Here is a 53,536-nt window from a genome sequence, read left to right on the forward strand (position 1 = left end):
ACAAACAATTTCTAAATGTTCCAGTTTACAAAATAATCTAAACGAGTAAGACAAAATAAAATGAAAACGGTGCCACAATGAACTCTGCTCCTCCCCCAGGATGATGCTTTACAATGTCCATGGGACTGTCCAGTCACTTGTCAGCTAGTGGATTAGTCAAGTATCAAACCTACACTGTGGTGGTCAGCTTGGTTCCTTAAAAAGTTTTTCTTAAAATTAAAATCATAATGAGGTTATCAAAATAACTACCATGAACAAAACAGAGTTTTAGCGTTACAAGGTCACAATTTTGTTTAATAAGCGTAGTCCTGGACAAGGGAGATTTTCATTAAACTTTTTCAGTCCAAGGAGGATTAATTGTAATTCCATTGATTGGTCATATTTTTTCTAATATCATTCAACAGGAATTCTCTATCAAGAATGTAGTGCAATGCATTACGGAAAAGTCTGTAAAGCCCAAGAAATTATAAACTGTAGTGTAAGTAAAACCTATTTGCACTCAATACTGTTATTTTAAATAAAGAACACCTCATGTATTTGATTCAGGTCTGTTGTTATAATATTGTGAAGAAAAAAATAAATATCAATACACAATATAATAAAAACAAATACTAGAATAACAACAATAAAACAATAATAAAATATAGAATAAGAAACAACAGAAAAACATAACTGGTAGTTTCCGTCGTAGATTCTATAGTAGATTCCATGAGGAAGCTATAAAAGCTGCAAGGTGAAACAGTGTGGTTAAGTTTGAGTGCTCAGTCATAGGCACGTGAAAAGAGAAGTGTTTTTAACCTGGATTTAAAAATTGATGTATTTGAGGCACATCTAAGATCCTCTGGTAGTTTATTCCAGTTGTGTACCACATAACTACTAAACGCAGCTTCCCTATGTTTAGTTTGGACCCCGGGCTCTACTAGCTGACCTGAGTTCATGGATACAAGAGCCCTGCCCAGTTTATATTCTAACATATGAGAAATGTATTCGGAGCCTAAACCATTCAGTGATTTATAGACTAAAAGCACCACTTTAAAATCTATTCTGTAATACTATCACTGACTGGAAGCTAGTGTAAAGATTTAAGAACTGGACTGATGTGCTCTGTTCTCTTGGTCCTGGTTAACATTCTAGCAGCAGCATTCTGAATGAGATGAAGCAGTTTTACAGTCTTTTTGGGGAGTCCAGTTAAGAGACCATTACAGTAGTCAACCCTACCAGAGATAAAAACGTGGATGAGCTTCTCTTGGTCTCTTTGGGACACCAAGCCCTCGACTCTGGTTATATTTTTAAGATGACAGAATGCTGTTTTGGTGACCGCTTTGATATGACTGTTGAACGTGAGATCTGTATGTGGTGTTAATCTGTAATCCGCTTTTCTACATGTTAATCTGTTATCTCAAATATTAGGTGTGCAGCATAAGTAACCATGGTGATGTAACCTGGTAACAAGTGAATCACCATCGTGACACTGACAACCCAGGGATCAACCTGAAATTAGTTTGCGAACCCCAAATCCTGCTTCATAGTACAGGCCTTGGGTCCTATTGAACTAAACCAGTGGGGGAAGGGGGGCAAGTCCTGCACGAGCACTGACACCTTAAACAAGTGTTATTCATCAGTGGTCATATCCCCCCAGTTTAGATAGCATGGTTGTAGGGCCGTGGGATGAATCACACTATATTATTTTGAGCATGATCATTTTAGGATACAAATTCAGGATGTCTCAGGTAGTGACTTGGAGGTTATGTATTCTAGTATTCTGTTATGTGAGTACTCTATGAGGAACAGTCAGTTCGGATGATGTTGGAAAGCACTTCCTACATTTACGGTTAATCTCCAGTTTGTAGCCAGTAATGTATCCGCTGATGTATTTTAAGAGAATCAAGATGACTGGAACTCTTCCCGCAGTCAGAACAGGAGTAATGCTTCTCTCCAGTGTGCACATTCAGGTGATTAGTAAGGTCAGATGTTTTAAGGAAACCTTTCCCACAGTCAGAACATGAGTATATAGTGTAACATGTTGAATGCAAATTCAGATTATGTAATGAAACTAGTAAATTCAGATGATGTGATTTAATTTTATTGACCAGTAATTTCAGATATAATAAAACTTTTCCCACAGTCAGAACAGGAGTAAGGCTTCTCTCCTATGTGCATTCTCTGATGAACAGTAAGATGAGATGATCTAATGAAACGCCTCCCAAAGTTAGAACAGGAGTAAGGCTATTCTCGATTATGCATGACCTGGTGAACTTTGAGGCTACCTAATTGAGAAAAACTCTTCCCACAGTCAGAACATGAGAAAGGTTTCACTCCAGTATGTATGCGCTGGTGAACTTTAAGGTTACCTGAATTAGAAAAACTCTTCCCACAATCAGAACATGAGTAAGGTTTCTCTCCAGTGTGTATGCGCTGGTGAATTTTAAGGATACTGAACTCAGAAAAACTTTTCCCACAATCAGAACATGAAAAAAGCTTCTCTCCTGTGTGAACTTTATGATGTTTAGTAAGTAGATGTGATTTAAGAAAACTCTTCCCACAATCCGAACATGAGAAAGGCTTCTCTCCTGTGTGAAATTTCTGATGTTTAGTAAGTTGAGATGATTTAAGGAAACACTTCCCACAATCAGAACATGAGAAAGGCTGCACTTTTATATGTATAAGCTGGTGATATTTAAGGCTACTTAAATGAGAGAAACACTTCCCACAGCTTGAACATGAGAAAGGCTTCACTCCTGTGTGTGTGCGTTGGTGAACTTTAAGGCAAGTTATATAAGAGAATGTCTTCCCACAGTCAGAACAGGAGGAAGGTTTCTCTCCAGTGTGTATGCGCTGGTGAGTTCTAAGGCCACCGAACTGAAAATAACTCTTCCCACAATCAGAACATGAGAAAGGTTTCTCTCTAGGCATGTCACAGTGTCTTTTTAAATGTGATATAGAGAGGAAAGATTTTCCACAATGGGGAGAGTGGTGAGACTTCTTATCTTTGTAGTCATCCTGTTGTTTCTCTCCAGGAAATATTTCACCTTCAGCAATCTCATCTGTGTGATTAATATCAGAAAAGTTAAGTGGAGCAATGATTCACATACTGTATCAATGCAGTTAGCAGATTATATCAATGTTATTTCTTAGAGACTGGAAAAGTGGAAGATGAACAACTGAACACTGTAATAAATAAATATGAATACAGAATGGTGACACATTAAAGGGAAAAACCTGAACAAATGAGTGGAGGAACATAACGAATGCAGATGATTCCATACAAGTGTGCTGAATTCAGTTAAGCATTAACATCATATCATGTGTGGCATAAACAAATTCTGATTTTGGATCAAGATGTTAAGAAACAAAGATCTAAGTGACTTTGGGTTTCTTCCAGGACGACAACTGCAAATTTATATTTACAATTTACGCAACTGGAAACTGTTTTGGAAACAGGGTTATAATTTATATTTGCAATTTACGCAACTGGAAACTGTTTTGGAAACAGGGTTATAATTTATATTTGCATTTTACGCAACGTCCCAACTGTTTTGGAAACAGGGTTATAATTTATATTTGCATTTTACGCAACGTCCCAACTGTTTTGGAAACAGGGTTATAATTTATATTTGCATTTTACGCAACATCCCAACTGTTTTGGAAACAGGGTTATAATTTATATTTGCATTTTACGCAACATCCCAACTGTTTTGGAAACAGGGTTATAATTTATATTTGCATTTTACGCCACGTCCCAACTGTTTTGGAAACAGGGCTATAATTTATTGTGGATTGACGACATAAGGGCAGGACTGTGTGTGAAGTGACAATAAGACATGCCAGTTATTTACAGCTAAAAATGGTACTGTGGTCTGTTTGAAATGCAATTATTTGTTAACAATTAAGTTGTAAAGTCTCTGCAACACAATATTGTTTTAACTGCTTACATTTATTTTCATGAAGAAATATAATTTTAAGAGGGCTGCTATGTTTACTTGTTGAGACTTGTGTGTTTTAATGCATTAGACCTTGTGTGTTTTTAAAACACACTGAGTGTGTTTTAATGCATTAGACCTTGTGTGTTTTTAAAACACACTGAGTGGATTTTAATGCATTAGACCTTGTGACAGACTCATCAAAAAATCTTGTGCGCCGTTTGCCATATGTAGGGCCAGCCTACTACTGCTATCTTAGCCTAGGCTTAGCATGTGCTATTGTATATAGAAAGTGTTTTTAAGTTTTTGTACTTTAAAAACTGCACTGGAATGTTTGTTTGTTTTATTTCTTTTGTATAAATTGCAGCACTAACGGACCAGAATAAATTCCTAGTTTGCTGTGGAACTTACGTGGCAATAAAACTCTCTTGACTCTAATAATACTTTTAAGGAGGGCCAAAGGGGCCAGAATGAAATATATAAATACTTTATAATTTACTTATAAATTAAATATATTAAGCGGCACATTAATAGGAAATCTTTTTATATGCCCCTTTTTAAAATGTCATAATACATGTATTTCCTAATCATTTTATATTTATTATAACATGTATTTTATAAAATCATGGACCTTTTCGTAATATCATGGCGTATTTTGTAATTGAATTGCATATTTCGTAATCGAATGTCATATTTCATAATTGAATGTCATATTTCACGATTTAATGACCTACATTAACATTTAATTACCTATTTTAACTATTTTGCCATATTTCAAAGCACATTTCATGATCACAAGGGATATGTTGGTCAATGCAAGTGGGTGGTCTTGGACCAATAAACCTTGAAACTTAATGTAAAAGATGTGCAGTTATTGGGGTGTCAAAACAACAAAATTCAAACGCGGGAGAAGTTTATACTAAACTCATTAACTGGATTTTCTAAGCCCTTAGGCTTTAAAGCAAATGTTAACTAGTCCCTGTCTAACCAGAACAAGTATAACAAGCGCAATACTCTATTTAGCAAGTAACAACCATGCAAAACCAAAGCTTGTACTATGAAAACACCTCCTTTCTTAGAGGTCATGGCTCAGCCTCATTCCATCTGCCTTAATGTCAGCCCAAAAACAAGCAGACATCCTCATTTCATTTTTGGAATTGGGTCAAAAGAGCCAGGGCATTTCCAAAAACACCTGGGGCTCATTTAGCATTTCCATTGCCAAATATGTACATAATAATAATAATAGTAATTTTTCCAGAAGTCTTCATACAAGCTTGCTATAACTGAGTAAATTGCTATAACTGAGTAAATTGCTATAACTGAGTAAATTGCTATAACTGAGTAGATTGCTATAACTCAGCAGCAAAAGACCACCCACTTGCATTGACTGACATATCCCTTGGGATCATGAAATACGCAATGAAACGCAATGTTGAAATTGGTAATTCCATTTTTAAATGTTGAAATATGTCATTAAATAGAATACGCCATTAAATGCTGAAATACACCAGGAAATTATGAAATTGGTCACAAAAGCCCATGATATTATGAAATACATCTTAAAAAAAAAAAAAGACTGGGAAACAATGTATTATGAAATATCATACCATTATTTTTAAACGGGTCATTATAAAAAATATGTAATAATGTGGCACTTAAAATCATATTTAATTAATAATTTATATTTTTTATTACTTTATTTTGACCCCTTTGGTCCTCCATACACTTTCATGTCCTTTTAGGCAATAAAAAAAAGTTGTTGCAAGTTTTAAGTGTCATTTAAATATGAAATTCGTCATTTGGGAATGGGAGGCATTTTTTGAAATTCTAAAATCGCAATTGATCATAATTGAATGGGAATTCATTTAAATTAAGAATACATTTGAAATCTAATAATGAGGTCCCTAATTATTGCCACCCCTACCATCAAGCCAATCCCCCCCAAAAAATGCTCCAGAAATATTTGGACACTGACACAATTTTCACAATTTTGGCTCTGTACACCACCACAATGGATTTGAAATTAAACAACCGAGACGTGAAATGCACTTTCAGCTTTAATTCAAGGAGTTAAACAAAAATATTGTATGAAACGTTTAGGAATTGCATCCATTTTAATATGCAGTCCCCTTATTTCAGGGGTTCAAATTTAATTGGACAAATTAACAGAATCATGAATAAAATGTTCATTTTTAATTCTTTGTTGAGAATCTGGAATGCATGGACATCACCAAATGTTAGGTTTCCTACTTTGTGATGCTTTGCCAGGCCTTTACTGAAGCTGTCTTCAGTTTTTGTTCATGGGTCTTTCTGCCTTAAGTTTTGTTTTCAGCAACTGAAATGCATGCTCGATCGGGTTGAGATCAGGTGATTGACTGCCATATTATATTATGGAATATTCCACTTCTTTGCCTTAAAAAAACTCCTGGGTTATTTTCGCAGTATGTTTTGGGTCATTGTCCATCTGTAAATTGAAGCGCCGTCCAATCAACTTCGCTGAATTTGGCTGTATCCCTACAGTTACAGAATTCATCCGACTGCTTCTGTCTTCTGTCACATCATCAACAAACACTAGTGACCCAGTGCCATTGAAGCCATGCATGCCCATGCCATCACACTGCCTCCACCGTGTTTTACAGATGATGTATTATGCTTCGCATAATGAGCCATTCCAAGCCTTCTTCATACTTTTTTCTTTCCATCATTCTGGTACAGGTTGATCTTAGTTTTATTGGTCAAAAGAGTGCTGTTACAGAACTGGGCTGGCTTTTTTTTAATGTTTTTTTTCTGGCCTTTAGATTTATGAATGGTTTGCACCTTGTGGTGAACACTATGAATGGTTTGCACCTTGTGGTGAACAATTTGTATCTGCTCTCCTGAAGCCTTCTCTCTATGGTGGACTTGTGGATAATGATATGCTAACCTATTGGAGAGTGTTCTTTACTTAGCTGGATGTAGTGAAGTTTTTTTTTTTTACAAGGACATTTCTAAGTGACCCCAAACTTTTGAACGGTGGTGTACATCAATGAGTTGGAATAGGAAACTCAGTTTCTTAGCTGAAGACCAAGTACTGGTTCCAGGTACAAAGCCTGAGGGGCCAGGAAGGGGGCAGCAGGCCAGGAAAACCCCTGAGCATGATGCCACACAAATCCAGAAAAAATCTGGACAGAGTGAGGATGCTCGGACTGAGAGGGAGGGAGAAGCCAAAGACCCCACCTCCACTTCTACCACAAACACTGAATATACCTAGCCCTCTACGTCTTCCAAAGAAGGCCACACAACCGCCGGGTAGCTGAGATCCAGGGAAATGTGGGGGCTGGGAGGTCATCAGGGAAAGGTGGGGGCAGGGAGGTCGTCAGGGAAAGGTGGGGGCAGGGAGGTCGTCAGGGAAAGGTGGGGGCAGGGAGGTCATCAGGGAAAGGTGGGGGCAGGGAGGTCATCAGGGAAAGGTGGGGGAGGGGAGGTCGTCAGGGAAAGGTGGGGGAGGGGAGGTCTTCAGGGAAAGGTGGGGGAGGAGGTCGTCAGGGAAAGGTGGGGGAGGAGGTCGTCAGGGAAAGGTGGGGGAGGAGGTCGTCAGGGAAAGGTGGGGGGAGGAGGTCGTCAGGGAAAGGTGGGGGAGGAGGTCTTCAGGGAAAGGTGGGGGAGGAGGTCGTCAGGGAAAGGTGGGGGAGGAGGTCTTCAGGGAAAGGTGGGGGAGGAGGTCGTCAGGGAAAGGTGGGGGAGGAGGTCGTCAGGGAAAGGTGGGGGAGGAGGTCGTCAGAGCGAGAAAGAAGGGAAAGAGGTTTTCTTTTTTGTTTATGTTTCTCAATTCAATGCAGTTTGCGGAAGTATGAACTTTTCACACATTCTATTTGAATTCAGCAACAAAAACACTGAAGCATACTGAGGCCTTAAGGATGGGTCGGGTAAATATTGTGTTGCTGGATGCAGCACACAGTGCCCACTCAAAATTCATTTCTTTGCATTTGCAGAATTTTTGACCCTTGAACATTTTATGGAAAAATAATTTTATAAATATTTCTCCTGTGACTTTAATTTGTTCACGGATAAAAAAAAGTATAATACAATTTCTAACCCACTTGATAAAAACAGTTCTTACCTTGACTAATTAAATCACCAATAAACTTCTCTTCCTTTTCATCTTTAATAATATTCAGTCCCAGTACTTGACTGCAGTCTTCCTGCTTTACTGATGTCATCTCTGAATCCACCAATGAACACTGAGCTCCACTGTAACAACCAGAATCCAGAGACTCTTGTTTGATCTCAGTGTGGAAGGAGAGCAGCAGGCTGGGTTTGTCCTCCCTCTGCCAAAATAAAGACCAAGTTAGACCCATACATGATTAATGAACATGTTGGATGAGGATAAAATATACAATGGAGGGAAAAAAGCAATCATATATTCATTATGTCGTGGAAAGTACCACAATGATGAAGAAAGGTCTGAATACTCAAACTAAACAATAGACCTGGGTCACAAAACGTGTACTTTATAAGTGTATAGTGCGAAGACTTTTCCCTTCAATATCGTTTATTCGGCAAGCGACAACCATTTATCCTTACCATTTAAATTGCCTTATTGCTAACTGAGCGACTGGCTGGCAGTATTCAAATACCAACAAACGTTACAGCTTTGTTTTATGATATATATCTATATGTATGATATATATGTATCTATTCGTGGGCATTTTGTGATAACGGTATACTGACTTGCATATCATGAAGAACACTGAATAATGTTTTTATTTTGATGAACATTAAGGATCAGTGTATTTAAACGTTCAAACTACAGTGTATTTATATGGAACTGAAAAACACAGAAAAATATAGTTGTTTAATCACTTACCATTTCACCGACTTTGACTTCTGTTTGCATTTCACGAAATGAAACTTTAACCGAACTTTAACAACAACGTGCTCGAGCACAATTAATTCTGCTTCGTCGTCTTCTTCTGTGGATTTTGTATTCCGTTTAGCAACTAACTTTTAACATGCATTACTGCCACGAACTGGCCAGGAGTGTGGACCAGACATAAGGAGCGTCTAAAATCACCCAATTATTCTTCATAAAGACTGAAGTAAAATGTGTGAAACTTATTTATCTCTTCCCAATCTGATGCTTTCCTAGCGTAGATATAAAGCATCCCATGCCGCACACCGGGATGATTGTGTAGCCCTCGCGCAGGTATACAATTCTGTTCTTTAAAAAATACAGAATAATCCATCTTGTTGGAGGACGATGAAACAGGAACAGACATTGAAGTTGTGTTCCTTGTTGAAATAATGGTTAAATAATAAAAAGTTGATAAGCAACACTAGTCTTCATACCCTGCGATGTGAACGTTTTAACATCAGTGATGTGTAGATGTATTGATTGTATAAGTTAGTGAATTGTTATAAGCTGTTGTAACCAATGAAACAAAATATTAAATGTTTGTAATATGAGCTGAAACTGAAGGAGCAAGTAGGAGAATAGGAAACCCTGTTCAAGCGGTTGCCGGCGAGAGAAAGATTTAGTATGTCTGTTTTGTGAGAAACAGGTCACAGGTCAGAGACACACACACATAGTCAGACAGACAAGACAGAAACCAGAAGGGGGGCAAGGGGATACTTGCAGTTTTCCTATAAGGAATAAAACTGGGATTGGGCCAATGGCACACACTTTGTAAGTTAACGACTCTATCTTTTGGGCGTAGTAGAAGTATAAAATGATCTGTTGAATGTTGATCCTTAGACATTGTGCGGCGACACGTGTCTCCAGAAGCTTCTGTAATAAATGGACATATGATACGGTAATTGACCTGACCCCTGGTGTTTTATTCTCCTTTCCAACAAACCAACTCGGGGAAGTGTTAGACTTCAACAGATGTTAAGAACAAAACATTTCTAAACCGCTCTTCATGTTCCTAAACAAACCAGAAAAGGAACCAGGCAAGCCTAGTCCAGCCGACCCGCAATTAGTAATGATTAAAGTTGTTGCCCTCACTGGATCAAACCAGGGTCTCCCACACGAGAGTTATGCCACGAAGTTAAACGCTAGCTTGGTGTCGGTATAGCGTCTCGATATTAGATCATTCTGTCACGCATTCATATCACGTTAAGTTTGAATATTTCGCTAGACACACTAAGCACTGTGTTAAACTGACTAACGTTTCTTATTAAGTTTACCTTCACCACAAATAGCATGAGCTGTAGGGCTTTTGCCACTGGCCGTTTTACCATCTTATTAGCCAGTAATAGACTTATGTCTACTAACTTACTTATTGGAATAGTCTAATGGTATGGGGGTGCATTGGTGCACATGGCATGGGTGACTTGCTTTGTATCTGTCAAAGCACCATTAATGCTGAACAACATATACAGGTTTTGGAGCAACATATGCTGCCATCCAGATCCACATCTTTTTCAGGGAAGGCCTTGCTTATTTCAGCATGAAAATGCCAAACCACATTCTGCATGTATTACAACAGCATGGCTCCATAGTAAGAGTCTACATGCTAAACTGGCCTAGCAGATTGAGGACAAACCCAGCCTGCTGCTCTCCTTCCACACAGAACCCAAACAAGAGTCACTGGATTCTGATTGTGACAGTGGAGCTCAGTGTTCATTGGTGGATTCAGAGATGACATCAGTAAAGCAGGAAGACTGCAGTCAAGTACTGGGACTGAATATTATTAAAGATGAAAAGGAAGAGAAGTTTATTGGTGATTTAATTAGTCAAGGTAAGAACTGGTTTTATCAAATGGGTTAGAAATTGTATTATTATTTTTTTTATCTGTGAACAAATTAAAGTCACAGGACTTTTAATGGACAAATTCTGCTTTTCTTTCAAAAACAAGGACATTTCCTGTGACCCCAAACTTTTGAACGATAGTGTACACTAGTTCAGGTGTTCTCCACTGGCGTGGGTCTTTGAGATGCACTAGTTCAGGTGTTGAACTCGCCATGAGGATTGTGATTTTACTGTCCTTGCAAAAGTCTGACAACTTTCCAATGTGTGCAATTATTCTTTGGCACAATTGATAATACCAGAGTGTAAAATTGAAATAGAATGTTTGGTTAAGTATCCATTCTCATGACAGTCCTTCGTGAATCAATCTCTTGCAATTGGCCCTTCGCAAAATCCCTCCCCCAATCGAAAGGGCAATTCCCAGTGGTGCTTCAACACAAGAACAGTTGTCCCAGTCATGAGCCATCCGTTCACAGCTCCTTGAAAGGGAAGATTTAGGATGTTATAAGACAAACCCTTAAAAGGATTATTGATATTAGTGAGATCTGTAAAATATCTGTCTCAGGGATATTCCTTCACTCCACCAAACATTTTGCAGTAAGTTTCAGCATTGTTTATACAAGTTATACTTATTTTTGTTTATATTTTCATAGTTTTTTTATTCCAAAAGGTCATTTTCAGAAATGTACCTGTTCTATCATTGATCACCTGTTCTATCATTGAACATGTTTTATAAAATGTTCAATGATAGACATGTTATAAAACAATCAAGACATGAGACAAACAATAACACTGAATAACAAATACCAACCACAAAGAATTTCACTTTCAGAGAAAAACCTCTGCAGACAGATTTTATTATTTTAGGTGTAATAAAGCAAATAATATTAAGAAACTACTTCCTTTTGGACCTTTTCATGTCACAGGACTTATAATGACATTAATACTCTATGTTCTTATACCTTTACTTCATAAACAGTGTCTTCAGAAAATATCCAGACCCCTTCCATTTTGAATGCACATACATTTACACAGGCTAAATGTATAAATTATTTAAAAAAACATTGCCATCAACGTGCATACAATACCCCTTGATGACAAAGTGAAACAAACATTTCATCAAATATATCGTAGCAGAAATGGTGTAGTAGCGCAGCTTTCTCAAAAAATTCAATCACAGTTGTCTATGTGAAGCAATAAGACTGACGTGAATAAAACATCTACAAGGTTCTTCATTTGACTGTTTACTTGAAAATAAAGACAATACAAACAAATTGTTGTCATATGGTCAAAAACTGTTGCGCCTCTTTCCTACTAAATTGTAATTAATAGTTGTAAACCTTTGCATTTTCATTATTTATTAGTATTATATGTTATTGCAAACAGTATGCTAGAAAAGTGCATACATGTTGAATACATGTTTTGTGCATGAATTCTAGGTGTAATTACTCTTGCTATTTGTTTATTGTAGTTTCCCCAGCAACAGCTTTTTATTAATATAATGTAACACCCAGTGGTCACATGGACAACTCTCTTCAGATGCACCTTTGAAATACTTGAACCCCACCCTGCACCTCCTGGGCCATCTGCTGACACCTCCTCTACCTCAACAAAGCCCAGTGATGCAGCATTAAACACTCTTGTCCCCTCTATCCCAACACAGCCCAGTGATACAGCATCAAGTGTTCCTGTCCCCTCTACCTCAACACAACCCAGTGATGTAGCATCAAACACTCCTGTCCCCTCTACCTCAACACAGCCCAGTGATGCAGCATCAAACACTCCTGTCCCCTTTACCTCAACAAAACTTAGTGATGTAGCATCAAACACTCCTGTCCCCTCTACCTCAACACAGCCCAGTGATACAGCATCAAGTGTTCCTGTCCCCTCTACCTCAACACAACCCAGTGATGCAGCATTAAACACTCTTGTCCCCTTTACCTCAACAAAGCCTAGTGATGTAGCATCAAACACTCCTGTCCCCTCTACCTCAACACAGCCCAGTGATGCAGCATCAAACACTCCTGTCCCCTTTACCTCAACAAAGCCTAGTGATGTAGCATCAAACACTCCTGTCCCCTCTACCTCAACACAGCCCAGTGATCCTCCTGTCCCCTCTGCCTCAACACAGCCCAGTGATCCTCCTGTCCCCTCTGCCTTAACACAGCCCAGTGATGCAGCCTCAAACACTCTTGTCCCCTCTATCCCAACACAGCCCAATGATACAGCATCCAGTGTTCCAGTCCCCTCTACCTCAACATAGCCCAGTGATGCAGCATCAATCACTCCTGTCCCGTCTACCTCAGCACAGCCCAGTGATGTAGCATCAAACACTCCCGTCCCCTCTCCATCAACACAGCCCAGTGACACTCCTGTCCCCTCTACCTCAACACAGCCCAGTGATACTTCTATCCCCTCTACCTCAGCACAGCCCAGAGATGCTCCTGTCCCCTCTACCTCAGCACAGCCCAGAGATAATCCTGTGCCCTCTACCTCAGCACAGCCCAGTGATACAACGTCAGGCATCTAAAAAAAGGTTGCACCAATACACCTGACTGACTGGCCATTTGTTTTATCTGATGAGGTAAGAACAGAATTTGTTCTCAGAGGACCATATAAAATAAAAGGCTTCAGGTTTCAGGCTGTAGAACAATGCTAGATTAGGCATATTGCACTGAGGTTTCTATAATATAGTTTGTTTTTGTGCAATACTCTTATTTAAAATGTATTTTATGTCACACGTTTGCTGCATGAAAGGCACGGTGAGTAAGGCTGTAGGACAATGCTTCATTATGCATCTTGGACTAAGGTTTCTGTAATACCGTTTTTCAGTACAATACTCTTATGTATACTGTAGTTATAATTTGTTTCATATCACTTGTTTCTTTAATACTGTTTTAATTGGGTATTTTCTGTTTCTAAAATAAAGAAAATCACAAAGGCATAAAGCTTTGCAGTTTCTGTGTGAGTGTATGAACACAATGATCAGTGATGGAATTGGCTGCGATGCAAGGGGATACCCGCTAAATTCACTTTGAATTCACTAGCTAGCAACAATCAGAATTCACGGGAATTCATCACAATGGTTCGACAACGTGAGGTTCCCAGTGGTGGTGATAAAATTAAATCCAGCTCAAGGATCCCTTTTCACAGACTTCCGTTCCCCGACCCCGAAAGGATGAGACTCTGGCTCATCGTCCTGCAGATTGATGGAAACACTCCTGTCGATCAACTTCACTTGGTTGACCACCGTGTTCGAGGGTCGCTACAAGCTTCAGTAGCTACAAGCTTCAGTAGCTACAAGCTTCAGTAGCTACATTTTATTTTAAGCCTAAAATAAAACTTTTTACGGTTACATTGTGCCTATTTCTGGTGGAGTTTCTAAGTATGCATCCGTGCATGCTTTTTGGGGTAATATATACCACAACCCCTTGCACAGTAAAAGAGGAAAGGTTTCCAAGATTCTCTTGTCTTTTCACTTGATAAAAAAGTCAGTTATAGTCACCTATATTGGTAGTAATTGTATCAATGTTATTCATGAATGAAAGAAATAGGAACTTTGTTGTGCCATGAAATGAATTAGCTTTGGCAGTGTAATGTTCATCATTCAACATTCTGTCCTCAAAGTTGATGTGTTAGAAGCAGGAAAAATGGGCAAGCAAAAGGATCTGAGCGACTTTGACAAGGGCCAAATTGTGATGGCTAGATGACTGGGTCAGAGCATCTCCAAAACTGCTGTCCTTGTGGGGTGTTTCTGGTCTGCAGTGGTCAGTACCTATCAAAAGTGGTCCAAGGAAAAGCAGTGACCAGATTACAGGGTCATGGGCGGCCAAGGCTCATTGATGCATGTGGGGAGTGAAGGCCGGCCTGTGTGTTCTGATCCAACAGATGAGCTACTGTTGCCCAAATGGCTGAAAAAGTTAATGCTGGTACTGATAGAAAGGTGTCAGAACCCTCAGTGCATCGCAGTTTGTTGCGTATGGGGCTGTGTAGCCGAAGACCAGTCAGGGTGCCCATGCTGACCCCTGTCCACTGTCCACAAAGTGCCTACAATGGGCATGTGAGCATCAGAACTTGACCACGGAGCAACGGAAGAAGGTGGCCTGATGAATAACGTTTTCTTTTAAATCACTTACCAAGAGAACACATGGCACCAGGATGCACCTTGGGAAGAAGACAGGATGGTTCAGGAATGGTTTGAGTAACACAACAAGTTCAAGGTGTTGACTTGGCCTCCAAATTCCCCAGATTTGAATCCAATTGAGAATCTGTGGGATGTGCTGGACAAACAAGTCCAATCAATGGAGGCCCCACCTCGCAATTTACAGGACTTAAAGGATCTGCTGCTAACGTCTTGGTGCCAGATACCACAGCACACCATTAGAGGTCTAGTGGAGTCCATTCCTCGACGGGTCAGGGCTGTTTTGGCGGCAAAAGGGGGACCTACAAGATACTAGGCAGGTGGTCATAATGTTATGGCTGATTGGTGTATTTTGGTTTTGACAAAAACAATCAAATATTTTGAGAATGCATAAATCTTCCATGGTCACCTATATGGTGAATTCTTCATTGGTTATTTAACCAGCAAACATAATGTTGGAAAAGAGTCTTATTTTGCTACTTTAATATATTACTCTTTCATTTGCCTCGTTTGCACATCTGATTTTCCTTACGACTAACCGCCACAATCTTGTGTGGTACGTCTCCAACATGCCGCTGTAAATTCAAATGGAAATGATTATCCAAACTAAGATTAGTCCATCTAGCATTTTATTCTCTCTCTCATAAAGGCAACGGAGTCACCTCCCCGTATTGTTAGTTTATTATCTAAATCCTGTCAAATTAATTGGATTTGTCACAGATGGACTCCAATCAAGTCCTAGAGATATCTCAAGATCACAGGAAGTGAGATGCATCGAAGCACAATTGTGATCGTCATGGAAAACAGTCTGAATACTTGCATACATTAAATAGTTCAGTTTAACATATTTAATAAATTGCCACACATTTCTTAAAACATATTTTCATTATTGGGTGTAGTGTGTAGATTGATGTAAAAGAGAAAAATGGAATCAAGTATTACTTCAGCCTGTTACACAAGAAGAAACTTTGAAGAAAGTGGTGTCTGAATACTTCCCAAAGCCACTGAATATCCTCAATATCTTTAGTGGAACCAGAGTGAGAACAGAATTAAGGCTTCTCGACATTGTGCATTCTCTGATGACCAGTAAGACCAGCTGATGTAGAAAAACACTTCCCACAGTCAGAACAGGAGTAAGGTTTCTCTCCAGTATGTATGCGCTGGTGAATTTTGAGTTGACTTAATTGAGAGAAACACGTACCACACTCGGAACAGGTGTAAGGCTTCTCACCTGTGTGCACTCTCCGATGGCTAGTAAGGTGACTTGATGTAATGAAACTCTTTCCACAGTTAGAGCAGGAGTAAGGCTTCTCACCTGTGTGCACTCTCTGATGGCTAGTAAGGTGACTTGATGTAATGAAACACTTCCCACAGTCAGAACAGGAGTAAGGCTTCTCACCTGTGTGCACTCTCTGATGAACTGTAAGTTCAGTTGATGTAATGAAACACTTCCCACAATCCGGACAGATGTAAGGTTTCTCTCCAGTATGTATCCGCTGGTGAATTCTGAAGGAACCAAGTTTAGAGAAATTCTTCCCACATTCAGAACAGAAGTATGGCTTCTCACCTGTGTGCACCCTCTGATGAATAGTTAGATCAGCTGATGTAATAAAACGTTTTCCACAGACAGAACAGGGGTAAGGTTTCTCCCCAGTATGTATAAGCTGGTGACGTTTGAGGTTACAGAAGTGAGAGAAACTCTTTCCACAGTCAGAACAAGAGTAAGGCTTTACTCCTGTGTGCACTCTCTGATGACTAGTAAGACCAGCTGATGAAATGAAACTCTTCCCACAGTCAGAACAGCAGTGCTTCTCTCTAGTATGTATGTTAATGTGTCTTTTAAACTTCGAAAAAGATAAGAATGTTTTTTCACAATGGGGGCAGTGGTGAGACTCATCTTTAAATTCTTCCTGTTGTTCCTCTCCAAATGAAGATGTATCCACTTCAGGAACCTCATCTGTGTGATTAATATCAACATCTGTGTGATTAATATATCATGATGAGAATGTGAAAAACCCTGTTGAAATCCTGGGATGAATTGTCTATAAAAAGCTATAAACTGACTTAATTCACCGCAAAACTCTATGGAAGTGATGGAGGCATGTGATCATTTTTTCTTTGTAATTGTAAAATAAACATCCCACCAAATGTGCAGTTAATTTAATATGATACTTAATATGAAAACCTTTTCATTATTCCATCCATGACATCCATAGATTATTTTACTTACAGTGGCCGAAGTCAGTGGAATTTTTTACTGGCTTCTTTTAAAGCTTTTCTCAGGGATAGGTAACCGTAAATATTAGGGTAAAAACTTTGTGTTCTGTAACTGCTAAATTTGTAAAACAATATGAAAAATACAGATATTGGTAAAACAGGTAAATATGCTGTAGCGTATTGAGATCAGAATTTAACTGCTGACCATTTTCCTCCCAATTACGGTCTTTGATGTGTTTAGTTCATACCGTTATTAATGAAGTCCCCCATTTTCTTCTCTTCCTCTTCACATTTAATATTATTCAGTCCCAGTGTTTGACTGCAGTCTTCCTGCTTCACTGATGTCATCTCTGAATCCACCAATGAACACTGAGCTTTACTGTCATAATCAGAATCCAATGACTCTTGTTTGGGTTCAGTGTGGAAGGAGAGCAGCAGGCTGGGTTTGTCCTCCATCTGCTAAAATAAAGACCAAACCAGACCTATTCATGACAGATGTTTGATGGGATAAAATACAAACAATGAAGTCCATCATAATGTTAAGATCATGGGTTTGGTGTCCACCAAACTCATGCTGATCATCTTATTAACTGAAAGGAGCTGGAAGCGTACAAAACGCAGTTAAAAGTATTTCATTCTCAGACGCCTAGTTAAATAAACTTACGGTTTAATATCTTTCACGGAAAAATATTAAGCTTTTCCTGGATTGCAAAAACGAGTTTAATGAAAATCCACATTGTCCGGGACTAGACTTAATCTTAATAAACTTAATTAAGTCTACGAAATTGAAATTATCTTTGTAACTAGTGATGACCATTCGAGGCTTCATTACCGTTCTTCTTGCAGCAGGATATTATGCTAGCAGTGCTAACTCAGATTTCATTTTTCAAAAGAAAAGCTATCATTGAAATATATAGGTAATATAGTTAATCTAGTCGGTACATTTTATGTTTAATGTCCGTTCCAATTGTATTCTTGTCTGTTCTTTTTCACAGACTAGATTGTTAACTATATTGCCTTATACATTTCAATGATGGCTTTTATTGTGATAAAGAAAATCTGAGTGCTGCCAGCATAATATCCTGTTGCTAAAATAATGCTAATGAAGACTCGAATGGCCATCACTAATTGTAACGTTCGAGATTTGTTTCATGTTCTGGTTTTGTTTCTGGTAGTTTTTTGGTTCCTAAAATTAAGGATCGTTTAATCAATCAAACCGCAGAGTATTTCTATAGCTCTGAACAACAATACAATTAGGAATACTTTCATGTAATCTCTCACCATGTCAACAACTTTACCGTCTTTCACGAAATATTCTTGATGTCTTAGAAAACACAAAAACAAGGCGGCCCAAAAAGATGGATTCTCTCCTTCTTCTGTTTGTTGACAGTTGGCACCATCTTCAAAGGTGCAATATCGCCACCTATTGAGCGTCCTCAGTCTTTCGGCAGCTGTGCCCAACAATACAGGTGCTGGTCATAAAATTAGAATATCATAAAAAGTTGATTTATTACAGTAATTCCATTCAAATGTGAAACTTTTATAATGTATAAATTCATTCCACACGGACTGATATATTTCAAGTGTTTATTTCTTTTAATTTTGATGATTATAACTGGCAACTAATGAAAACCCCTAATTCAGTATCTCACAAAATTTGAATATTGTGAAAGGGTTCAATATTGAAGACATCTGGTGCAACACTCTAATCAGCTAATTAACCCAAAACACCTGCAAAGGCCTTTAAATGGTCTCTCAGTCTAGTTCTGTAGGCAACACAATCATGGGGAAGACTGCTTACTTGACAGCTGTCCAAAAGACGACCATTAACACCTTGCACAAGGAGGGCAAGACACAAAAGGTCATAGCTAAAGAGGCTGGCTGTTCACAGAGCTCTGTTTCCAAGCACATTAATAGAGAGGCAAAGGGAAGGAAAAGATGTGGTAGGAAAAAGTGTACAAGCAATAGGGATAACCGCACCCTGGAGAGGATTGTGAAACCAAACCCATTCAAAAATGTGGGCGAGATTCACAATCTCAGTGCTTCAAGAACCACCACGCACAGACGTATGCAATACATGGGTTTCAGCTGTCGCATTCCTTGTGTCAAGCCACTCCTGAAGAAGACACAGCGACGCAGCATTGCTGCAGTAATTCAGGCTAAAAGAGCCCCAACTAAGTATTGAGTGCTGTACATGCTCATACATTTCATGTTCATACTTTTCAGTTGACCATCATTTCTAAAAATATTTTTTTTGTATTGGTCTTAAGTAATATTGACATTTTCGGAGATACTGAATTTTGGATTTTCATTAGTTTTCAGTTATAATCATCAAAATTAAAAGATATAAACATTTGAAATATATCAGTCTGTGTGGAATGAATGAATATAATATACAAGTTTCACTTTTTGAATGGAATTACTGAATTACCGGTTTTCTTATAAACAGCCACACGTGTAATATATCGCGAGGCTAAAGAGTGGTTAACAGCTGCGCGAGGGCGGTCTACACAAACCATCCCAGTGTGTTGCATGGGATGTTTTTGGCCGTAGGAGAGAGACGGATTGGGAAGCTTGATCCCGGAGAGGACGACAGTTTAACCTTTTATTTCAGTGCCAATGCGATGAGAAGAAAACGGAGGGATTTATATTGGATTTAAGGAATAGTGTTGTTGAAATTAAGCAAGATATTGAGTTAATCATCAGGGTATCTAGTATGTATGGTAATTAGTAATACACACTACACCCATTCGTTATTATGTATTAAGCTTCATTAGGGAGACAAAAATAATGGGGAGATTTAGACGTTCCTTGTGTCTGGTCCACACTCCTGGCCAGTTGGTGGCAGTAATGCACATTAAAGGTTGGTCCATAGAAGAATGAAGCCAAATCCATCTTGTTGGTGTTGGTGAAAGTACGTTATTTGTAGCTGTCAACTACCAAGTAACGTGAAAACGCGCATCCTTCTGAGGGTTTTCAAGACATTTACTGAAATTTGAACATTCGCATTCGAGCAGTTGCTGACATGGTAAGTGATTAAATAACAGTATTCTTCTGTGTCTTTATTTACTTATAGATAAATCATCTGTAGTGTAAACGTGAAAATGGCAAAAGTAAAAAAAAAAAAAATTGGCAAAAGTAAAAAAAAAAAAATTCTCCTAATACCTGGCAACATGGAGGCTCTGGCATTTAAATACTCCAGTTTCAAATGGAAAACCAAAAAGGGCAGTATAAATGACAAGGAAAATTGGTTGTTGCTTGCAAAAAGAAACTTACTACACCCTTACAAAGTGAACCTTCTGTGACCCAGGTCTGTTGTTATGAACTTGTGATTGTGTTGTTTTTTCTTCAATCGTGTATTTTATCATTACCAAACGTTCATCAGTCTTGTATGGGTCTGATTTGGTCTTTATTTTATCAGATGGAGGACAAACCCTGTCTTCTGCTCTCTTTCCACACTGAGATCAAACAAGAGTCACTGGATTCTGGTTGTGACAGTGGAGCTCAGTGTTCATTGGTGGATTCAGAGATGAAGCAGGAATACTGCAGTGAAACACTGGGACGGAATTATAATCAATGTGAAGTGGAGGAGGAGAAGAAGAATATCGGGGAATCAATTTGTCATGGTAAGCACTGGACTGGTCTCTATTTAGTTCTTCATAATGAAAGTGGAGAATTTTACTTCATGTCTCTATAATGTTATGCTTATTTTGTTGGCATTTCAGAAATGGAAAAATAACAAAATATGTTAAAGACGCTCCCCAGTAAAAAGATAACCTTTTTCTGTTTCAAAGCAACAAATGGGCTAGGGTGCTCTGTTGTAATACCAAGCTTATTTACAGCTCATCCCGCCTCACAGAACTCAGCCAATGGATTTGGGTTGTCTGGCATGTGCTGCCCACCTCAGGTCCTGACACAGCATATTGATTGGGTTAAGGTCAGGTCTCTGACTTGGCCAAAACACATCATCTTTCTCTAGAGACATTCTTAGGTTGATTTGTTTGAATGATTTGGGTTGTTGCCTAGGTGAAAATTAGTTGTATTTTTACCAAAACACCTGGGTGTTAGGCTTTGTGGATCTTTTGTTTATCAGTTCATCTGTTTGCCTTTTCCCTATCCATTAAGTGTAATTGTTTTTTGTACGCTTTATATATATTTTTATTTGTACAGTTATGGTTAAAGTCTTTCTCCACCTCCATACACTTGTATTTTGAGTGTAATTCATTGACCAGAAAAACACACAGTAAACAAAGTAGATGATGAATTTGACTGATAGCATTATTATTTGTTAGCGCTGTTCTGTGAAGGGAGTACTACAAAATGTTGTATGAGACCTTCAGTTTCTTGGCAATTTCTCATATGGAATAGCCTTCATTTCTCAGAAGAAAGTTCTTTGTTTCTGGCCATTTTGAGCCTGTAATCGAACCCACAAACACTGATGCTGAAGATACTGAACTAGCCTAAAGGCCAGTTTTATTGCATCTTTAATCAGCACAACAGTTTTCAGCTATGCTAACATAATTGCAAAAGGGTTTTCTATTGATCAGTTAGCCTTTTAAAATGATAAACCTGGATTAGCAAACACAGCGTGCCATTGGAACACAGGGGTGATGGTTGCTGATAACCCTCTCCTGTCTATGTAGATATTCCACTGAAGATCTGATGTTTCCAGCTACAATAGTCATTTACAACATTATCGGTGACTACAATGTAGTACTGATACATTTGATGATTAGCCAATCCAGTCGTTACTTGTGAAATAAGTCATAGAATTTGATTCGGTCAAAATTGTGTCCGCTACTATAGGTTCATCTAGTTGGGTGTGTCTGTTCTTGGCGCAGGGCCTATCGGACCAGTCTAATTCAGCTCCCCTCCACACCATGTAGCTAGGCAACCTTGCTTTTACGGGAGCTGCCTGGATAACCTCAAACTCATACAGTACTTGTGGAGTTACTCCCTCACAATAAATCATCACAGACTGTCTCCATATTTCTCTGTGCTGTGCCTGACACTTACCATACCTCCAGGCAGCAGGGAATAGATTATTTAATCAAGCGGAACACATCCGACTACTCAGACACAACACCTGCTTGCCTGTAGGTTTGGGTATCGTTTCAATTAAATCGATTCTGATGCCGATTTAGATTCTGCTTATTGAATCCGGATCTTATCGAATGGTTCCGATTCCAATATTCTTCGGAAAGAAAGAACCCTAAATAAAATATACTTTTCTTTGCACATTTAGGCTTTAATAAGTACTGTCATCTCTGTATAATCAATTGTCAGCTGTGACAGGAAGATTTATTTTTCCCTTAATTAATTTATATTTTTTTACTTAAGTAATGATCAACAAAAATTACAAAACAAAACAATTTAAATAAATAGAAAAATATAACGAAACAGTCTTTATGAAAGCAGCCTCAATGTAAAAAAAAGTTGATGTCTACAACGCCAAGTCAACACATTTTTTTGAACACAAATATACAGCTCGGTGACATTCATCCTCCTCCTTGCTCATCGTCCCCTTCATGGCTAAAGTAAAATGAATTTATGTACTAGAGCAGGGTCTCTGGGGATTAACCGGAGGTGGACGGAAATTCTGAAAAATATATATTTGAAGAATTTTTTGTAAAAGTCATTCGTTTACATTCAGTATAAAAGTCAAATGTCAGCCCACTATGTTTTTTTTTTTTTGAACGCGAGACGCTGCTAATGTTAGCTGTATCTGGGGCGCTATTTTGACTGGTACACCGCGACACATTGAACACGGAACATTCTTTTAGGTTCACGCCGTGTTTACGTAAATGCTTCATCATATTTTACGTGCTGCCTGCTTGCACGAAATGTCCTTGCTGCATGTGTTGCATTTTGGGGTGTTTGTTTGGTGTGAAGTTAGGCCACACGTTCGACCGTTTGACTCAGCCATGGTCCAGGATCTAAACAGAAATGTTGCTTCTCACATGCTTTTTTGACGTACTGAATAACAAAACACGTTAGGTCCACGTAGCAAGTGCAACTTTTACTGACTGTAAAATGGTTGATGTAGTTTAAATATGCTGTATTGAGGAACCGAAGTAAGGATTCGAAATGTAGGTGTCTTATCGAATCCACGGTTCTTTGAAATTTAGAACCGGCTCCAGTTTGGAACCGGTTCTCGATACCCAACCCTACTCGAATGACTGGTAAATCATCAAGATGCACCTTTTCACAGAATGTGCTTAACTGAAACAGACCCATTATGAAGCTGGTTTGTTCATTCTTACATGAGTATATTCAAAGAGGCACAGAATGAATCAATTGCACCAGTAAAATAGAGTTTAACACAATTGCCCACAAATTATGGAAAATACTGTGATATTATGGAATAAGTCTTGGGATGAATACATTTATTGTCATTTAATATTTAGAAAAAGTGGAGATGTGAAAAAACCTCTGAAGTCAATACATATACAGTACATAAATGTATATTTACAACATTTACTGTGAATGGGGGCATTGGTATCCTGAAAGAAACCCAGTAATGGCCCAGTAACCTACATAACTTATTTTTGCCATCTTGAGGTGGAATGGATCAACTGAGCATTTTTATACAGTCCACAGGCCATGATGGGATGTTAATTGCTTAATTGTAACCTTTATGGAAAAATGTTATGTTCTTCCCCTCTTTTATTCTGGTTTTTCCTTTCATTTGGTGTGTGGGTGTGCATGTGTGATTTGCACGTGTATGTGTACGTACACTTACATTCCTCTGTTCCACTCAGAGAAATCACAATGATCTTTGATATAATCTACTAACTGCATTGGTACAGTATATGAGTCACTGCACTAATTGACTTTCCTGATTTAAATTACACAGATGAGATTGCTGAAGTGGATATATTTCCTACATCTCGAGAGCAACAACGCCAAGATAACGAACATAAGAAGCCTCACCACTGTCCTCACTGTGAAAAATGTTTCCTATACATATCACATTTAAAAAGACACACTAACATACATACAGGAAAGAAGTACTCCTGTTCTGACTGTGGAAAGAGTTTCTTTCAGTTTGATAACCTTAAAGTTCACCAGCGCATACATACTGGAGAGAAACCGTACTCTTGCTCTGACGGCGGGAAGAGTTTCTCAATTAAGTAGCCTCAAAGTTCACCAGGTCATGCATAATGGAGAGAAGCCTTTCTCCTGTTCTGACTGTGGGAAGAGTTTTTCTTATTTAGCTGGCCTTAAAGTTCACCAGCGCATACATACAGGAGAGAAGCCTTTTTCCTGTTCTGTCGGTGGGAAGTGTTTCAGGAAATCATCAAATTTTAATAGTCACAAGAATGTGCATACTGGAGCAAAACCTTTCACCTGTTCTGACTGTGGGAGGAGTTTTTCTCAATTAGGTGGCCTTAAAGTTCACCAGCGCATACATACTGGAGAGAAGCCTTACTCCTGTTCTTACTGTGGGAAGTTTTTCATGACATTTGCTCACCTCACTAGTCATCAGAGAGTTCACACAGGAGAGAAACCTTTCTCCTGTTTTGACTGTGGAAAGAATTTCTCTAATACAAGTTACCTTAAAGTTCACCAGCTCATACATAAAGGAGAGAAGCCTTTCTCCTGTTCCGACTGTGGGAAGTCTTTCATTACATCATCTCACCTGACTAGTCATCAGAGAGTGCACACAGGTGAGAAACCTTTCCCCTGTTGTGACTGTGAGAAGAGTTTTAGTCATTTAGTTTCCCTCAAAATTCATCAGCAGATACATAATAGAGAATAAACATACTCTGACTGTGGGAAACATTTCATTGCATTATTTAGGATTACCTCAAACTCTAATTTGTGCACTGCCTTGAATGAATTACGGCAGGTCCAGGCGTCTCTCAGGGCAGTTTCCGTACGTCTCTCAGGGCTGTGCCTAATATAAACAGTACCTCCAGGCACCAAGAGATAGATAAGACACTTTGTTTATTCAAGTAGCACCCATCTGACTTACTGCTCCAGTAACACAGCACATTCTGTTACACTTACTAATATGTTTGTTCAGTTCAGTAATCCATTACTTTACACAGAATCCCTTAAACTGTGGGATTACATCATATCAAATTACTAGTCATCAGAATGTACACACAGGAGAGAAGCACATGACTCCGTATCTCTAACCACAACGGTGCGGGACAACATGGACGTCACATGACTCCGTATCTCTAACCACAACGGTGTGGGAAAACATGGACGTCACATGACTCCGTATCTCTAACCACAACGGTGCAGGACAACATGGACGTCACATGACTCCGTATCTCTAACCACAACGGTGCAGGACAACATGGACGTCACATGACTCCGTATCTCTAACCACAACGGTGCGGGACAACATGGACGTCACATGACTCCGTATCTCTAACCACAACGGTGCGGGAAAACATGGACGTCACATGACTCCGTATCTCTAACCACAACGGTGCGGGAAAACATGGACGTCACATGACTCCGTATCTCTAACCACAACGGTGCGGGAAAACATGGACGTCACATGACTCCGTATCTCTAACCACAACGGTGCGGGAAAACATGGACGTCACATGACTCCGTATCTCTAACCACAACGGTGCGGGAAAACATGGACGTCACATGACTCCGTATCTCTAACCACAACGGTGCGGGAAAACATGGACGTCACATGACTCCGTATCTCTAACCACAACGGTGCGGGAAAACATGGACGTCACATGACTCCGTATCTCTAACCACAACGGTGCGGGAAAACATGGACGTCACATGACTCCGTATCTCTAACCACAACGGTGCGGGAAAACATGGACGTCACATGACTCCGTATCTCTAACCACAACGGTGCGGGAAAACATGGACGTCACATGACTCCGTATCTCTAACCACAACGGTGCGGGAAAACATGGACGTCACATGACTCCGTATCTCTAACCACAACGGTGCGGGAAAACATGGACGTCACATGACTCCGTATCTCTAACCACAACGGTGCGGGAAAACATGGACGTCACATGACTCCGTATCTCTAACCACAACGGTGCGGGACAACATGGACGTCACATGACTCCGTATCTCTAACCACAACGGTGCGGGAAAACATGGACGTCACATGACTCCGTATCTCTAACCACAACGGTGCGGGAAAACATGGACGTCACATGACTCCGTATCTCTAACCACAACGGTGCGGGAAAACATGGACGTCACATGACTCCGTATCTCAAACCACAACGGTGCGGGAAAACATGGACGTCACATGACTCCGTATCTCTAACCACAACGGTGCGGGAAAACATGGACGTCACATAACTCCGTATCTCTAACCACAACGGTGTGGGACATCGTGGACGTCGTGGACAACTCAATCAGCATGACCACTTCATCCTCCAACACTGTGATTAATGTCTTAACAGCGTTGTATACAAAAGATTGTCGCTGAAAAAGTACCACCCAGTTTCCAAAAATGTGGGGACGCTGTGTAAAATGCAAATAAAAACAGAATGCAATGACAAATGTTGAAACTGAGAAATGTTGTTGTTTTCAGAAAAATACAAGCCCATTTTGAATTTGATACCAGCAACATGTTTCTAAAAAAGTTGGGACAGGGGCATGTTTACCACTGTGTTGCATCACCTCTTCATTTAATAATACTCTGTAAGCGTTTGAGAACTGAGGAGATCAACTGCTGTAGTTTTGAAAGTGAAATGTTTTCCCATTCTTGCTTGATATTGGATTTCAACTTCTCAGCACTGATAGTACTATGAGATTTTAAAGCGTATAACGACAATTCAAGTTGGACCGGAAAAAGAATGACTGACTATCTCAGGCAATCAAATACATTTAGTATAAAAAATATCTGAAACATTCACTTAAAACATTAGATGTGTACTGGGCATTTTTTCTTGTATGTATGCTAGTAGTACAGTGAATATGGTACACATTTCCCCTTTAATTCCATTTGCAACTACACATTTCGTATTCTTTCTATTCAGATTGGATAAATGAGGACTTAAAAATCATGTTTCCAAATAATAGAGAATGAATCAGGACTAGGATATGTTAATTTAGACAAAGCAGTCACTGGATATATTCATTGTTATTTTTATTTTCTTTTTGTCATCGATATGTTTTATTCCTATATTGGAGTGGAAACACAAAATACACCTTGGACACAATCCATGTTCAATGTGTTAAATATCAATGAGTTCAGTTGTTTATAACCTTACTTGATATTTGTCCTTCTGTAGATAATCAAACTCATCAAATCAGACAATGTATATAAACACCCTGGACACCTATCACTTTTTTATTATGTATTGGAAAGTTTTGGACATGAATATACTGATATCTTTATGATGAATGATTTGCTATTTACATGAATTTAACAGATATAACAACAGAAAGCTACTAGAATTACTGAAGACAGTATAAGTGACTGACACATTTGATTCTATAAATTAATGTTATAAAGTATTAATGAGTATTTGTAGTCATTACGTTTATATTTTAGTAACTGTGGGAGAATTATACTCTCAATCATTATATTCTGATAGCATATTTGGATAATTACATATTATGAAATGTACATGACTAGGATATGTTAATTTAGACAAAGCAGTCATTGGATATATTCATTGTCATTTTTATTTTATTTTTGTCATCGATATGTTTTATTCCTATACTGGAGTGGAAACACAAAATACACCTTGGAAACCATCCATGTTCAATGTGTTAAATATCAATGAGTGGGCAAAAATCCATCAGAGACTGATGAATGAATATCGGAGACATTTACTCATAGTTATTGCTGTTAATGGAGGTCCAACATGCTATTGAATGAAGCGGTTCACATGTTTGAAAACTAATTGAAATTTGTGATTTTGTTAAATGATCCTGGTTGGAAGTATTCAGACTAGCCTGGATAGACAGTACACTACAATACTGAAAAGCAGTCACATCTGCTCGATCAGCTTATTTCTCCAACCTGATTGAGGTGAACAAAAACTATCCAAAATGTCTCTTTGATACAACTGCAAAGTTAACAATAAATCAATGCTCAACAAATGAAGTGGGTCTTCACTTTAGCTGTAATGAATACATGAACTACTTTGATGAAAAGATCATCACCATTAGAAAACAAATAACTGACTCCTCCTTAAATAGTTATAGTCCCCAAAATCTCAGTTGTCCTGAGAATGTCCTGAACCTCCCTGACCCCAACATATTAAATGGATCCCGACATATTAAAAAATTATAGGCCAATATCGAACCTCCCGTTCCTATCAAAAATGTTTCCCAACAACTGAATGCCTTCCTGAAGACAAATAACATTTATGAAATGCTCCAGTCTGGTTTTAGATCCCATCATAGTACTGAGACTGCACTCATGAAGGTAACAAATGACCTTCTAATGGCCTCAGACAAAGGTTCCGCATCCATCCTGTTGCTTCTTGATCTTAGTGCTGCTTTTGACACTATTGATCACTCCCTTCTCTTAGAGAGACTGGAAACCAATATTGGGCTACGTGGACATGTTCTAGCCTGGTTTAAATCTTATTTATCTGAAAGATATCAGTTCGTTAGTGTGGATGGCATATCCTCTGACAAGTCAAAGGTATGCTTTGGAGTTCCTCAAGGCTCGGTTCTGGGCCCATTATTGTTCTCACTATACATGCTCCCTCTGGGCGATGTAATCCGAAATCACAATATTAACTTTCACTGTTATGCTGATGACACACAGTTATATATGGAGAAGCCCCTAAATTAGCTATTTTGGAAGCATGCGTTTCAGATATTAGGAAGTGGATGACAGAGAATTTCTTGCTCTTAAACTTAAATAAAACAGAAATGCTCCTTTTAGGACCCAAAAAACAAAGAGCGTTGTTAGCAGATCTCACTGTGAACCTCGACGGCTGCATGGTCGTATCCCAAAAGACAGAAAGAAAACTTGGCATTACCCTTGACCCTGACCTCTACTTTGATGAACATATAAAATATGTCTCAAGAATTGCTTATTTTCATCTTCCAAAAAATCTGAAACTTTCAATCAAAAACTTATGCAGAAAAATGAATCCATGCTTTTGTTACTTCTAGACTAGATTACTGCAATGCTCTTCTTTCCGGTTACCCTGACAAATCAATAAATAAACTTCAATTAGTGCTGCAAAAGGCTGCTAGAATCCTAACTAGAACAAAAATATTTGAACACATTACTTCTGTACTAGCCTCTTTACACTGGCTGCCTGTTAGGGTTAGGGCTGATTTTAAGGTTTTACTGTTAACCTATAAATCAATACATGGACTTGCTCCTACTTACCTCGCTGAAATGATCCAGCCATACATACCTACACGTAACCTATGATCGCAAGATGCAGGCCTTTTAATTGTACCTAGAATTTCTAAACAAACAGCCGGAGGCAGGGCCTTTTCTCATAGAGCTCCACTACTGTGGAATGATTTGCCAATTAAGGTTAGAAGTGCAAACTTAATGCAAACTTTCAAGAGTCTACTAAAGACTCATCTTTACAGCATGGTCTATGATTAAGCGCAGTCTGGCCCAGGGGCGTGAAGGTGACCAGAAAGGCTTGATACTGTCCACCTTTGCTGTCTTGCCAGGTTGGCTCTCATCACCACTGGGATGCCCTCCCTCCAATGCCATTCGGGGGCAGAGTCACTGGCTTGTTGTTGTCTCTCTGTTGCACACTTGTGCAATTGGGCTGTCCTCTGCTGGCAATACTCAGCCCTCATTCAGGGTGGTTGCGGTTGGTGGGTGTCCCTTTGGTTGATGCTTGGCAATGTGGGTGGATTGATTTCCTGCCTGTTGGGCCCTGTCCAGGGCCTCCCCCAAATAGGGCCACAGTGTCACCAGACCCCCTCTGTCTCAGCCCCAAGGTCTTTCGCTGCTATATTATTGTGCTGGGGGAGTAGGGTCAGTTGTCCTTCTCCACTATAAATCCTTGTAGATATAAGGAATGCATTTTCAAAATTTTCCCTGTTTCCTGCCGTTTTAAACTTAGGAGGACATGAGGTCCTGACCCACACCTGCGGGGTACCTGGCTTGAAAGACCCGTTGCTGTCCCTGTCCAAAGTCCTCCTGGTCAAGACGATACCTGACGATTTCAGCAGCCACTGTGCTGACACCTCCCCCTCCCCCATGTTGTCCCTTTCCTTGTCCATCTGGTCATGCTTCCGACCTGGCCTAAGTTTAAATAGACTCTAGACTCAGACCACAAAAATAATTACCATCCCTGTAGGATTCAGATACTTGCAGCAACATAGCTCCTGTGCTGTAGGAGATGTTTTCTTATTACCAGTCAAAGCATAACTGATTTAACTGGACAAATTCAGCATTTGAGTTAGTGTTTAAGAGGTGTGAAAATAGATGTAATCTTATATAGTCAGCGAATGTTTTGACTCCTGTCCTTTATGCTTCCTGTCAAGGCAAAGTGGTGTGACAGTTAATCTACTGCAGAGTAATGTATGTTTGTGCTCATGGAAGTCAGTGATATCTGTTTACTACAGGTTAATAAGGCAACATTTAATTTGACTAAAATATAAGAGCTGTTCTTTGACTATAATGGCTCACTTTTCTTCTTAATCATCCAAATTACAAACATTTGACTAAATCAAGACATTTTAGGGAAAATAACTAAGACAAAGAAAATAAAAGGTATTTATACTAGTGTAGAAATACTCTATTATAAGTAAAAGTGCATTCAAAATGTTACTTAAGTAAATGTAAAGAAGTATCTGCATCTAATTTTACTTTATTTACTAATTTTTATTAAGAATTTGGACAGTTACACGTTTTTGTTCTACAAGATCTGAGCTTCTGCACATTCATCTGCAAGAAACATTTAGTGACCAAGCCTCCAATAACTTTTGAACCTCTAAACTTTCACGGGGCAATCTCTGTCAGTTTTCTGTATTATTATATTGATGTAAACCCACTCAAATTAAAGCTGAGACTTGTATAGGCCCAACCAAAAGTATGTGGACTGTTGCACGTTTTGTTCTTAAGGCTATGACATCAAAGAGCCAAGCTCAACGTTGGTCCATAAAGCTGAAGAGGCCCAAAAAACATTTAGTAGATGAGTGTCCAATTACTTTTGAATCTCTGTTTTGTATTAATATGAAGAGTAACTAAAGCTGTAAGAATAATGTAGTGAAGTAAAAAGTACAATATTTATCTCCAAAATGTAGTGGAGTAGAGGCATACAGTAGCATAAAATGGACTCAGTAAACTACAATACCTCAAGTGTACTTAAGTAAAGTACTTGAGTAAAAGTGCTTAGTTACATTCTACCAGTGCCTTAGATTCTTACTCTTGTAAGTGTTACAAGTCCTGGAGTTGAGACTGGTGTGGCAGTTTAAAGTGTTAAAATGTGTAAAACAGAACAAATGATGAGGCAGGAAACGTGGGTTGCTTTTCCAGAGCTCACAATTATTTTTATTACTCATTCTAATGCATATTGTCTTTTTACACTTTCTTGAAAGTATCTTCAAATTGCAGGTAAATCATTTCTCAAATCAAAAAAAAAAAGAAGAAATTCACACACCAAAACTACTAAACACAAATACAATCCATATTTCTTACCTAAAACACACCTACATCTACACTTCCCACAACATTTAAATGGCTGTTGACCATTATAGTCCTATAGGGGACTGTGAACCATGTTGATCTTTGTGGGCTTAATCCCTTTCTCACGGTCATACCCACAAATGTACAATAGCATACATTCTAATTACCTCAATTCACTAACTCAATATGAACATGACTGCTAAACTTGGTAAGCTAAGTGGTGAAAAAGTGAGCAACTGACTGGTGCCTAAAGGGTGAAAAAATATTTTACCGCAGATCAACCAAGAAACCGCGATCATGTAAAAAAATCACAGTTATACAATTTAAATATTTGTTACAGGCTTATCTCCTATATGTATCTGTTTGTGCACTTTAAGGTTGCATAATTGAGAAAACCTCTTCCCACAGTCAGGACAGGAATAAGGTTTCTCTCCAGTGTGTGCGCGCTGGTGAACTTTAAGGTGACCTATCTGAGAAAAACTCTTCCCACAGTCAGAACAGGCATAAGGTTTCTCTCCAGTGTGTGCGCGCTGGTGAACTTTAAGGTTACCTAAATGAGAGAAACACTTCCCACAGTCGGAACAGATATAAGGCTTCTCTCCAGTGTGCACTCGCAAATGAACAGAAAGTTCAGATGATGTAATGAAAAACCTCCCACAGTCAGAACAGGAGAAAGGCTTCTCTCCAGTATGTATATGCTTGTGCACTTTAAGGTTACTTGATTGAGAAAACCTCTTCCCACAGTCAGTACAGGAATAAGGTTTCTCTGCAGTGTGTGCGCGCTGGTGAACTTTAAGGTTACCTAAATGAGAGAACATCTTACCACATTCAGTACAGGAATAAGGTTTCTCTCCAGTGTGTATGTTCTGGTGAACTTTAAGGGTATCTAAATGAGAGAAACTCTTCCCACAGTCAGAACAGGAGTAAGGCTTCTCTCCTGTGTGTACTCTCTGATGAATAGAAAGTTCAGATGATGTAAGGAAAAACTTCCCACAGTCAGAACAGGGTAAAGGTTTCTCTGCAGTGTGTATGTGCTGGTGTACTTTAAGGTTACCTAAATGAGAGAAACTCTTCCCACAGTCAGAACAGGAGTAAGGTTTCTCTCCTGTGTGCACTTTCTGATGTTGAGTGAGGATATCAGATCTTAAAAAACATTTTCCACAGTCAGAACAGGAGAAAGGTTTTTCATCTGCATGCAAGCGCTGGTGAAACTTAAAGCTACCTAAATAAGAGAAACTTTCCCCACAGTCAGAACAGGAGTAAGGCTTTTTACCTGTATGTATTAGCTGGTGAAATTTAAGGCTACCTAAAGAAGAGAAACTTTTCCCACAGTCAGAACAGGAGTAAAGCGTCTCTCCTGTGTGCACTCTTTGATGCACAGTAAGGTCAGAAGATGTCATGAAAAACTTCCCACAGTCAAAACAGCAGAAAGGCTTTTCTCCAGTATGTATGCACTGGTGAACTTTACTTAATTTAGAGTAGCTCTTCCCACAGTCAGAACAGGAGTGAGGCTCCTCTCCTATATGCATTTTAATGTGTCTTTTTAAATGTGATATAGATAGGAAACATTTTCCACAATCAGGACAGAGGTGAGACTTCTTGTTTTTGTAGTCCCCCTGTTCTTGCTCTCCAGATGAAGGAAATGTATCAACATCAGCAAGCCTATCTGTAATTAATATCAGGAAAGTTAATTAGTGCAGTGATTTACATACTGTACGGATGCAGTTAGCAGATTACAGTAAAGATCAAGGTAACTTCTCAGAATGGAAAAGTGGATAATAAACAACTTAATATTTGAATACATACACTGCTCCAAAAACATTCAGGGAAAACTTAATCATCACAGTATAACACCAAGTCTATTCAACGTCAGAGACATCTGTCCAGTTAGGAAGCACAAGGTCAACAAAATGTCACTGTACTTACACTGTTTAATGACAATAAAGCTGAACCTAATCTAATACACACAATAAAGCTGAACCTAATCTAATATTGCACAGGTGGTCCAGCTCCTCTAGGATGGCACATCCATACGTGCCATCGCAAAGAGGTTTGCTGTGTCTCCCGGTACAGTCTCAAGAGCCTGGAGTAGATACCAGGAGACGGGTCGTTACATGAGGAGAGCTGGACAGGGCCATGGAAGGGCACCACAGCCCAGCACCATGCAACTCGATTGGCATTGGCCAGAGAACACCAAAATTGGCAGGTCCGCCATTGGCGTCCCGTTCTCTTCACTAATTACAGCAGGTTCACACTGTGGACGTGACAGATGTCAAAGCACGTGGAAACGCCATGGTGAACGTGATTGCTGCCTGCAACATCATCCAGCATGACCGGTTTGGTGGTGGGTCAGTGATGGTCATGTCCTTGGAGGGACACACTGGCCTCCACATTCTAGCCAACGGCACCCTGACTGCTGTTAGGTACCAGGATGAAATCCTCAGACCCATCGTCAGACCTTAAACTGGTGCAGTGGGCCCTGGCCTCCTCCTGGTGCAGGACAATGCCAGCCTCATGTGGCCAGAGTGGGTAGACATTGGCTGCTCAGATTCAGTCAAATTCAGTCAAGTTGATTGGACGGAGCTTTACTTTACAGATGGACAATGACCCAAAACCCAGGAGTTTAAGGTAAAGAAGTGGAATATTCTGCAATGGCCGAGTCAATCACCTGATCTCGGCACAATCGAGCAAACTGGTAAATATAGTGTTGCTAAATGTAGCATGCATTGCCCCTCCAAAATATATTTTTGTATATATGCTACAGAGTATTTCCTACAATACATTCACTGCAGCATGTAGACGTATTTGCACTGGCTGAATGTTTGACTTTGGAACATGTTTAAAACCAAGATTATATGGAAATGTATATTTTTATATGAATAAATATGTATTGTTAATGTTTAGAGAGGTGTATTGTCTTAAACAATTAATAAATTCAGTTTACTGCTTTTAAGCAAACTTTTTACTGGAGAACATCTTTAACTTTGTTATTTTTTCATTCTGAAATGCCTACTAAATAAGCATAACAATATGTGATAATACAGGCAGATAGCATGAAATTACATTTACTTTAATTATTAAGAAGATATTGTCAACAATAAACTTGATAAAAGCAGTTCTTACCTTGATTAGTTAAATCGCCTGTATTCTTCTTCTCTTCTTTATCTTTGATGACAAAGTTCAGTCCCAGTGTTTGACTGCAGTCTTCCTGCTTCCCTGATGTCATCTCTGAATCCACCAATGAACACTGAGCTCCACTGTTACAATCAGAATCCAGTGACTCTTGTTTGGGTTCAGTGTGGAAGGAGAGCAGCAGGCTGGGTTTATCTTCAATCTGCTAAAATAAAGACCAAACCAGACCTATTCATGACTGATGAACGTGTGATGGGGACAAAATACAAAACTAAATCCGTCATAATTTTAAGATCATGGTTTTCAGGTGTCCCAAACCCCCTGCATGTTACAAAAGCCTAGTTTAGGGGTGTCTCTTGATGTGGTATACTGTCTATTAATGGCATTATCTTAACAGAACTAGATTTCTGTTTCCCAAGTTATTCCCTCACCTGTTAATTAACTACCCAGATCAACTGTAATATCTGAATGTGTTAACCTAGGCTCAGGAAATGACCAATGGTGTAGTCTGAGTGTACTGTGATGTATAGTTTGTTACCAGTGTCTGCTGCATGTCAAGATACTTGGGAAGGCCAAAAGTCTAGTTTGGTGGGGCTAATTGATTACATGTAAATGTGTGAATGCCAGTTATTTGTTTTATTGTGTTGGCCAAGGAGAAGTAACATGGGGGAGTCGGGAGTTTACTATTAACACCCCTCCCCACAAAAAAGGGCCTTGGAGAAAACAAAGGAAGGTGGCCAAAGCATAATGGCTGCAAACCCCCACCTATTTTCACATAATGTGTTGAAGAGTATGTGAAGCCCCTTGTAAGACTCACCAACCCATCCTACAATTCCTTCACCTTCTGATTCTTACTTGCAATTGACTAGCTCCCGTGAAAGCGAATAAATCAACATAACCAACTGCTATTTAACTTTGAAGATTTTAAGATTGCGTGACTTCAAGAAATGTGACGTTTCCACAATTCAGCATCTCAAAAACATAAGCGGTTCATTATTTAACTTGACCGCAGCATAGGGGAATTGGGATGTCACGACTTGACATGTTTACCTTTTTGGTTTTCTTTTAGGCACTGAACTAAATTCAAGCTAAAACATCTCTGTTTCTACAGTAGGTATGAAGAGAAATATGCACAATCAATAGAATTAGAAATACAGAACGAGGAACTATAGCTAATAAGGACAGGCTACAGCTCTAACAGGTTAGGCTAGCATATTGTTATCTGGATGGCTGGCATATTAGCTTGTTATCTGGATGGAGTTGGAAACGCACAAAACTAAGTGTTGAATTATTAATTACCTAGCTTAAATAACATTTTATGGTTTAATACTTTGAAGACCGTCACTATCGGCTGGTTTCACTGATACAGATTAAGTCTGTTCTGGACAATAACAAAAAACGAGTTTAATGAAAAACTACATTGTCCCGGATTAGGCTTAATCGGATCTAAGAAATCAAAGTTATGTCCTTGTAATTGTACTGTAGATCTGTTTTATGATCTGGATTTGTTCCTTGTACATTTTTTACAATTACATTATGAGTTCCATTTTATGAAGAACATTTAAGAACTGTTTAGGAATTTGTTTGGTTCCTACCATTAAGATTCACTGTCGTTTAAACGCTCACACCGCAGATAATTTATATAGAACTGAAAACACTTACCATTTCAACAGCTTTAATGTGGATTGTGTTTTCACAAAAAGATGTTCCCTCTTCTATGGTATTAGGCGGACCGCAAACTAACATTAAATTGCATGCTGCCACCTACCGTGCTGGAGTGTGTGCTCAATCGAGGTGTAGCCCTAAATCCTCTGACCTAAACCGGAAGCAATAAAAGGGTAATTCATCAAATTAGATTAGATTAAACTAAAACGCGATTTTTATAATATTGAATCTATTTTGCCACTTTGCTTAGTGTATATAGTAAAGATGTTCTGTAGGAAATGTTCATGAGAGTGGATAGAGTAATTGTATGCAAAAGAATCACGGGGCACTGAGTATTTGCCATTGTTGCTGGCATTTTACTCCACCCATCCTATAGGCCACAATGTAACTCAATGCATATGAAATACATATTGCCCTGTACAGAAAAAACTATTCTATACACCGCAGTGAATGTATTGTAGGAAATGTTCAGGAGACTGAATAGAGTGATTATATGCAAAAAAATCAATACATTCACTGCGGTGCATAGAATAGTTTTTTTTCATCATCTTCCACTTATCCGGGGCCGGGTCGCGGGGGCAGCAGTCTAAGCAGGGATGCCCAGACTTCCCTCTCCCCAGACACTTCCTCCAGCTCTTCCGGGGGGACACCGAGGTGTTCCCAGGCCAGCCGGGAGACATAGTCCCTCCAGCGTGTCCTAGGTCTTCCCCGGGGTCTCCTCCCGGTGGGACGGGACCGGAACACCTTCCCAGGAAGGCGTTCCGGAGGCATCTGAAAAAGATGCCCAAGCCACCTCAGCTGACCCCTCTCGATGTGGAGGAGCAGCGGCTCTACTCTGAGATCCTCCCGGGTGACCGAGCTTCTCACCCTATCTCTAAGGGATCGCCCGGCCACCCTGCGGAGAAAGCTCATTTCGGCCGCCTGTATCCGGGATCTTGTCCTTTCGGTCATGACCCAAAGCTCATGACCATAGGTGAGAGTAGGAACGTAGATTGACTGGTAAATCGAGAGCTTCGCCTTGCGGCTCAGCTCTTTCTTCACCACGACAGACCGATACATCGACCGCATTAATGCAGAAGCTGCACCGATCCGTCTGTCAATCTCCCGTTCCATCCTTCCCTCACTTGTGAACAAGACCCCTAGATACTTAAACTCCTCCACTTGAGGCAGGCACTCTCCACCAACCTGAAGTGGGCAAGCCACCCTTTTCCGACTGAGGACCATGGCCTCGGATTTGGAGGTACTGATTTTCATCCTCACCGCTTCACACTCGGCTGCAAACCGTTCCAGCGCATGCTGAAGGTCCTGGTTAGAAGGGGCCAACACGACAACATCATCTGCAAAGAGCAGAGACGAAATTGTGTGGTCCCCAAACCTGACACCCTCCGGCCCCTGGCTGCGCCTAGAAATTCTGTCCATAAAAATTACGAACAGAACCGGTGACAAAGGGCAGCCCTGCCGGAGTCCAACATGCACTGGGAACAAGTCTGACTTACTGCCGGCAATGCGGACCAAGCTCCTGCTTCGGTTGTACAGGGACCTGACAGCCCTTAGCAAAGGACCCAGGACCCCATATTCCTGAAGCACTCTCCACAGGATGCTGCTAGGGACACAGTCGAATGCCTTCTCCAAATCCACAAAACACATGTGGATTGGTTGGGCAAACTCTCATGAACCCTCCAACACCCCGTAGAGGGTATAGAGCTGGTCCAGTGTTCCACGGCCCGGACGAAAACCACACTGTTCCTCCTGAATCCGAGGTTCTACTATCGGCCGTATTCTCCTCTCCAGAACCCTGGCATAGACTTTCCCGGGGAGGCTGAGAAGTGTGATCTCCCTATAGTTGGAACACACCCTCCGGTCCCCCTTCTTAAAAAGAGGGACCACCACCCCGGTCTGCCATCCCAGAGGCACTGTCCCCGACCGCCACGCGATGTTGCACAGGCGTGTCAACCAAGACAGCCCCACAACATCCAGAGTCTTGAGGTACTCAGGGCGGATCTCCTCCACCCCCGGTGCCTTGTTTTTTTCATATAGGGCAATATATATTTCATATCCTTTGAGTTACAATGTGGCCAATGGGGTGGGTGGAGTAAAATGTCAGCAACAATTGCAAATACAGAGTGTCCCTGGATTTTTTTTGCATATAGTCACTCTATCCACTCTCCTGAACATTTACTACAATATATTCACTGCTGCATATATAATAGTTTTTTCTGTATAGGGATATGTACATGTACTGTCTATTATAGTGTTTTGCATTGGGGGCTAAAGAGGGTGTGGTAAATATTGTGTTGCTATCATTCCCCATGATTAGACAGGTTTGTCTTACTCTACACACTCTCCTGAACATTTCGTACATTACTTTCACTGTGGAACATTCAATAGTTTATGAATCAGAATTTTGCCCTTGGAATGTGTTTTAGCACCCACTTTTTATTGAAAATACTCTTAAATATGATCAAATATTAATTGCTGTCAATGTTTCGAGAGGTCCATTTTCTTAAACAATTAAAAATACAATTTGGGTCAGTTTTGGAATAATACGTTGGTCTCTTTTATTTTGAAAATGTCCTAATTCTCGTGACCCGGAAGTGTTTCTTTAATGTCGCTCACAAGCCACTGATCAGTAGGCTGCATGGGGTTGTATCAATCTAACTCAAGGAGTATCCTAGAGAAGAATCTAACTTCAGGTGAACGTGGGAAATTTGAGCCTGTGTAAAGTGTATTGTGTTTGTGGTAATGTGTAGAAATGTTACTATGCGTATTCATGTTGGCGTGTACAAGAGCCACATTAGCTAATGTTCAGAGCTTGCTGGTTATATAGTTAACTGTATTTCTTTTAGTAGCCAGTCACCGATGTCCTGAGTTTGGAAGTTGGTGGCTAACGTTGGTTAATATTTGTGGGGTTTTAGTACCGTACAGAACTTGCTAAGTGGCCGACTTTTTGTATTCTTGATATTAACTTTTTGCATTCTTGATATCAACATTTTGCATTCTTAATCTCAAGAAATTTAAACCGCTTTCCATTGACTTTCAATTGAGAATTCCAATTCTGATATCAACATTTTGGATTCAGGGTCTTTCTGTTTGTGTCTTTGTGTATCAGTCATGTCGGGTTTGGTGTATATTATAGCAGATGGAGGAGAAACCCAGCCTGCTGCTCTCCTTCCACACTGAACCCAAACAAGAGTCACTGGATTCTGTTAGTGACAGTAAAGCTCAGTGTTCATTGGTGGATTCAGAGATGACATCAGTGAAGCAGGAAGACTGCAGTCAAACACTGGGACTGAATAATATTAAATGTGAAGAGGAGGAGAAGAATATTGGGGATGTAATTAATCAAGGTAAGAACTTATGTAAATGTAAAATGAATTGTTATTCTTGTCTTCACACACACAGTATACAAATAATTGAAGTTTTATAATGTACTAACTGCACCTGTTAACTTTTCTGATGTAAATTAAATGGCAGAGATTCCTGGAGACGAGACATCTCAACAACAGCAACACCCTGAAGATAAGAACTGTGATTCCTGGGTTAGTTTCATGTTATTATCCTGCAGTTGATACTAAGGGAATAAATAACATGTTAACCTACTAAATGAATCCTAGTGACTGACACATTCCCCATTTAAACTTTCTCGCTGGTATCTATCAGTTTGCAATTACTTGTAATTTCTTTATACCCACTTTAAACATTCACATTACTATCCTTCCCACTTTAAACCTCCCCCTGGACTAGCTAGTACTATACCAGTCAGTACTATCCTTCAAAACCTAAACCCCCCTGGACTAGCTTGTACTATACCAGTCAGTACTATCCTTCGAAACCTAAACCCCCCTGGACTAGCTTGTACTATACCAGTCAGTACTATCCTTCGAAACCTAAACCCCCCTGGACTAGCTTGTACTATACCAGTCAGTACTATCCTTCGAAACCTAAACCCCCCTGGACTAGCTTGTACTATACCAGTCAGTACTATCCTTCGAAACCTAAACCCCCCTGGACTAGCTTGTACTATACCAGTCAGTACTATCCTTCGAAACCTAAACCCCCCTGGACTAGCTTGTACTATACCAGTCTCGTTCGGTGAGGGTAGAGATAAGTTGATTTATTTAGAGGTATAGTTAGGATTCTATATAATTCCCCTTTAAAGGACACCTTATGTGTTTGACCCATGTTTGTTGTATCAACAACGTGATTGTGTTTTCCTACATTATTGTTGTTTGTATTTTTCCCCCATCCAACATGTTCATCAGTCATGTTTGTGTCTGGTTTGGTATTTATTTTATCAGATGGAGGAGAAACCCAACCTGCTGCTCTCCTTCCACACTGAACCCAAACAAGAGTCACTGGATTCTGATTGTGACAGTAAAGCTCAGTGTTCATTGGTGGATTCAGAGATGACATCAGTGAAGCAGGAAGACTGCAGTCAAACACTGGGACTGAATAATATTAAATGTGAAGAGAAGATTGTGGATTTTATTAAACCAGGTAAGACGGGGCTCAGTAACGATGATATTAAATGTGAAGAGAAGATTGTGGATTTTATTAAACCAGGTAAGACGGGGCTCAGTAACGATGGTATTAGATGTGAAGAGGAGATTGTGGATTTTATTAAACCAGGTAAGACGGGGCTCAGTAACGATGGTATTAGATGTGAAGAGAAGATTGTGGATTTTATTAAACCAGGTAAGACGGGGCTCAGTAACGATGGTATTAGATGTGAAGAGGAGATTGTGGATTTTATTAAACCAGGTAAGACGGGGCTCAGTAACGATGGTATTAGATGTGAAGAGAAGATTGTGGATTTTATTAAACCAGGTAAGACGGGGCTCAGTAACGATGGTATTAGATGTGAAGAGGAGATTGTGGATTTTATTAAACCAGGTAAGACGGGGCTCAGTAACGATGATATTAGATGTGAAGAGAAGATTGTGGATTTTATTAAACCAGGTAAGACGGGGCTCAGTAACGATGGTATTAGATGTGAAGAGGAGATTGTGGATTTTATTAAACCAGGTAAGACGGGGCTCAGTAACGATGGTATTAGATGTGAAGAGGAGATTGTGGATTTTATTAAACCAGGTAAGACGGGGCTCAGTAACGATGGTATTAGATGTGAAGAGGAGATTGTGGATTTTATTAAACCAGGTAAGACGGGGCTCAGTAACGATGGTATTAGATGTGAAGAGGAGATTGTGGATTTTATTAAACCAGGTAAGACGGGGCTCAGTAACGATGCTCTGGGCAGTAAACATTCTTCTGCAGAAAACGTGACGTTGATCATTAAAATCGCATTATAATATTGACTTCCTCGAGTTTCGTAATCTGGCACATGTACAAATAATGACCTTTCAGCTCTTGGCACATGCTGTTGGCCAGTCAAGAATTGAGCATTGATGTGACGCTCAGTTGTCTGGTATTGTTTTTAATAAAACATTTAAACTTGCGCGAGTCACTCAAGTGAAGAAGGCAGTGAAGGACAACTACGAGCTCAAATTAAAGCAAACGTTTTTACCTCAGTGCAATAAATAATTTACATGTTTCGACTTCGATGAAACTCAGATGCACTGACGTCTGTCTTAAGTTCCCGGCTAGAGCGGACAAAGGCACTGACAACTTTCGCCAACAATCCCTGACCAGCCATGCCAATAGCAGACAGCACCTGGCCAGCATGACAGTCAAGCGGGTGGCTGGCAATCCGTCTTCAGGGCCCTTGGTTTTATCAGGAATTTAAATGCAGATGCCCATTGGGTGATTGCAGACATAACAACCACATATCTAGTAACTGATGAACCAGCCGGTTGCCTTGCTTCCTGGGGTGAATGAGTTAGTGTTTTGTTTGAAAGTCAAATGCTTTTTTGACTTATCTTTTTATTCATTTTCATAATTAGACGTATGAATGACATCTAATTCAGTCAGTTTTGCCCTGCACTTCTCTCTTTTTCCACAGTATTGCTTTTGTGTGAGGTTAATCATTTATTCTTATCAAAATAACAGAATTTCAAGGTGAAAATATCTCCTTATCAACTTGTGGGAGCAACCACTGTTTTTAGTTCTACTTCATTTACACTGGTAGGAAATTATCATTGATAAATACAAAAGAGTTGGGTTTGGAAAAACTTAATAAGAGAAATCACCTGCAGAGTAAAGAAAAAATAAACTTTATTCAGGTACTGTGGGAAATTGCAAATTCAATCAGTAGTGGTTGGACAACAGCAACTTTTCTTGGTGATTGAAATCTGCTGAAGGGAAAGAAAATATCCTTCATGTGGAATTCCATATGAAGGATGAGAAACACAAACGCTGTGAAAAGCCTCCAACAAACGCCGGCATTTCTCAGTTAGGTTTGGGCGTATCACCAACGACAGTCCCGCAAAGTACAGCCAGTAACGTTGTTAACAGTAGGCCTGCTGCGCTAACAACGGTGGGTACTTCAGCTGGTGTTTTTTGCATGTGGTGTTGTGAAATTGGTTTTAAATTGAATTCGAAGTGGCATTAGAAAGTCTTAAATTTAACTTGCTGAAACCTGCAGATGCCTTGGGGTAATTTCTGCATGTTTTAGGCAATCCATTAGGTGGTGCCACAATGGCGTGTTACATTGAACGGCAATAGTGACGTGCGTCTCGGCAACCAACGGACTAGCTTAAAGTACATTCTGGAATCTCCTGGGGGGGACGCCAAAGCTGCAGAAAGGGGCTGCAGCACTCCTACTTCACGTGGTTATGGAGTAGAACACTGCCATTTTGATCTTTTGGAATGTCATTTAGCAGAAAAATCTCAGTGCAAATAGTAAATACATTTAAGATAATTCCTGTTTCCAGAGTTGTAATGTGAGAGGGGGGTTTAAGGTTTCAAGAGTTACAAGAGTTCATATTTGTAATTTGAGACTAGTTTCATAAAATCTAGTTTTCAGGATCAAAAGGAATATTATAATCGTTGTAAATAAGTCTTTTAGTCTTTATCTGCGGATTAACCAAACCTTTGCCAGTCATGACTGAATGGACGACAGGCTCAAACTAATAAATGACGCTGTATTTCTGGCAGGATCAGCCAGGACTGAGTTCAAGAATTTAGTTTATTTAAAGTTAGATTGCAAACTACATGAGAAATAAATGTTGTTATTTAAATATTATTATTGGTGGTAGCCATCTGGATATTACAGGAACCTCCTCTTTGCATGGAATAGTTACATTGACCTTTGATGTGATCTACTTCTTTGATACTGTGTGTGAATCACTGCACTCATATGTCTTCTTCATTTTAATCCCACAGATCAGATGGCGGAAATAGATACATTTCCTACATCTGAAGAGCAACAACAGGAAGAAAACAAAGATACGAAGTCTCACCATTGTCCCCTTTGTGAAAAATGTTTCCTGTCCGTACCATTACTGAAAAGACACATTAACATACATACAGGAGAGAAGCACTCCTGCTCTGACTGTGGGAAGAGTTATTCCAAATTAGGTAACCTTAAAATTCACCAACAGATACATACTGGACAGAAGCCTTTCTCCTGTTCCGACTGTGGGAAGAGTTTCTCTCAATTAGGAAGCCTTAAAGTTCACCAGCGCATACATACTGGAGAGAAACCTTACTCCTGTTCTGACTGTGGGAAGTGTTTCATTACATCATCTGAACTCACTAATCATCAGAGAGTGCACACAGGAGAGAAACCTTACTCATGTTCTGAGTGTGGGAAGAGCTTCTCTCAATTAAAAATTCTAAAATATCACCAGCGCATACATACTGGAGAGAAACCTTTCTCCTGTTCTGACTGTGGGAAGAATTTCTCTCAGTTAGGTAGCCTTACAGTTCACCAGCGCATACATACAGGAGAAAAGCCTTACTCCTGTTCTGACTGTGGAAAGTGTTTCATTACATCATCTCACCTTAGTAGTCATCAGAGAGTGCACACAGGAGAAAAGCCATATTCCTGTTCTGACTGTGGGAAGAGTTTCAGTCATCTAGTTTCCCTGAAAATACATCAGCGGATACATACTGGAGAATAACCTTACTTCTGAATTTAGGAAATGCTTTTTAACATCATTTGAACTCACTTCATGTAGTGTACACACAGGAGATAATAATTCTTGTTCTGTTTGTTTGAACAGATTCTCTCAAATAACCTCAAACATCACCTGACTAGAGAGAAATCTTACATCTGTTCTGAATGTGAGAAGGGCTTCCAAGAAAGAGACTCCTGGAGCCTCAAGGGTGTGTAGAAGCTATATTAGAATTGTCCTTGGATTTGAGAATGCTAGTATTCATAGACAGTGTTTTGTAAAACAATCCTACAATAATTGTATGCCCACTGGTAAGATCAATCAATCAATTGTATTTATAAAGCCCTTTAAACAAGTTGTCACAAAGTGCTTTTACAATACACCCAGCCTGAAACCTCAAAGAGTAAACAACAACCGTGTTGAAGCACAGGGGCTAGGAAAAACTCCCTAAGAGGGGGCTGAAATTTAGGAAGAAATCTAGAGAGGAACCAAGCTCAGAGGGATGACCAGTCCTCTTCTGGCTGTGCCGGGTGAACGTTTTAAGAGTACACGTTTTACTAATGAATAAATGCATGTGGGCTGTGTCTATAAAACTCTGGACATGGGGGTGGCATTGGAGGGAGGGCATCCAAGTGGGGATGAGAACCCACCTGGCAAGACCGCATCAAGCCTTATGGTCACCTTAACACCCCTGGACCAGACTGATCTTAATCATAGACCATGCTGAAGAGATGAATCTTTAGCAGATACTTGAAAGTTTGCACTGAGTTTGCATTTCTAACCTTAATTGGCAGATCATTCCACAGTAATGGCCCTTCCTACAGTTGTTTGTTTAGAAATTCTAGGTACAATTAGAATGCCTGTATCATGCAATCTAAGGTTACGTGTAGATATGTATAGCTGGATCATTTCAGTGAGCTAAGTAGGAGGAAGTCCATTTATTGATTTATAGGTTTATTTATTGATTGGTCAGAGTAACAGGAGTGAAGAGCGTTGCAGTAATATAATCTAGAAGTTCACTATCGACAAATACCACTTGTCCTTAACCTCAGTGCTCCTGCATGACCTTGGCTAGTATTTACATATTGTCATTCCCACGTTATCCATATATTGTCAAAGTCATCCCATTAAGCCTGTGGGAAACTTATAATGCCATATGTAAAATAGAACAACACAACCTGAAAGTTCAGGAAAACGATCTGAGAATAACAGGAATTTACAATAAATTATATTTTCTTTCAGAAAAATGCATGCCACAACTACTGGCACCTCTAGAAGAACTTATGAACAAAACATAACTGATGTATTTATGTTTGTATGAGGTCTCTGATATCGTTTGTTCTGTAAATGGATATTTTACACCTCTAATGTGTATCAGCACACCCACAGACAGAGTCAAGTATGTTAGCAGTCTAATCAATATATGTCATCATTATGTTGACTTAGGGAGTTCAGCCTCATTTATACTCCGTTGAAACCCACTCAGTCTCTCTCAAAAGATTTATGTGGTATTTTGAGTATAAGAGAAAGCTAATAAACTGCAAATTAATTCACAGCCTTTTTTTGTTCATACACTGCTCAAAAAAATGAAGGGAATACAAATCACACATCAGTTCTCGAACAAAATATATTAAAGATCAGAATATTTACTGTACATTTTGTAATTCGTTGAGAACAGAATGATGTAACAATGTGACTCAATAGTGTGTATGGCCCCCACATGCCTGTATGCACTCCCGACAATCTCTGGGCATGCTCCTGTTGACATGGCGGATGGTGTCCTGGGGGATCTCCTCCCAGACCTGGATCAGGGCATCAGTGAGCTCCTGGACAATCTGTGGCACTAAATGGCGGCGTCAGATGCACCGATACATAACGTCCCAGAAGTTCTAAATTGGATTCAGGTCTGGGGATCATGAGGGCCAGTCAATGGCAACAATGCCCAGGCATTGTCCTGCACCAGCATAAGGTCTGACGACGGGTCTGAGGTCTGGGATACTGTGATAATTACGTGTTGCCTTAATATTTACTCCTGTTCAACTAATAAATACACAGCGTTTGGGACACATTATGCATGTTTAATTTGTGAGCTTGTATGGATCTGATTTGGTCTTTATTTTAACAAAGGACAAACCTGCAGCCTGCACAAAATGTAGGTTCATTGTCCTTTTCATTCATAATAAACATATGTCTACATATGACATACTTTTAATAACTGACAATAACATTTTTGTGGTATTTCGGTTATTTTACAGGAGGAAAATCTTCACATTTTAAACGGTATTGTGGCTAGATCACTGTACCGTTACCATTAATCTACAATGAGATAGGAGTTTAGGAAGTTAAAACCTCTGGCATCTGACTAGTTTGGCTGCAACCCATTTCCGTCTGGCATCTGGCACTAACATCACAGTAAACATCTACACTTGTGTCTTGTCAGTGATTGAATCAAACTCCCAACACTTGATGATTTCTGTCATAATGAGGCACCTGGTTTGTGATTACATACATTTTCAATTCAATAAATGTATTGCCATGTCAATAAGTTGATAGGAATTTGTCTTGGTACAACTCTCAAACATAAAAACAAAAACTTAAAAGACAAACATCATAAGTATTAGACCAAAACCCTGCAGACAAAAGACATAATGCTACTGAGCGGTGCAGCCAGCACACCCCCGGTCTACACCCAAACCAAATGATTCTCAAAAAAAGGGCAGCAGGTCTATATTTAAAAAAGAAAAATCAACTGTAGACCACTGTAAAGACAGCAGTGCTCTAGGTTTACATCAGCTCCAGCTTGTAATTTGTATTAATTTTATTTTCATGTTCTACTTCAGAAATATAAGCTTGTCCACAACATTTGTACAGAAGCCAAAACAGCTGTCATTGTGTCACTGTCCAAATACTTGGTCTGCACCTTTTCTGAGATTAGTTTGATTACATACCTAAGGACAAAGATTAACCCGTCAGGAACATTTTGGGCATCAATGGTATCTAACACCAAGAGCATTTGTAAACATGATTTTAAAACGTGTTTTATTTTGAGACATTAACATTCCTGCATGTGTGTGCCGGAGTGATATGAAATCATATTTATTATTTTAGACTAAACGTTTGTTCTTGTCAATTTAACTGAATCTGAAATAATGGGCAGATTCAGTATTGTGGTGGTTAAACCCAAGAACACTAGCTGTGCTGGAGATGAGCAATCAGATCAGAGCTCTTTCAAAGTGCTGAATCTTTTAGGCTCTACACATACAACCTGAAAAGGACTGTCAATAGAGCTGTATAATGTCTACAGTATATTTCCTACATTTGTTTGTCCTTTTCAGGACATGAAATGAACATTTGCCTTAGACTAGCAGGCTACATTTATGTGGATAACACCAATATTACAAGGAATATGATGTTTCTATATTTAGATGGGCATTAAAGGTCAAGTTGTGATGACAAATCTAATGTCCATCCAACAGAATGGTAGTAGGCGAGGCAGAGTTAAATCAGTTTATTTAAAACTCGCAAGGAGAGAGAAAACGTAGTCACAAAGTAACAGTGAGGAATCTGAGTTTGTTGGAGATGCCGTCACTTCTTATACTAGACTGGGTGTGGGTGAGAGTTTGCACAGTCATCCTGGGAAAACATGTTCCTCATCCTCTGTTGTCTACAGTCTACCAGACCGCCCAGCACCGATCTGGTACCTGGAAACGATACAGTCTACCAGACCGCCCTGCACCGATCTGGTACCTGGAAACGATACAGTCCACCAGACCGCCCAGCACCGATCTGGTACCTGGAAACGATACAGTCCACCAGACCGCCCAGCACCGATCTGGTACCCGGGAAACAATACAGTCTACCAGACCGCCCTGCACCGATCTGGTACCTGGAAACGATACAGTCTACCAGACCGCCCAGCACCGATCTGGTACCCGGGAAACAATACAGTCTACCAGACCGCCCAGCACCGATCTGGTACCCGGGAAACGATACAGTCTACAAGACCGCCCAGCACCGATCTGGTACCTGGAAACGATACAGTCTACCAGACCGCCCAGCACCGATCTGGTACCCGGGAAACGATACAGTCTACCAGACCGCCCTGCACCGATCTGGTACCTGGAAACGATACAGTCTACCAGACCGCCCAGCACCGATCTGGTACCTGGAAACGATACAGTCTACCAGACCGCCCAGCACCGATCTAGTACAGTCATTCAGTGATGACACGCTGTCCCAGACAAGGGGTGTGATCGAACGCAGGAGACCCTCCTGGTCTGGCCCCAGAACGAGACAGGCTGGGTCCAAGGGCACCGTGTACTGTGGTGCTCTATACAGGCTGCTTCTACCTCCAAACTGGGTTCCATGCGATGGGATGTGAGTGACCCTCTGTGCTGCCCTGTGGAGGAGATTCTGTCCTTCTTACAGTATCTGTTCGATATGCAGATATCGCCCTCCACTATCAGGGGATACGACGCAGCAATTTCTGCCTGTCATGAAGGATTAGCTGGTGACAGTTTTCAGCCATCCTTTAATTAGTCGTTGCCTTTTGGGCAAGTGCCGCCTGTGCCCTGTGTCGAGGCTCGGCGCTCCCCAATGGAATCTGCCCAAAGCGCTCAGAGCACTCAACCCTTGATTGAACCCTTGGATCAAAGCTGGTTAAGACTTCTCTCCATGGAGACAGCATTACTGCCAAGCGTGTGAGTGGTCCGTGTGCTCTCTGTGCGCCCTGGCTGCCTCTTCATGAATGGGGATTTGAGCAGGGCCACGTTTACGACTGAATCTGTCGTTCCTGCCTAAGGTTATTACGAGCTCCTATTAGTCTGGGATGATCAAACTACAGGCCTTCCTCCCCAGGGCTGTGATGAGGAGGCTGCATCGTCTGTGCAGTGTTCGTGCGTTGGCGCATTTCGTGCAACGCATTACGCACCAGGAGTCTCAGGTTCTCTCCTCAATTGTGCGCTACGCTGCTTCCCGACTTGGTTGGCCACTGGTCCCTGGTTCACTCGGTTCTTTTATCTGTTTTCATTTGTTGGATGTTTCCTCTGCGTCCCTGGTTCACTTGGTTCTTTCATCCGTTTGAATTTGTTGGATGTTTCCTCTGCATCCCTGGTTCACTTGGTTCTTTTATCGGTTTTCATTTGTTGGATGTTTCCTCTGCGTCCCTGGTTCACTTGGTTCTTTTATCGGTTTTGATTTGTTGGATGTTTCCTCTGCATCCCTGGTTCACTTGGTTCTTTTATTGGTTTTCATTTGTTGGATGTTTCCTCTGCGTCCCTGGTTCACTTGGTTCTTTTATCGGTTTTGATTTGTTGGATGTTTCCTCTGCGTCCCTGGTTCACTTGGTTCTTTTATCGGTTTTCATTTGTTGGATGTTTCCTCTGCGTCCCTGGTTCACTTGGTTCTTTAATCGGTTTTCATTTGTTGGATGTTTCCTCTACGTCCCTGGTTCACTTGGTTCTTTTATCGGTTTTCATTTGTTGGATGTTTCCTCTACGTCCCTGGTTCACTTGGTTCTTTTATCGGTTTTCATTTGTTGGATGTTTCCTCTACGTCCCTGGTTCACTTGGTTTTCAGGGCCGCCACCAGGCATCAGCGAATTGTTTGCTGCGTCATTCACTCTGTTGTGTTGTGGAATCTTCACCACTGGTGCTTTTTCTGTCCAGGTGGCGCGTGTGTTTTTCATAACCCAGTTGGTCTAGTGGCATTGCTGCTGTGTCTCGATTCTGCGACCTGGGTTTGCCTCCTGCTTTGGGACTTAGTTTTTTTCTGTTATCACTGCCTGCCGGCACCTTATGAACTCGTTGGTGCTTTTGTTGTAGCCCAGTTGGTATAGCAGGACTATCCCAGTCTCTTAATTCCATGACCAGGGTTCAATTCTCCTTTGAGGGTTTTGTTTTATGTCTTTGAGGTCTTCCCCTTACAGTCACGTAAGCATTCATGCCGTCTGTGAGTTGTGGGGGATATCAAGTTTTTTTTACGCAGGTTTCATTATTCTAATGTTACCACATTTTTACACTTCACTCCTTCCTGCTAGTGGCAGTTCCTGTGAGATGAGTTTTGTGTGTTCTAGGGCTCGACCTTGCGTGCCACATCAGATTATTTAGGGTCCGGCAGGGAGTACATCCTGGCTCACTCACTCCACCGTGAACCACTAGGATCTAAGCCCTCTAGGGGGCGGAGCTCCAAGACATAACGTTAGTAACCAGGAATGTAACTCCGGTTATATGAGTGGAGCCCCCAAGACTTAATTCCCTGCCTTCCTCCATATTTCCTGGCTGAAGAAATGATCGGGAGGGTGAGTGTAGGGGTTCCGCTTCACACGTGGACAAGGCGGGTAAACCACTAGGATCTAAGTTCTCTAGGGGGCTCCACTCATACAACCAGAGTTACATTCCCTCTAGGGGGCTCCGCTCCACTCATATAACTGGAGTTACATCCCCTCTAGGGGCTCCGCTCCACTCATATAACCGGAGTTACATCCCCTCTAGGGGGCTCCACTCATATAACTGGAGTTATATTCCCTCTAGGGGGCTCCGCTCCACTCATATATCCGGAGTTTCATCCCCTCTAGGGGGCTCCGCTCCACTCATATATCCGGAGTTTCATCCCCTCTAGGGGGCTTCACACATATAACCATAGTTACATTCACAGTAACTAATGATTATTAGAATTAGGGCTTCCCTTAACAGAAGTTCCAGGACATTCATTTAGAATTTGCAATAAATGCGTTCATGTGGCAAAATCTTCCAAGAGTAGCCATTGTTGTTATGTTCATTTTGCGCGTCTTGTGGTCGTCATCAACTAAATCCCTCCCACTGATTATCAAAGAATGCTGATTGGTCCACCCAAAACTTGGTTTGAGGAAGAAAGAAATATATTGTGGATGTCCAGACTGATGTAAAACAGGACGCGTGTTCGCCAGACCAGGATGGTTGTACGAGGCTAAGCCAATGTATGCCTAATGTAAATTCCCTGCGCCCCTCTAGGGTGAATGCATTGTCAACACTGCGCACTTCATATCAGCTGCAGTTACCTAGCAAAACACATCGCTATCGTGGCTAAACGGAAACCTAACTTTGATATGTCTGACTCTGATCCCTCCATTCATTAATGTTTTGTCTTCAAATGTTACAGCATGGATGAAGTAATGCTATGAAACTCATGTTCAGTTTTGCAGTAGTGACATACTGTACAACCAGGTTATCTTCATGTATAGAGGGAAATGTTCCAAATCCTTGGACATCTGCCTTTTAGTTTTTTGCAGGGACCATGCAAGACAGTCTTCAACTTTTGCCACATTTTTTTAATAGAAGCAGTAAATGAAAAAATATTTGTAATAATCAAATTACTTTTAAATACGTTTTTTATTTATTTCATTTAACCAGGTAAGTCAGTTAAGAACAATCTTATTTATTTAGTTTACTTGATGAATCGTGGCAGTCCAAGATCCCAAAATATACAATATTTTATGATTTGACTACAATATATAATATACAGATCTGGAAGAAATTAAATAGACCACTCCTAATTTTTCTTAAATCAGCATCTCTACATGTATGGCTATTCCATTCCATGTATGCCATTCCATTCCAGTGTCTTCATCAATGAGAAGCAAAGAAGAGCCATGTTGAAGTTTGCAAAAGACCATAAGGATTGGACCGTAGAGGAATGGAGTAAAGTCATTTTCTCAGACGAGTCAAATTTTCAGCTTTGCCCAACACCTGGTCATCTAATGGTTTGATGGAGACCCGGAGTGGCCTACAAGCCACAGTATCTTGCACCCACTGTGAAATTTGGTGGAGGATCTGGGATGATCTGGGGATGCTTCAGCAAGGCTGGAATCGGGCAGATTTGTCTTTGTGAAGGACGCATGAATCAAGCCAAGTACAAGGTTATCCTGCTTCCTTCTACTCTAACAATGTTCCCCAACTATGAGAATAGTTTTTTCCAGCAGGACAATGTTCCATGCCACACAACCAGGTCAATCAAGGTGTGGATGGAGGACCACCAGATCAAGTCCCTGTCATGGCCAGCCCAATCTCCAGACCTGAACCCCATTGAAAACCTCTGGAATTTGATTAAGAGGAAGAAGGATGGTCACTGATAATTTTGCAGTGGTCTCTTAATTCTTTCCAGAGCTGTATGTATGCTACATAAGAGCACCATTACCCAAAACACCCACTAGGGCTACACTATTAATTTATTAAAAATCTAAAATGCGATAGTGACATGTGCAACATCCAAATCGCCAACATGCACGATTTTCAGCTCCAAACGGGTACACTTCATCTGTCCACAATAGTTTTTGTTGTGGGTGATGTATTTTTGTAGATTGCTTACACACCTAGACTCATGTTGTTGAATTACTTAATAGTTTTTCAATGTTAGAGTTAACACAACAACTGCTAGTGAAGACGTCTGCTTTAAGCTAGCGAGTGGCACCAAGATATTGTCCCACACAACGGCATGGTTACTAAAAGTTTCTGTTTACACTCGTGTGAAAATCGCAATCATAAATACAATACTTGTAAATAAAAACACGATTCTCTAATTTATCCAAATTGTGTAGCCGTAAATCACACCTTAATAAAAAAAACCCACAAATAACAACATTACTTCACCTAGGTCAACACAATAAAGGAAGGACTGGATTGAACATCTACCTGAACACAATTAGCACATCTCCATGGCTAGGCATTTTGGTCTTGTTTCTCTTTAAGCAGTCTTGCCATCCACAGACATTTACCTTTAAGACCACTGCGTAAACTCTCTGATGAACACTAAGCAGGCTTGATATAGTGAAACTCAGTCAAAACAACAGTAAGGTGTCTCTCCAGTATGTAAGCGCTAGGATTTTTAATTGAGAGAAGCTCCTCCCATAAACAATACATAAGTCTTCTCTCCTGTGTGAAATCTTTGATGAACGGTAAGTTTGTTTGACATAATGAAACGCTTCCCACAGTCTGAACAGGATTAAGGCTTCTCTCCTGTATGTATTCCCTGGTGATTTTGAAGGAACCAAGTCTAGTGAAACTTCCCATAGACCAGGAATAAGGCTTTTCTCCTGTATGAACTTTGATGAATAATAAGTTTGTTTGACCTAATGAAACCCTTCCCAGACAGAACAGGAGT

General features: G+C 40.2%; 4 protein-coding genes across 10 annotated transcripts; 1 reads left to right on the forward strand and 3 right to left on the reverse strand.

The window, feature by feature from the left end:
* Positions 1 to 2,067: 2,067 nt before the first annotated feature.
* LOC114829784 (gastrula zinc finger protein XlCGF17.1-like) lies at positions 2,068 to 8,933 on the reverse strand. Its single transcript, XM_029116016.2, has 3 exons — positions 8,767 to 8,933; positions 8,020 to 8,227; positions 2,068 to 3,044 (listed from the first exon to the last, which is right to left on the reverse strand). The coding sequence occupies exons 1-3, from the start codon at positions 8,794 to 8,796 to the stop codon at positions 2,227 to 2,229; spliced, it is 1,056 nt and encodes a 351-aa protein (XP_028971849.2). The 5' UTR covers positions 8,797 to 8,933; the 3' UTR covers positions 2,068 to 2,226.
* Positions 8,934 to 11,470: 2,537 nt separating this feature from the next.
* LOC109614776 lies at positions 11,471 to 14,234 on the reverse strand. The gene is made up of 2 exons (XM_034288611.1): positions 12,723 to 14,234; positions 11,471 to 12,626 (listed from the first exon to the last, which is right to left on the reverse strand). The coding sequence occupies exons 1-2, from the start codon at positions 13,174 to 13,176 to the stop codon at positions 12,004 to 12,006; spliced, it is 1,077 nt and encodes a 358-aa protein (XP_034144502.1). The 5' UTR covers positions 13,177 to 14,234; the 3' UTR covers positions 11,471 to 12,003.
* Positions 14,235 to 15,116: 882 nt separating this feature from the next.
* On the reverse strand, positions 15,117 to 36,466 carry LOC105027972 (gastrula zinc finger protein XlCGF17.1-like). Of its 2 annotated transcripts, XM_010900376.4 has the most exons (4): positions 36,384 to 36,466; positions 34,811 to 34,926; positions 17,257 to 17,351; positions 15,117 to 16,748 (listed from the first exon to the last, which is right to left on the reverse strand). In XM_010900376.4, exons 1-4 carry the CDS (start codon positions 36,384 to 36,386, stop codon positions 15,841 to 15,843), a joined length of 1,122 nt encoding a protein of 373 aa, XP_010898678.2. In that variant the 5' UTR covers positions 36,387 to 36,466; the 3' UTR covers positions 15,117 to 15,840. The 2 variants fall into 2 exon arrangements, with proteins under 2 accessions (XP_010898678.2, XP_028971828.2); XM_029115995.2 differs by lacking the exons at positions 15,117 to 16,748; positions 17,257 to 17,351 and adding an exon at positions 31,437 to 33,255 and having other exon boundaries at positions 34,713 to 34,926.
* LOC105027982 (zinc finger protein 664-like) lies at positions 19,775 to 45,181 on the forward strand. Of its 6 annotated transcripts, XM_034288602.1 has the most exons (6): positions 38,994 to 39,079; positions 39,496 to 39,733; positions 39,861 to 39,925; positions 40,685 to 40,883; positions 43,668 to 43,862; positions 44,510 to 45,181. In XM_034288602.1, the coding sequence occupies exons 2-6, from the start codon at positions 39,526 to 39,528 to the stop codon at positions 44,521 to 44,523; spliced, it is 681 nt and encodes a 226-aa protein (XP_034144493.1). In that variant the 5' UTR covers positions 38,994 to 39,079; positions 39,496 to 39,525; the 3' UTR covers positions 44,524 to 45,181. The 6 variants fall into 6 exon arrangements, with proteins under 6 accessions (XP_028971811.2, XP_034144493.1, XP_034144492.1 ...); XM_034288601.1 differs by having other exon boundaries at positions 43,668 to 45,181; XM_029115978.2 differs by lacking the exons at positions 38,994 to 39,079; positions 39,496 to 39,733; positions 43,668 to 43,862; positions 44,510 to 45,181 and adding exons at positions 19,775 to 20,036; positions 20,430 to 20,634 and having other exon boundaries at positions 40,685 to 43,662.
* The last annotated feature ends 8,355 nt before the right edge of the window (positions 45,182 to 53,536 follow it).

The sequence above is a fragment of the Esox lucius genome, chromosome 20 (assembly GCF_011004845.1).
Source record: "Esox lucius isolate fEsoLuc1 chromosome 20, fEsoLuc1.pri, whole genome shotgun sequence".
NCBI classification, from domain to species: domain Eukaryota; kingdom Metazoa; phylum Chordata; class Actinopteri; order Esociformes; family Esocidae; genus Esox; species Esox lucius.

Bases quoted from the DNA above. Each gene is read 5' to 3' on its own strand.
- LOC114829784 (XM_029116016.2), bottom strand. From the start codon at position 8,796: ATGCAAACAGAAGTCAAAGTCGGTGAAATG. The intron at 8,228-8,766 runs GTAAGTGATTAA...TTATTTTGGCAG, and splicing joins AAGTCAAAGTCGGTGAAATG to AGGGAGGACAAACCCAGCCT. The intron at 3,045-8,019 runs GTAAGAACTGTT...TTAATCACACAG, and splicing joins TGGTGATTTAATTAGTCAAG to ATGAGATTGCTGAAGGTGAA.
- LOC109614776 (XM_034288611.1), bottom strand. From the start codon at position 13,176: ATGCCTGACGTTGTATCACTGGGCTGTGCTGAGGTAGAGGGCACAGGA. The intron at 12,627-12,722 runs GAGTGTTTGATG...TAGAGGGGACAG, and splicing joins TGTTGAGGTAGAGGGGACAG to GAGTGTTTGATGCTACATCA.
- LOC105027982 (XM_029115978.2), top strand. The intron at 20,635-39,860 runs GTAAGCACTGGA...ATTAAATGGCAG, and splicing joins CGGGGAATCAATTTGTCATG to AGATTCCTGGAGACGAGACA. The intron at 39,926-40,684 runs GTTAGTTTCATG...TTATTTTATCAG, and splicing joins ATAAGAACTGTGATTCCTGG to ATGGAGGAGAAACCCAACCT.
- LOC105027972 (XM_029115995.2), bottom strand. The intron at 33,256-34,712 runs GTAAGAACTGCT...TATTAATTACAG, and splicing joins AGGCGATTTAACTAATCAAG to ATAGGCTTGCTGATGTTGAT.